Source organism: Lactuca serriola, chromosome 9, assembly GCF_051521515.1.
Source record: "Lactuca serriola cultivar US96UC23 chromosome 9, Lser_US96UC23_V15, whole genome shotgun sequence".
Taxonomy (NCBI): Eukaryota; Viridiplantae; Streptophyta; class Magnoliopsida; order Asterales; family Asteraceae; genus Lactuca; species Lactuca serriola.
The window spans coordinates 134,634,625-134,706,713 of NC_136416.1; positions in this window are offsets into that span (position 1 = coordinate 134,634,625).

Consider the following 72,089-nt stretch of genomic DNA (forward strand, 5'->3'; position numbering starts at 1 on the left):
GTCAATTGGCTCAACAGGAGTTTCCTCCTCAAGTTGAGTGCTAGGCTTTGAAGTTCCTTCACCTCTTGACACTTGAATTTCTTCAAGATCAACTTGCCTCCCACTTTTTCCTTGGCTTATGAACTCTCTCTCTCTAAAGAAAGCCCTCCTAGCTACAAAGACCACATTTTCACTAGGTCTGTAGAAGAGGTAACCAAAGGATTGCTGTGGGTAGCCGATGAAAATACACCTCTCGCTTCGGGGTTCGAGCTTATCGTGAATCTCGCGTCTCACGAAAGCCTCGCAACCCCAAATCTTGATGTGGTCTAGTTTGGGTACTTTACCAGTTCACATCTCGTTAGGAGTTTTGGCAACTTTCTTTGTAGGGACTAGATTAAGGATATGGGCGGCAGTCTCTAAGGCATACCCCCAAAATGAGATTGGTAGCGAAGCTCGACTCATCATGGATCGAACCATATCCAACAAGGTTCGATTACACCTCTCAGCCACACCATTCAACTGTGGTGTTCTGGGAGGTGTCAATTGTGAGACTATCCCACATTCCCTTAGATAGTCAAGGAACTCTGAACTAAGATACTCACCACCACGATCGGATCGAAGCATCTTAATGTTCCTGCCCAATTGATTCTCGACTTCCTATTTAAATTCCTTAAACCTTTCGAAAGTCTCTGACTTATGCTTGATCAAGTAGACATATCCATATCCACTGTAATCATCAGTAAAAGTCAAATAATAACGATTAGCATCCCTTGTGGCATGTTTAAATGGTCCACACACATCCGTGTGTACAAGGTCCAACAAACCTTCACCCCTTTGACACGAGCCTGTGAAGGGTGACTTTGTCATTTTTCCAAGTAAGCATGATTCGCAACTATCATCTGACTTTAGGTCAAATGACTCCAAGACTTCATCCTTTTGGAGTTGGCCTATGCATTTCTTGCTTATATGTCCAAGACGAAAATGCCATAATGATGCTTTATCCAAGTTATTATTATTAACAGAATCAATACACAATACATTATTTCCTAAGTTATCAACCACAGATACTGTTTCATACACGCCATCACAAGGTAATGCTTTAAAATAAAGAACATTATTAAAGAAAGCATTAATCGAACCAACTTCATTATCAAATGAAAAGGTAAAACCTTGTTTATACAATGCATGAAAGGAAATAACATTTCTTGCCATTTCTGGCGAATAACAACATTTATTCAAATCTAAACTAAACCCACTACTTAGCGATAAGGTATAAACTCCAGTCTTGGTGACAGGTGAAGCTTTCATGTTTCCCATGATCAAGTTTATTCTTCCTTGCTCCATATTCTCACTTCTTCTTAGTCCCTGCAAGTCGCAACAAATATGAATACCACAACCGGTATCAAGGACCCAATATTTAGAATGGGGTGAGTCATTAGAAATGATAGTGTAAATACCTGCATGGTTGGGTTTAACTTTCCCATCCTTCACATCTTGCTGGTATTTTGGGCAGTTCCGCTTCCAATGTGATTTTTCATGGCAATAGAAGCATTCAGCCTCTTTTGGGTCAGAAGAAGGAGTGACGAAACCTTTCTTGGTTCCACTTGAAGAAGAGCCATCAAGGGTCCGAGCCTTGGTACCCTTAGAAGAGCTCTTTCTCTTCTTCCCTCGACTTTTCCCGATTGCCAAAACCGGAGTAGAGTTTGGAGTAGGAGTGTTAACAACCGACTTCCCCTTAAGACCTGTTTCTGCGGTCTTGAGAAGTCCCTGAAGTTTGCTGAGTGTGACCTCTTCCTTATTTATGTGATATGTCATGCGGAATTGATCATAGCACGATGGTAAGGAGTGCAAAATGATATCTATTGCAAGCTCCTCAGGGAAGTTCACATTAAGCTTCAGCAATCGATCCACATACCTTTGCATTTTCTGCATGTGGCTCGTGACGGATTCCCCGTCCTTCATCATGGTTGTTATCATGGAGCAGATAATTTCATACCTCTCTTGTCGTGCACTTTGATGGTATCTTTCCATCATATCTTGGTGCATTTCATAAGGGTAGAAATCCTCATAAGACTTTTGGAGTTCCGCTGTCATCGTGGCCATCATGATGCATGCCACTTTCGTAGCATCCCTTTCATGTGCCTGAAAGTCAGCGATCTCCTGAGGAGTTGCAGTGGTCTCATCAATCTCCTTAAGCTCCTTGTCAAGGACATATTCTTTGTCCTCGTAGCAGGTAATCATCCTAATGTTTCTGATCCACTCATTGAAGTTGGATCCATCAAAACTGACTTTCCCACACCAGTTCATAAGGGTAAAGGAGCCATTAGGGTTAGAGCCAGAAGCAGCATTGTTTGAAGACATCTGGAAGAAAAGGACAAGATTAGTTTAGATATTAAGAGAGTCCTTAATAAAACACCCAAATGTAATATTAAGGCTAGGATCCAATCACAATATATTATAACTTAGAAGAGGTATGTCGTAATCCAAGCTATAACATATTTGAAAGGTAGGTGAATGACGATTCACCAATTTCCACCACGAAACCCGAAATATTAAATATTAGGTTTTTGAATGGTTCTTAGAAATTCCTAGATTCTTTGAGATTCAATGAACTTTTCAGAGGCATGTTTCAATCTCGAGTGTGCCCTCCAAGTTTTGTGACTGGGATACCGAGGATCACAAAACGAGGTGTGAAGTAACCATGCAAATCACTTGGTACCCTTAAAGTTTATCACTCAATCGATGTGACGGTAAACCACACACGCTCCACCGATACTATAATAAACCTTAAGTCACCCTTTACCTACCTTGTTAAGTCCAAGTTAGTGTGCCGGTTAACCACACACGCTCCACCAACGACTTAAACAAAGTGTAAAGTGTAATTTCATGGATTAGCACCTTATTCACATTTTTCCTAAAGTAACTAAGATTGGGAATTTAATAAAACATTTAGTTACTTTATAATATTCATCATACTTTTAATGAGAATTTATAAGTCCTTGTCCTACCCGTTCGGCTAACGACCCTCCACCGGTCAAGCAAGCGGTGGGTGAGAGTGGATACCCATTAAGTTGCCATTTTATAGGCATCAACCTTATACCCACCTTATAGACTGGCTTCGTGAATGAGGCGTACTAGCGGTAAGACGACTTTGTTCTTATACATACATACATACATACATATATATATATATATATATATATATATTATTAAATCATAATAATATAAGTATAAGGGTTGAATTTTAACTTTTAAAATTCTAAGGGTTGGAACTAAAGTTTTTAACATGACTTTACTTGTTCCAAAACTTGAGGGCAAGTTTTGTAAACTTTCAAAACTTTTCATTTCTTGTAACTTATGAGTTTATTAGAGTAATAAAATGAAGACTCTTCATTTTTCTAACTCTTGTGTTCTTTTAATGGTTTTAACTCAAGTGACTTTTGGTTTTCCATAACTTGAGGACAAGTTATGGACTCCATTAAAACACATTATGATCAAGAATTAAACTACCACATAGGTTACAAATAATTCCTATGATCATCTAAACATCATAAGATCAAGAACATGAATATGAACACTTTCATGAATCAAAATTACACTTAAAACTTGGTAATTTTGATAACTAGTTGTTGTAAATGGATTAGCAAAGACATTACACCATCTAAAACAAGTTTTCAAGTACCAAAACAGTTTAGGGTAATGTTTCTAGTCCATTTCCAGCAACTAAAGTCGAAAATCTGCACTCTGTGGCTCCTACTCGCCGAGTGCATGAACCTACTCGGCGAGTAGGTTGAAGATACAAGTGAACTCGGCGAGTCTCGCCATGGACTCGGCGAGTTCATCAGGCAGACAACAAGTTTTTCGACTTTTTTCAACTTTTAAGCACAAATAACAAACAAACAAGCCTAGGCTCTGATACCACTGATGGGTTTTGAGCATTCTAACACTTCCTAAGTGTACATGCAACCCAAATAACCTTGGATCTATGTTTGTCTTGTTGTTGCTTATGTTCCTTGAAACCTTGTGAGCCTAGCACCCCAAGTGTGATGCCTCAAATGCTTCACACAACACCAAATGCTCTTGGGAAGACTTTTGAGAGAATACACACTTCTTGAAATCGGCCTAGCCCTCTTGTTTCTTATGTGTAGCCGATGTTGGTGGAGAATGGGACTCTTATATAGTGTTGAGACATCTAGGGTTGCACCATGTAAACCCTAATGTGTCATGACTCTTCATTTCCATGACGAATGGGTTTGTAACTCCCATGGAGCATCCTATGGGTAGAACCCAACTTGATAATCCATGGAGCCTCTTAGCCCACTATACAAGATATGAATGATTTACATAATCAACCCATATATTTAATTAGTTATCTTTTGATCACATAATTAATTCCAAATTAATTCTTTGATCAAACTAATCAAATAATATTATTAATATATTAGAACTTATAATATATTAATAATCTCCAAGTGTTATTCCTCTCATTTAGTCTATCCAATTGCATGGTGCCATGCAAACCAAATGGACCATGCCGGGTCAGGTCAAGTACTAACTAGAAATAGTTATGGACTTAGACACCTTATCCAACAGAAGGCTCGGAGAACGGTCTATCCAGACTGAAGGCCCTAGAGGGCGGCCCAGATTGGATGAAGGTAATGAGAGTGGTCCGGATTGGCTGAAGGCCTGGTAAGGCGGTCCAGTCATGCTGAACACTCTACGGGTATTGTTAGATCGGTTCGAGGAAATGGATTGAGTGTGTCGTGATGTGTTAACATTGGAAGGTCTGGCCCCGGGTATTGATCTCGATTAGTGGAGATGGTGCATGGACTCGAGAGTCCTTGTGAGCAGATTCAGAGCATCTGTGTTGCTTGGATAGCGTTTATGCTATAAGGGAGTGGTGTAGCATCGGGCGAGCACCGTGGTACTTGTCGCAGTGACAAGGCGAACAAGTGGGTTCCCTTGATAGGGAAAGAGAGAGGAATATAGTTCCGAGAGGAAGTGTAAGTTCACGGAAGTGAAAGAAGCAGTGCATAGTTGTGATTGGGGTGATCCAATTAGGGTCTTTGAGTAGTATGATTGCGGCAGTAGTATGGAAACACATCCGGATAGGATGTCTGCTGAGGTTGCGGAAGGATTTCCGCGAAGGTAGAGCCAAGAGGCTCGGAAAGGATGCTGGGAGGGAGTCTTAGATTCCCAGTTTGATTCTGATGAAAGAATTGTGTATGTAGTGGTGATTCATCTTGGGGGATGTTTGGAGGTGTCGTTAGTGTGGCGGGTTTTTCCATTTTGAGGGTACTAGAGCTAGTGCAGCATGTGCATGTGATTGCTAGAGGAGAACTCATGGGAGTTGCTCTAGAGCTGAAGAATGTGTCATTCTGTCAGCATGGAGTGGATAGAATTGGACTCGGATCGGGAACCCGGAGGTTCAAGGTTATATCTAGCTCGTAAGAGCCAAGTGATTGTTGTGATCAGGATCGAGAAAGTACCATGGAGTGGTGCTCGGTTGATAAGTGTGGAGCCTGATAGGTGTGGTTATCAGAGGGTGAAGCCGGTGGCCGGCTTGAGGCGGTAGTCAGGACACCGCTAGAAGGAGAAAGTGAGTTTCGGGTTTCGATGGTTGCGTCTTGAGGAACCTGGTTGGGTTAATGCCAGGTGGTGCGTGGCGGGAGAAGTTCTGGAGTAGAAGTGCCGAAGGCTTCGAGGGTGAAGCCTAATTTAAGTGGGGGAGAATTGTAACGCCCCGTTCCTAAGAGTACCCAATTGTGAGTCCCCGGGATTTAAGAGAAATGATATTTTGATCATCTTGTGGGAAAAGTGGAAAATGAGGGGCAAGTATGAAAATTGGGGACTCGCCGAGTACGCCCAACGTAATTGGGTAAGTGACGCGGGTGCAATGTTGAGTACGCCCAGCGTACTAGTGGTACGCCCATCGTACTCTCAGAGTTCTAAAACCCTAAATTTAGGGTCAGCCACTATATAAGGAACATGTTGGTGCATACCCTAGCCTCCATAAGCTCTCCTTTAACCTCAGAAACCCTAGAAACCCGTATTCCCTCCATTGTTGGGTGTGTTTGGCCTTGGAAAGCTCATTTTGGCAAAAGAAAAGCTAGAAGAAGAAAGGAGAAGTTGTCAAAGAAGGAAAGGAACGATTGGAGCTTGTAGATTTGAAGAGATATCATCCTTTGGAGCTTATTTGAGGTATAAAGCTTATTTTGTTATGATGGCTAGTTCGGGATGTATGCTTGGCCTAATGTTTATTTTGTTATGATGGCTAGTTCGGGATTTGCGGTGAGTTGGTGATTCGAGAATCTGCTCTTCAGTTCAGAGTTTCGGCAGTGCGAGGTGAGTTATCCTCACTATATCGACAGGGTCTAAGGCACCAAGGCCGGCCCTTTATCGGATTGAGATCCGGGTATTTGTTGTTATGTTATTGCTTTGATATCTTTGCATCCTGGTAGCTAGGATGGTATATGTTAGAGACTTGGTTAAGGTCGGTTCCCTAATATGTAGGGTGATGCTATGCTAGTGACCGGTTAGGTCGGTATCCTGGTTAGGATGATGATATGTTATGTGATCTATTTGATCGACTTGTTGACTGTGAATTCTTATATGATTTTATGTTTATGTGCACATGGTTGTTTGGATTGGAGTTGGGTTGAGGTGGGTCCTGGTTTGTGCTGTAGGCCAAGATACCCAGGGCGGACCGGTTGTCCTGAAGGCCCAGCGAGCGGTCCGGATAGGCTGTAGGCCCCAAGAGGGCGGACCAGACGTGCCGAGGCTCGAAGAGTGGACCAGGGCGACTAAAGGCCCGGTGCGGGCAGACCAGTCATACTTTAGACTTAGAGAGTGGACCAGGTAGGTTGTAGGCCCGATGCGGGCGAACCAATCACACTGTAGACTCGATGTATATGGCTAGACTCGGAGGGTGGACTGGGTGGACTGTTGATCGGTGCGGCGGACCAGTCTCACAGTAGACCCGAAGTGCATGGTTGTTTTGTGTTCTGTTATGTTATGTATGCTATGTATGATATGGGCCGGAAGGCACTATGTTATGGGCCGGAAGGCATTATGATTTGGACCAGAAGGTCGTAGACTGGAAGGGCGTATGTGTGGTTGGTATTTTGAGGATATCTCACTAAGCTTTCAGGCTTACAGTTGTGGTTTAATGTTTTTCAGGTTCTTCAGGAGACCGTGGCAAGGCGAAGGCGTGATCGTACCGCTCCTCATGTTTATGTTGTGATGTGATTCTGGGTATACTCTATATAAATTGTATTGAAAACCTTTTTGTAATAATTTAATGAAATCGGATTCTTTTTGAAAAGTTTAAATTGGTTGGAATTTTTCGGTCGTTACAGGTCACTAGCATAGCATCACCCTACATAACAGGATACCGAACTTAACTAGGTCTCTAACATATACCATCCTAACTACCAGGATGCAAACATATCAAAGCCATATCATAACAACAAATACTCGGATCTCAATCCGATAAAGGGCCGGCCTTGGTGCCTTAGACCCTGTTGATATAGTGAGGATAACTCACCTCGCAACTGTCGATTGAACAGATAAACCCGAGCTGCTCCGACTACTGATAAGATCTCCACCACTGGCCAACCACCAAAACACTAAACTCAAAACAATATCCAACAATTACCAAAATGCCCCTGGAAAACAACTGGTCAACCTTTGGTCAAAGTCAAATTCAAAGTCAACCCCTGACTGACTCTACTCGCCGAGTCAACCCAAAGAGTCGCCGAGTCCACATACACAGAACTTCCCCCATCCGCGACTCAACTCGCCGAGTCACCCTGAGACTCGCCGAGTCCAGCAACTCTGAGTCTTTTCACACTCGACTCACCGAGTCATCCTTTGACTCACCGTGTCACAGCTCAACCAGAAGAGGCTTGGACCTCACGACCAGACTCGCCGAGTCCAAGGCTATCTTCAACCTACTCGCCGAGTTGTTCTTCCAACTCGCCGAGTTCCAGCCCATCTTCAAGCAACTCGCCGAGTACACATTTGTAACTCGCCGAGTGCCTCTAGATCTCATCCCATACAGAAACCTTCCAGGCCATGCAAATGATCCAAAACGTAGATCTACCCTCCTACAACCCATCCATCACGTAAAGTGGCAAACTTTACGTGAATCCAAAGAGATCTAGGCATTTACACTCTAGGGCTAGGGTTTGGGACAAGATGACTTCACCAAACACTCAAGAACAGTGACTTTAATGCACTCCCGACCTTCTCCATTCCAGATCTGAGGTAGCAACCTCAGATCTATCCTTCAAACTCAAGATACCACAAGCTAAACTTCCCACATATACCAAAATGATGAATCTAGATGAATAGCAGCCCAAGAAACGAGATAATACCTCAAAAGGAAGCCCCAACAGCAAAGAAATCCGAATCTTAGCAAAGCCCCTTGCTCCAAGCCTCCTAACTCTCCAAGATCTCCTCCAAAATCTCTTTTCCAAGGCTCAAATGCACTCAAATCCATCACAATTGCGTTTCTAGGGTTTTCTGGACTTCAAGGGAGGGTAAAGAGGCTGGGGAGAGGGTATAATGTCCTTTATATAGGGCTTATCCTCCGAAATTAGGGTTTTCTCCACTCAGCGCCTACTCGCCGAGTCCAGCCTCCGACTCGCCGAGTCGGCCACTTAACACGCGACCAGAGTCGCGACCCTACTCATCGAGTCCACCCATGGACTCGCCGAGTTCCCCTTTCATACATACACTTGGAACCCTGAATTTGCACTCCTGAACTTGGGATGTTACAATTCTCCCCCACTTAAATTAGACTTCGTCCTCGAAGCCTGCGGCAACTAACCACCAGAACTACTCCCGTAATGCACCACCTGGCATTAACCAAACCAGATTCCTCAAGGCACAACCATCGATACCCGAAACTCAACTTTCTCCTGTCTTGCGGTGTCCTGACTACCGCCTCAAGCCGGCCACCGGCTTCACCCTCTGCTAATCACACCTATCAGATTCTACACTTATCACCCGAGTATGATGCCATGGCACTTTTCTCGATCCTGATCACAACAATCACTTGACTCTTACGAGCTAGATATAGCCCTACACCACCGGGTTCCCGATCCGAGTCCAACTTTATCCCCTCCATGCTGACAAAATGATGCATTCTTCAGCCTCAGAGCAAATCCCATGAGTTCTCCTCTTGCAATCGCATGCCCATGCTGAACTAGCTGTAGCACCCTCGGGATGGGACAACCCGTCACACAGATGACACCTCCAAACATCCCCCAGGATGAATCACCACTACATACACAATTCCTTGATCAGAATTAGAATGGGAATCCAAGACTCCATCCCTGCATCCTTTCCGAGCCTCTTGGCTCTACCCCCGCGGAAATCCTTCTGCAACCTCAGCAGACATCCCATCCGGATGTGATTCCATACTACTGTCGTAATCAAGCTGCTCAATGACCATAATTGGATCACTCCAATCATAACTCTGCACTGCCGCTTTCACTTCCGTGAATTTACACTCCCTCACGGAGCTACATCCTTCTCTCTTTCCTTACCAAGGAAATCCGCTTGACCGCCCTGTCACTACGACAAGTGCCACGGTGTTCGCCCAACGCTACACCACTCCCCTATAACATAACCGCTATCCATGCAACACACATGCTCTGAATCTGCTCACAAGGACTCTCGAGTCCATGCACCATCTCCAATAATCGAGATCAATACCCGTGGCCAGACCTTCTAATGCTAATACATCGTGACATACTCAATCCATTTCCTCGAACCAATCTAATGACACCTGCAGAGTCTTCAGCATGACTGGACCGCCTTACCAGGCCTTCAGCCAATCTGGACCACTCTCAGAACCTTCATCCGATCTGGACTGCCCTCCAGGGCCTTCAGCCTGGCTGGACCATTCCCCAAGCCTTCGGCCTGACTGGTACGCCTACTGCCTTCAGTCTACCCGGACCGCTCAACTAGCATCCATCCTTCCGAGATATCTCTCCGGGAAACCCTCCCATGCATATTGTTCTAGCCCTCTAGGGGTTCCGAACTCTATCTCCCTCATACATACTCAATCCCGGCCTGATCCCAAGCCCTCCACCATCAAATACCCTTCGTCTGTATCCCGCCCCGCAAGCCTGCCACTTACTAATACTAGCCTACGCTCTTGGCTGACATAAACACTGCTGAATCCCAAGCAGCTAAACAACCTCACAAGCTCATCGATCTTCCTGAGAATTTTCCAATTCTCCCCCACTTATAACACTGACCATCAGTCACCGGTCGCCATCACCGACCTCCCTCGACAACCCTACACAACACAAACACGAACACGTGAACTGATTCCCACTAGCACTAGCAACCTTCACAAAATCACATATCAACACTGATCATCCCGAGCTCGAAAGAAACTCAATCTTTAGCCAACCACTCCTCAGACTGCAGATGCTACCCGACATTCAGACCAAACGCCAGATTTCCACTAATAACCCTCACGAATGATAACCAACGAAATTCCCAACACTAAACCCATAACCATACCATAACCCTCAAGGAACAACGAATACCATACCAAAAACCACACAACGAGACTAGCAGATAAACAATACTCCACAATAATCACAAGATAACAAGACAACAAGAAAGAAACATACCCGCAGCTGCATCCGACACTTCTCTGACCTCCTCTGCTGTAAGCTGAAAAGCACGACCCTGAGCCTTGGGGGCTCCGCTCCTGTCACACCCCAAAACCGGAACGGCGAAAACGTTCTGGGGTGGATGACGTCATGTCAAGTATCACAACACATGCATTATAGTAATCAAAGTACAACAAAATATTGCATTAATAGTAATAGTTTTACATGATTTACATTACAATACAACAAACTAATACAAGCAAATATAATAAGTACAACGAGGTACTAAGCCATCTTCATCACAGCTTCGGGAATGTACCTGTTTAATGCTGACCTGAGAATACAAGTTACTTGAAAAGCGAGTATCAGCATTTTTACAAATGCTGGTGAGTTCATAAGTATTTAGTGACATTTTATTCAAATAACCTTATAATGAAGTAGTTTAAAAGATTTCAGTGTATTAGAGTTCTTTGCAGAAAATCCTATATTTTCTTTAATAAAAGCAGCCTTCTACCAAGACTGGACAGAGTTATGTGGTAAAAAGTAGTTTTTCCCTTAATCGCTATCATTATCAAAATACAGAATTTGATTATTAAGAAAGCAAGAGAAGTCAGGGAAAATAACATATGCCTCAGCAGTGAGGAATGCTGACTAAGGCAAAGGAATCATAGACTCCAGGAGAGTATCGAACGAACGACACGCCTGGTTCCGTCTAACAAATGGAGACACGGACCCCAGAAGGTACCAAATGAAAGGTACAGCTAGTAAGGTCTAAAACAGTGAATACAGACCGCAGACAGTATCAATTGAAAGATACATCTTGCAAGGTCAAAACAGAGAATACAGACCGCAGACAATATCAAATGAAACATACATCTCGCAAGGTCAAAACAGTGAATACAGACCGCGGACAGTATCAAATGAAAGATACATCTCGCAAGGTCAAAACAGTGAATACAGACCGCGGACAGTATCAAATGAAAGATACATCTCGCAAGGTCAAAACAGTGTGACTCTGAAAATGAGTTACCAGCATATAGTGTAAATTGCCGGTGAAATACCGTTACCTTAAGACCATGAATTATAAGGTAACCCGGGATACTCGTAACCATACTAACCTAAACTAGAGTACCAGACGCCCTACAAACGTCTAGAGAATATGACATTTGTCACCCCTTGGCTTGGTGGGCCGTGGACTGTAGCTAGCAGTCAGGGTGCGGGGGTGTCAATCCCGTATAGATCTATACACACAATGTCCGCTCTCCCTACAGGAGACTCTGGTTACCAACTAGACGACGGAGAAGGCCGTGTCCTGAAGATGCATCCCAAATAGTGGGTAGAGACTTCCAAATAGTGGGTAGTGGGTTTCTAATGTAAGTGCTGAACTAGAGGTAGAGACTCATAACTGAACTGACTGAAGTAAACCCATAAGTCTATGCTTGTGTACATAGTATATAACTAATGAATCAAACGACCTTCGGATGGACATCCGATCCCACCAGACCACATCTCAACGAAGAAAAGGAAAGAGGGCGGACAAGCCTTCCTAAGTCCTTCAATCATTATTTATATGCATCTATACAAGCACAGACATACATCTAACTATGCTTGAGTGTGTATCAAGTGGAATCATATCGTGAAGTATAACTATACAGTGTGGAATAACCGACTTGTGAAGTATAAGCGTATAGTGGAATATCCGAGTTGTGAAGTATAAGCGTACAGAATATCCGAGTCGTGAAGTATAAGCGTACAGTGGAATATCCGAGTCGTGAAGTATAAGCGTACAGTGTGGGATAATAGAATCGTGAAGTATAAGTGTACCAAGTATAAGTGTATCACGAAGTGGAAACGACAACTGGTGAAGTAAAAGCGTCTATCAAGTATAAGTGGATACAAGTATAAGCGATATAGAGACAATAACCGGTATAAGCGTATCACGAAGGAAATGCGTTATCAAGTAAGAGTTTTAAATAAGTAAAAGCGAAGCAGCAGTAACTAACAAGTAAAAGTATACATCGTGAAAGGGAACTTTGAAGAAAACCTTGGAAAATCCTTTATACTCCGGGAAAATCACATTTGGTATTCTTTGGTAAAATAAGTTTGAAAAACTTTATAAATCCTTGGAACCTTTATAAACCAGTTTAAAATGAATTTAGATAAAACATTATAAGTAAGAGTTTTCAAACAAATGAAAACCTTTTTGAAACCATCATAGTATCCTACTCGGTAAAACAGTGTACAGTGTGGTAAAATCTTGTGCATGCGGGTTATCAATCACATATGATAGACATGATAACTGGCATGTTTAACTTGTATTCCCCCCCTATAAAATGTATAAAAACATTTAAAAGGTTCATTCAGGGGTATGAACTCATCTGGCGTAAGTGGATCCGACTAAGGCGCCGGTTGGGTGCTCGGTGTCAAGTAAAGACTTGGACATACTTAGAGACCTATTTAACATATGATAACATATGTTTACATACAATTAGTACATATAATACTAATTAAACAAGTATACGCACCCTAAAGAGCGAAAAACACTTTGATTAACTGTTTGTGGTGTCCCGGGTAACATTTAAAGGCTCAAATGGCTTAGGAATGGAGTTTACTCTTCAAGAGTAAACTCACCTTATGGTGTTTACGGCCCAGGGACAACTCCCCATGAGTTTACGGCCATAAACTCATGGTGAGGGGTTTCTAGTGTGCTTAAAGGCCTTAACTTCTTCATTGAATTTTGCTAGGTCCAAAACTAAATGGCATGAAGGGATTTAAGGCTTTTAAAGGGGCAATATGGGAGTTTACGGCCCATGAACCACCCCTATGGGAGTTCACAGCCGTGAACTCCTATCCTTTGGTTTTATTGAAGTTTTAAGCCCCTATCTCACTTCTAGTTATTTGTAATAATAGCCTAAGGCCATTTGGGGGACAAAACCAACATTTTTGGCATGGTTTGGGGTGTTTACGGCCTTGACATATGTCTGGGCCGTAAACTCCTTTTAATCCCTCAATTCCTTGTGTTTGAATGCTCTAAACTCGAAATAACAAGTCCCTAATTTATGTATTAAGCCTAAGGGTGGTTTGGGAGTGTTTTTGGGGCATTTATGCAAGGTTATGAGGTGTTTACGGCCTTGGCATATGCCTGGGCTGTAAACTCCCTTTTATGCTTGAACACTCCTAGGCTAAACCCCCAATTAGTTTCCAAGCCTTTAGGGACAATTAAGGGTCATTTTGGCCTTGTTTAAGGGGTTTACGGCCTAAGGAGGATCTTAGGCCGTAAACTCCATTCTAACAGCTTAAATTGGCAAATTTTGGGGTACAAGCACAACCTATAATTTTTAGAACAAGCTAGGGTAAGTGGACTTACGATTTGGAAGCGTTTGGTTGTTCATTCGGGTTGAAAATGAGTCTAGAGAGAGAGTATAGAGAGAGAGGGTGAAAAAGGTCCAAATGGGGTTTACTCCCCCTTATATATGGGTTGGAGTTGGAGCTCAGTGGGGATCTACCCGATACTGTCGTTAAACGGGTCTTTTGGTCGCACCCGATTTAGTGGTCGTGATAATAAAAACTAACTTTTCTAATTAAATGGAAATGTGTATTACGAGTTTTTATTTCTCTTATCACGACTTAACGACATAAAGATATAAATAAATGAAATATTTATTTAATTGGTGGCCTCTAATTAACGGAACTTTTACAAAAGGGGATATTCCGTTAATAGTAACGGGAAAATGTAACGGAACAAACTTGGGTTGTCACATCATCCCCCCGTTAGAGGGAATTTCGTCCCGAAATTCAGGTCTATGCAAGGAAGTATGTATGAATGGCCAAGTAGAGGTAAGAGAGTACTTCCTATTCTGTTTGTCCTCGCATTCCTAAGTGAACTCTGGTTTGTGTTTGTCATTCCAACAGACCTTCACGTACGGGATGCAGATTTTCGTCTCGTGTAGCTAGAGGGTTCCGACTGGTGTATCTACGAGGTTAGGCTTCTCAATGGTTTCTATTACAACGAGTGGGGTATGAAGAGTGACGTCGGGTAAACACATATCAAGTCTAAGAAGTGGATCGATCGAGGTGTGAAGCTTGTGGAATATCCGAAAGTAGTAGTGGTCTGACGAGGGTTGGACCAATTCTCTATGAGGATTCTCAGATGGTCCTAAGCTCTCGGAAGGGTAGAGCTTCTCAGTACTTAGAACATAGTGTACTTCTATGGCAAGATCATCACTGGTGTGATCGCCATTCCGAAGTTCCTAACGTTCTCTCCCGTATTGGTAGTGTAGTCCTTCAGGTTGGTTCTTAGGAAGCTCGGGTTGTCTTTGGTTTTGCGTTTTTCCCGTCAATTGGCTTTTAGAGACTTTCTAGGTCATCGAATGGGTTGTGTGACTATGGTTTTCTGTTTGGCATAGAGTGTCTATCTCAAGCTCGTGCAAAATGAACCTGCACTAACGATTCTTGAGACACGGAAACCCTCAGGGTCGGGGAGACAGGGTTTCACCAGACGAGTGTTGGACTATCTCGGGAAGTGGTTCTACTATTTCTGCACGAGATAGTATTCGTGGAACACCTAATAGTACATTGAATCTCTATGACGTTGGTTTATTCTAGTGCGAAAAGCGCATGCTCCTGCATAACCCCTCGACTAACACCAAGGCTGGTGTCAAGTCTATAATCTCTTCGGGATCTGGGTCATGAGGCTCCTCGCACTCCTTTCGCACTTTGCGCAAGTATTCCTGGCTGCGGAGGTTATCTTGTGGTTCTCGGTATTCTAGTGTTTACTTTGGAGAATGAAGTCTATCATCTACGGGGCGACGACGATTTCCTCCATGCGAGAGGGTGGAGGATCATAGGCACTACTCGTCTATAACGGGGTGGACGAAGTGCCTGAGTAGTGCGGGCATCTCCTGCAACTACTCCTCCGAGGGTTCTGAGTTTTCTTGGTCTAGGTCAAATCTAGTGAGTATAGGTTTCCACCATTCGGAACTTTAGTCTTTTCATCCACTCTTCTTAGAACTTAGCTCATCGCAACTTTCAGATTTCTGGGACACCCGCTGCGATGCATCAAATCTGGGATTTGAGAGTGAATGGATGGTCGTAGTCAATGTCCTTGACCCTTACGACTAAGGTTTCTTTATCAACCGAGGGTGTCAGCTACTAGGTTGGATCTAGCCGAATGACAACAACTTTAGATTTGTGGTCATTATAGTAGCTCAATCAGTAGTGTTCTCTTGACTCTAGCTCCCGTTCCATGAGGTAGGATGAAAGGTCTTTCTAGAGAATCTACCAGGTATGCTTCGGGTGGTTATAGTCTTCTGGAATGCATGCATTGCCTTTCGGTTCGGTTCTTATATGTTTAAGGAGGGTTGATTAACAGCGCGCGGTACCCCTCTCCTGGGTACTTCGGAAGGTTTGAGATAAGAGGGACGACTGACGGATCGCATTAAGTTTGATTATTTGTGTTATGTTTTAGGTTCGTAAGAACCTTTATATGCCGACATGGCTACGGAGAAAGTTCTTTTTACACAGCACTAAGGATGTACACATGGTTGCACTAAGTCGAACCACGATCAATAGAGTCGTCGAAGTTGGCATTCCTCGACATGATATAAAGTGAAGATCGATAGAGTCATGCGCCGAACAAGCACACAAGTTCTAGGCGTCTAAGGTTTCGTCCTGTGTATCACTATCGTTGATACTTGGACCGATAGAGTCGACGCTGAACTATAGAGAGTCCTAAGTGTTCTGAATAGGGTACCTTTTTCATGAATGAATTCTCACAAGGCATTTCTATAATAGCCTAACATATACTAGTCATGTATATTTATGGTGGGGAGGACTGTTGACTGAGCGACTCCGCCCTAAATCCACAACCAAACGAGGAACAGGAAATGAGGCGGCATTCACTCACTCTAGGTCTATCCATCTCAATTATACATGGCCGTAACATATATATTTAGCCATTATATTTTTACCTAATGAATTTTAAATTTTATAACAGTGCTGCGACTTTCGCCTTAATGGGGAAATATTTACATTTGAATTAGCCTTTTAATGTTTTGCGTTAGTTGTCTGAGATTGAGAGACGTACCAAAAATCTACCAGGTTCCTTGATGCTTCTCCCGAAGCATTAGAGTTAGACTCCTCCTGTGTCTTTGTCCTTCCATTCGGTTGGGCATTACTTCTTGAAGTGTCCCACTTCACCACATAGGTGGCAAACTATACGGGTCGCCACATTGGTGGGTGATGTAATGAACTCAACCGGGGTTCTGCAAACGCGAGCAGTACGCCCCAACATGTGGCACCTAGCACAATAGAGCTCCCGGCAGACACCATGATGATGGTAGCTGCACTTGCTGCAGTGGGGAAGGTTTCCTAAGTATGGTCTCCTATGTGTAGGGATGGGAGGGTTGGTAGGGAATTTGACTATCTCAGCTCATTGCCCTTCTGAGGGTCCTTGAGCCAAGGTACTTCCCTCCTCGATCTTGATCTTTCTTTTCAGTGGGTTTGAGTGAGGTTCTTGGGTGGCTGGGTATGAAAGTGTTGGTTGTTGTTGTCCATTGCTAGGATCGAAAATCCCGACAGGCACCTTGCTAACATTGGCGTTGTTAGCATTCAGGTGAGCCATGACAGCTGCTACGGCTGCCGAGACTGCAGCTTGGAACGTAGCTTCATCGTATAAGAGAGTAGATTTCTTGCTTCTGGACTGGTTACGCTTCTTCGGTGGCATGGTTTCTCTTACACGGAAAGGAATACAAGGTAATGAGAGACGATGGCTAACCCTGGACATATTTGTCCCGAATGTATTAGGCATAAATTTTTCCCGTGCCTCGGGTACTGGTTGTCTGAGTGTAGACCTACATCCCTATGATGTAGTCCTGGTGTGCAAGGTAGGGGTATGAGTATCGGAAAAATGCCATAAGATGCGAGTCGTTCCTACTACGTTACCTTTATACTGGGAAAGGTTTTCACTCTCCGGCCTGGAGAGATTTGAGAACAGTTCAGAACGAAATCGCGGAAAGAGAGGCTCATGAGGGCTTATGGCTAAATATTCTCAATAGAGGTGCGGGGATCCGCTCTAATCGTGTAACTGGCAACGGGAAATGACGATTTAGCTAACACATAGCGTGAGTAGTGTAACCACTAACTCACTAAATTGTATTATTTTACGGGTTTATTAGTGTGACGAATACGAGGAAAAGACAATTTTCGGGTTCCATGTACTGGCTCCCTCTGTCTGCCTCGTATCTTTAGCTGGAATCGGCATTGGTTTCCTTCGGGTAGTTACCTAGGGTTCTTCTCTGGTGAAGACATATTGAATTTCTACCCCGCCTCACTTCCGAATCCAACTCCGGGTGTCATCACTTCATGATGGATGACTGGGAATCTCGGAAGTTTAGGCGAATTTCTCACCGATGTCCTTAAAAAGATATAGGCACTTGGTGAATTCAATAGTCTCGACCCAGTTCATTTATTTCCGAACAGGAAATCTTCTCAATGAACCTCCTCTGGGCCTGAATCAACTCTACTGTCAAGCACTGAAGTGGATAGGGTTTTCTACGGGGTTCGTGCGAGAATGGAAATGTCTAAAGAATCCTAAGAGATTATTAACATTTCACTGGATGATCCATATCGAGTCCTGCTACGATTACATAGGGTATACAAATCATATATAGGTTAGATCCGATAGGCCTTCGAATATGTGAGCCTACTCTATATCCACATCCCAACGAGGAAAAGGAAGTAGAGCGAAACCACACATTCTTAGCCTATGGGATCCTTATTATATATAACCTTGGGAGTATACCCTCAGTAGTTGTAGGTATATCAACAAGGATCCTTTTAGTTCTTCATACAAGGTTGTTTATGGTTCCTAAAATACCCCTATGGTATTTTAATTCTTGTTGGTTTCTTATCTTCTGGATATGATTCTGGGATTAGTGTGAATCTTTTAGTGTTCCAAAATACTCCTATAGTATTTTAACTTTATGTTTGGCTCTAGTATTGCTAGTTGGTAAGTTTCAGACCTATTGCAACACCACTATCACTCCCAAGCACACGTTCATCGCATCTCGAATAAATGTAGTTGATCAGGTTACATTTATTCCAGCTTACGATTACATAACTGCCCAGGTTTGACGGTAATGCTCAACATCCGAAGACTTTTATTATTGTTCTTCTTGTGATACTTGTGTTCGAGTGTTTAGGTTCTGGATGTTCTTATACTTTGGTAAAATATGGTTATATTTTAAAGTATAATTCTTGGTCAGAGTGTTTTATCCCTTTGTATATATAGGCTGTATATCTTTTAATGAATTGATATACTTATCTCACTATAAACAATGCTCTGATACTAATCTGTCACACCCCAAAACCAGAACGGCGGAAACGTTTTGGGGTGGATGACGTCATGTCAAGTATCACAACACATGCATTATACTAATCAAAGTACAACAAAACATGGCATTAATAGTAATAGTTTTACATGATTTACATTACAATACAACAAAGTAATACAAGCAAATATAATAAGTACAGCGAGGTACTAAGCCATCTTCATCACAGCTTCGGGAATGTACCTGTCTAATGCTGACCTGGGAATACAAGTTATTTGAAAAGCGAGTATCAGCATTTTTACAAATGCTGGTGGGTTCATAAGTATTTAGTGACATTTTATTCAAATAACCTTATAATGAAGTAGTTTAAAAGATTTCAGTGTATTAAAGTTCTTTCTAGAAAATCCTATATTCTCTTTAATAAAAGTAGCCTTCTACCAAGACTGGACAAAGTTATGTGGTAAAAAGTATTTTTTCCTATAATCGCTATCATTATCAAAATACAGAATTTGATTATTTAGAAAGCAAGAGAAGTCAGGGAAAATAACATATGCCTCAGCAGTGAGGACTGCTGACTAAGGCAAAGGAATCATAGACTCCAGGAGAGTATCGAACGAACGACACGCCTGGTTCCATCTAACAAATGGAGACACAGACCCAGAAGGTACCAAATGAAATGTACAGCTGGTAAGGTCTAAAACAGTGACTACAGACCGCAGACAGTATCAATTGAAAGATACATCTTGCAAGGTCAAAACAGAGAATACAGACCGCAGACAGTATCAAATGAAAGATACATCTCGCAAGGTCAAAACAGTGAATATAGACTGCAGACAGTATCAAATGAAAGATACATCTCGCAAGGTCAAAACAGTGAATACAGACCGCGGACAGTATCAAATGAAAGATACATCTCGCAAGGTCAAAACAGTGTGACTCTGAAAATGAGTTACCAGCATACAGTGTAAATTGCCGGTGAAATACCGTTACCTTAAGACCATGAATTATAAGGTAACCTGGGATACTCGTAACCATACTAACCTAAACTAGAGTACCAGACGCCCTACAAGCGTCTAGAGAATATGACATTTGTCACCTCTTGGCTTGGTGGGCCGTGGACTGTAGCTAGCAGTCAGGGTGCGGGGGTGTCAATCCCGTATAGATTTATACACACAATGTCCGCTCTCCCTACAGGAGACTCTGATTACCAACTAGACGACGGAGAAGGCCGTGTCCTGAAGATGCATCCCAAATAGTGGGTAGAGACTTCCAAATAGTGGGTAGTGGGTTTCTAATGTAAGTGCTGAACTAGAGGTAGAGACTCATAACTGAACTGACTGAAGTAAACCCATAAGTCTATGCTTGTGTACATAGTATATAACTAATGAATCAAACGACCTTCGGATGGACATCCGATCCCACCAGACCACATCTCAACGAAGAAAAGGAAAGAGGGCGGACAAGCCTTCCTAAGTCCTTCAATCATTATTTATATGCATCTATACAAGCACAGACATACATCTAACTACGCTTGAGTGTGTATCAAGTGGAATCATATCATGAAGTATAACTGTACAGTGTGGAATAACCGACTTGTGAAGTATAAGTGTATAGTGGAATATCCGAGTCGTGAAGTATAAGCGTACAGAATATCCGAGTCGTGAAGTATAAGCATACAATGGAATATCCGAGTCGTGAAGTATAAGCGTACAGTGTGGGATAATAGAATCGTGAAGTATAAGTGTACCAAGTATAAGTGTATCACGAAGTGGAAACGACAACTGGTGAAGTAAAAGCGTCTATCAAGTATAAGTGGCTACAAGTATAAGCGATATAGAGACAATAATCGGTATAAGCGTATCACGAAGGAAATGCGTTATCAAGTAGGAGTTTTAAATAAGTAAAAGTGAAGCAGCAGTAACTAACAAGTAAAAGTATACTTCGTGAAAGGGAACTTTGAAGAAAACATTGGAAAAACCATTATACTCCGGGAAAATCACATTTGGTATTATTTGGTAAAATAAGTTTGAAAAACTTTATAAATCCTTGGAACCTTTATAAACCAGTTTAAAATGAATTTAGATAAAACAGTATATGTAAGAGTTTTGAAACAAATGAAAACCTTTTTGAAACCATCATAGTATCCTACTCGGTAAAATAGTGTACAGTGTGGTAAAATCTTGTGCATGCGGGTTATCAATCACATATGATTGACATGATAACTAGCATGTTTAACTTGTATTCCCCCCTATAAAACGTATAAAAACATTTAAAAGGTTCATTCAGGGGTATGAACTCACCTGGCGTAAGTGGATCCGACAAAGGCGCCGGTTGGGTGCTCGGTGTCAAGTAAAGACTTGGACATACTTAGAGACCTATTTAACATATGATAACATATGTTTACATACAATTAGTACATATAATACTAATTAAACAAGTATACGCACCCTAAAAAGTGAAAAACACTTTGATTAAGTGTTTAGGGTGTCCCGGGTAACATTTAAAGGCTCAAATGGCTTAGGAATGGAGTTTACTCCTCAAGAGTAAACTCACCTTATGGTGTTTACGGCCCAGGGACAACTCCCCCTGAGTTTACGGCTGTAAACTCATGGTGAGGGGTTTCTAGTGTGCTTAAAGGCCTTAACTTCTTCATGGAATTTTGCTAGGTCCAAAACTAAATGGTATGAAGGGATTTAAGGCTTTTAAAGGGGCAATATGGGAGTTTACGGCCCGTGAACCACCCCTATGGGAGTTCACGGCCGTAAACTCCTATCCTTTGGTTTTATGGAAGTTTTAAGCCCCTATCTCACTTCTAGTAATTTGTAATAATAGCCTAAGGCCATTTGGGGGACAAAACCAACATTTTTGGCATGGTTTGGGGTGTTTATGGCCTTGACATACGTCTGGGCCGTAAACTCCTTTTAATCCCACAATTCCTTGTGTTTGAATACTCTAAACTCGAAATAACAAGTCCCTAATTTATGTATTAAGCCTAAGGGTGGTTTGGGAGTGTTTTTGGGGCATTTATGCAAGGTTATGAGGTGTTTACGACCTTGGCATATGCCTGGGCCGTAAACTCCCTTTTATGCCCTAAATCCTTGTGTTTTCATGTTTAAACACTCCTAGGCTAAACCCCCAATTAGTTTCCAAGCCTTTAGGGACATTTAAGGGTTATTTTGGCCTTGTTTAAGGGGTTTACGCCCTAAGGAGGATCTTAGGCCGTAAACTCCATTCTAACAGCTTAAATGGTCGAATTTTGGGGTACAAGCACAACCTATAATTTTTAGAACAAGCTAGGGTAAGTGGACTTACGATTTGGAAGCGTTTGGTTGCGGATTCGAGTCGAAAACGAGTCTAGAGAGAGAGTATAGAGAGAGAGGGTGAAAAAGGTCCAAATGGGGTTTACTCTCCCTTATATATGGGTTGGAGTTGGAGCTCTGTTGGGATCTACCCGATACTGTCATTAAACGGGTCTTTTGGTCGCACCCGATTTAGTGGTCGTGATAATAAAAAACTGACTTTTCCAATTAAATGGAAATGTGTATTACGAGTTTTTATTTCTCTTATCACGACTTAACGACATAAAGATATAAATAAATGAAATATTTATTTAGTTGGCGGCCTCTAATTAACAGAATTTTTACAAAAAGGGATATTCCGTTAATAGTAACGGGAAAATGTAACGGAACAAACTTGGGTTGTCACAGCTCCACCCTGACCTCCACCCGTGATCCTCAATGTAGCCGGTGCTGGAGCCTGCCCCGGTCCTGCTACAAGTTGTGGACAGTTGACCCTCAAGTGCCCAACCTGATGACAATGATAACAAATCCTCAAATCCCGAACCGGGGCTGACTGCCGACAATCCCTCACATAGTGCCCCTCCTTTCTGCACTTGCGGCATGCACCACCTGACCTACAAACTCCGGTGTGACCCTTCCCACACTTCCCACAAGTGTGGCTGCTCTGGTCTCCCACCCTAGAATCAACGAACCTGGACCGTTTCGGCGCCGGCTGCGACTGCACCGGAGCCTGCCTCAGCTCATGCAACTGCAACTCAATCTCCAACTCACGCCGCCTGACGGCCTCCTACAACTCTAACAACGTCTCGCACCTCATCATAGACACAAACTGTCTGATATCTCTCTTGAGCATACTCAGATATCGGGACATTTGAGCCTGCACCGAAGCGAACTCAGGGCAAAACATCGCCCTCTTAGTGAACATCCTGGTGATCTCCGTCACCGACTCCGAATCCTGCTTCAGTTCAAGGAACTCCTGAGCCAATCTTTCCCTCTCAACCCGCGGAACATAACAAGTGTTGTACATCTCTCGGAATTGATCCCATGAAACCGCAGCCCTCTGCGCATCCGAATATGACCCCGTGGTCAATCTCCACCAATGCTTCGCCCCGAGCCTCAACAGGTTCAGAGCACACCTCACCCTCTGATCAGCAGGGCATGAACACGTGAAGAAATACCCCTCCACGTCCGACAACCATCTCATAGCAACAATCGGGTCCTGAACTCCGTCAAAGGTAGGAGGCTTCGTATTATCGAAGTCCTGATACTGAAAACCTCGACCGGCTCCTCCCCCTGCCGCTGCTACAGTCGTTGTAGCTGCCGCGGCAGCCATCTCAGTGAGAACCGCATAGCGCTCATCAAAATACTCAACCATTGCGGTCTTGAACGACCCAAACAGTTCCGGCAGCTCGGCCCGGAACAACGCAGCAACCTCATCCTGCAGGATCTCACGAATCCTAGCATCCAACTCACCAGTGCTCATCTGACCAATAACGTCGGGCGGTACTGACCCACCCTGACCGCCCTCTCCGGCTCCCGATCCTGGCCCAGATGCGCTCCCAGCATGCCTCGTGACCACCATACTGAAAAACACTACAAAATCTCAGACACTTCCCACTATCCCGGGAACCAACTCTCAACGCAACCCTAGAGGTCATGGTTTCCCTGATACGCGTACGGGTCCTATGCTTTCAGTAGTACGGGCCCATACTACCTTCCACACCTACCCATATTTATATGAAGTACTACCACAACACCCTAGTGAAAAACATACAAAACAAGCTCTCAACCCTCACTACTAGAGGAACACTGGAAATCTCCCACAGAGGAAACCCTAGGCTAACAGGCATCATAAATCAGGCAACATTATCATGAAATCCTGAAGATCCCTAGCCTAGCACTAGCATGCTGTTCTATCAAAGCTCAAAACAAATATCATGTATGGTATTTTTGGGTTACTTACTGGCTCCGGCTGATCGTACCTCCGCGTCCTCCTTTTACTCATTTTGAAAACCATTTTAATTTCTCTTTTAAAAACTCTCCCTGATTTGAGACTGGATTCACACGAATGTTCCTCCAATTCACTCAAACCAAGGCTCTGATACCAACTTGTAACGACCATAATTTTAACTTTTCAAAAACAACCCATTTTCTTAATATTATTACAAAAAGGTTTTCAATAAAATTATTATCAGAGTCTTCCCAGAATCACATCATAAAACATAATCATGAGGAGTGGTACGATCACGCCTTTGCCTTGCCACGGTCTCCTGAAGAACCTAAAAAACATTAAAACCACAATTGTAAGCCCGAAATCTTAGTGAGATACCCCCAAAATACCAACCACATATACCATACACGCATAACATGCCATATCATATCCGATCACAGAACAGCCATGCACTTCGGGTCTACTGTGTGACTGGTCCGCTGCACCGGCCAACAGTCCATCTAGTCCACCCTCCGAGTCTAGCCATATACATCGAGTATTCAGTGTGATTGGTCCGCCCACACCGGGCCTTCAATCCACCTGGTCCACTCTTTGAGTCTACAGTATGACTGTCCGCCCACACCAGGCCTTCAGTCGGCCTGGTCCATTCTCCGAGCCTCGGCACGTCTGGTCCGCCCTCTTGGGGCCTACAACCTATCTGGACCGCTCGCTAGGCCTTCGGGACAACCGGTCCGCCCTGGGTATCTTGGCCTATAGCACAAAGCAGGACCCGCCTCAACCCAACCCCAGTCCAACAACCACGTGCACATAAACATACAATCATATAACAATTCACAGTCAACAAGCCGATCTAACAGATCACATAACATATCATCATCCTAACCAGGATACCGACCTAACCGGTCACTAGCATAGCATCAACCTACATAATAGGATACCGACCTTAACCAAGTCTCTAACATATAACATCCTAACTACCAGGATGCAAACATATCAAAGCCATATCATAACAACAAATACTCGGATCTCAATCCGATAAAGGGTAGGTGTTGGTGCCTTAGACCCTTTTGATATAGTGAGGATAACTCACCTCGCAACTACAGACTGAACAGATAAACCCGAGCTGCTCCGACTACTGATAAGATCTCCACCACTCGCTAACCACCAAAACACTACACTCAAAACAATATCCAACAATTACCAAAATGCCCCTGGAAAACAACTGGTCAACTCTTAGTCAAATTCAAAGTCAAATTCAACCCCTAACTGACTCTACTCGCCGAGTCAACCCAATGACTCGCCGAGTCCACATACACAGAACTTCCCCCATCCGTGACTCAACTCGCCGAGTCACCCTGAGACACGCCGAGTCCAGCAACTCAAATTCCTTTCACACTCGACTCACTGATTCATCCTTTGACTCACTGAGTCATAGCTCAACCAGAAGAAGCTTGGACCTCACGACCAGACTCGCCGAGTCCGAGGCTATCTTCAACCTACTCGCCGAGTTTTTCTTCTAACTCGCCGAGTTCCAACCCATCTTCAACCAACTCGCCGAGTAAACCTTTGTGACTCGTCGAGTGCCTCTAGATCTCATCCCATATAGAAACCTTCCTGGCCATGCAATTGATCCAAAACGTAGATCTACCCTCCTACAACCCATCCATCACGTAAAGTGGTAAACTTTACGTGAATCCAAAGAGATCTAGGCATTTACACTCTAGGGCTAGGGTTTGGGACAAGATGACTTCACCAAACACTCAAGAACAGTGACTTTAGTGAACTCCCTGCCTTCTCCATTCCGGATCTGAGGTAGCAACCTCAGATCTATCCTTCAAACTCAAGAACCCACAAGCTAAACTTCCCACACATACCAAAATGGTGAATCTAGATGAATAGCAGCCCAAGAAACGAGATAATACCTCAAAAGGAAGCCCCAACAGTAAAGAAATCCGAATCTTAGCAAAGCCCCTTGCTCCAAGCCTCCTAACTCTCCAAGATCTCCTCCAAAATCTCTTTTCCAAGGCTCAAATGCACTCAAATCCTTCACAATCGCGTTTCTAGGGTTTTCTGGACTTCAAGGGAGGGTAAAGAGGCTGGGGAGAGGTTATAATGTCCTTTATATAGGGCCATCCTCCGAAATTAGGGTTTTCTCCACTCAGTGCCTACTCGCCGAGTCCAGCCTCCGACTTGCCGAGTCGGCCACTTAACACGTGACCAGAGTCGCGACCTTACTCACCGAGTCCACCCATGGACTTGCCGAGTTCCCCTTTCATACTTACACTTGGAACCCTGAATTTGCACTCCTGAACTTGGGATGTTACATGTTGCAACCACACAACTACACTTAGACACATGCTAGTCAACCCTCAGATAATATAATTGACCAGGCTATATCTTCCCAGTTTTGACTATATGTCTCTAAGTCCACCTGTGTTGCCCAACAATCGTAATTCTTTTGTATTGTCCTAGTGACACTGATTTTAGTATGAATGCAGGCACGTATACTTAATTAAATATTTTATTATTTAAAGTATAAACTCTTGGTCAGAGTATTTTTAATCCCATTGTATTTGTAGTCTGTATATCTTTTATGGGTTGATATACTTAATTCACAATAAACAATGCCCTGATACCAATCTGTCACACCCCAAAACCATGAACGGCGGTAACGTTCTGGGGCGGAAAACGTCATGTACAGTATCACAACAATGAAAAGTAGTAAACAAGCAACAACATCGACCATTGCATTAATAATATAATTTTAATACAAGTGTGTTCTGTCAAATTATAATAAACACTAAAGTATAAATCAGAATGAAAGATGAGTCTTGAACGAGCACCATCTTCTCTAAACCTTGCATCGGTACCTATCTACTGTTGACCTGAGGATAAAAGTTATTTTGAAAGAGAGTATCAGCTTTAAAGCTGGTGAGATCATAAGTATTTTAGTGTCTTAATTTGTATGTAAGTATTTGTATGTATGTATTTGTATATATGTGAAATGTAAGTATTTGTATGTATATGAACTGTAAGTATTTGTAAGACTGTAATTTTAATTATGAGTATGTAAAAGTTTTGAATAACCTAGAAAACCCTATGCTTCCTACTGAAAGTAGCCTTCTACCAAGGCATCTAGTATCTAACTGTATTTATTGTAAGAGTATGTATTTTCCCAAATCCGACAATCATTGACCAAAAATATAGTATTTACATTACCGTGCATCGTGTGAATGTTCACGAAGTGAATGTAATGGGGAAATAATAATGTACTGCAATTTTATAATAAGTGAGTACTACTGTACTAACTACCTTAAACCAAATGAAATTTAAAGTAACATGTGATCGGCCTGTATCCTGCTACCGACTCAATAGTAAAATGACGATGTAAGATGCCATAAGAAATGACATTTGGCACCCGTAGACTTTCAAGTACCACTGTAGCGAGTAGAAAGGTGTAGGATAGTCAATCCAGTATAGATCTATACGCAAACTCATACGCTCCCCAATTAAGGAGATTCTGGACACAAAAACGGTCATGGCAGGTAGTGTGATGACCTGTTTAATGGCTCACATAACTGAATGTAATGTATATGTAAGGTATGTGTTAGCTGTATTGTGTGATCTTCCTCTGACTAGCTTGTATGTTTGTTTCTCATCACTATGTATTATGTTTGTTTCTCATCACTATGTATTATGTTTGTTTCTCTTCACTATGTATTATGTTTGTTTCTCATCACTATGTATTATGTTTGTTTCTCATCATTATGTATTATGTTTGTTTCTCATCACTATGTATTATGACTCATGTATGAACTGACTCTTTGTGTGATTCATTGTTCTAGTAAATGTATTAGTATCTTCCTAAACTACCCATATGGTAGCTTACTAGTAATATAACTGGTACGTATGAACATGGAAGTATACCCTTGCTACCCAAGGGTATTGAACTGACTGGAAGAACCTTTAAGACTATATATGTACACATGATACATAACTAATATTTAAATGACCTTCTGATGGATACCTGATACCCACCAGACCACATCCCAACAGTGAAAAGGAAATAGAGCGGGTAGCCTTTCTAAGTCCTTTAAAAATTTCTTATATAACTATACATACATAGGCATGAAATTGACAATATAAAAGCCTAAAATAACTTTTGTAAAATCTTTGAACATGATTACTATCTAAGAAAAGATCGACTTGATGTCAATCTATAAAACGGGTTGAAAGCATTTGTATAATAAAACAGTTTAAGCATAAAGAAACATTTGTTTGAAACACAATTGTAAATGAGTTTTGTCACACCCCAAAACCGAGAACGGAAGAAACGTTCCAGGGTGGAGGACGTCATGTGAATTATCATAACAGTGTAAAGTAGTAAACAAGCAGCAACATCATCCATTGCATTAAAAGTAAAGTTTTAATACATGTGTGTTCTTTCATTGTAATAAGACATCAAAATATGTTATCAAAATGAAAGACAAGTCTTGTTTGTGCTCCGTCTTCTCAAAACCTGGCCATCGTACCTGTCTAACTGGTGACCTAAGAATACAAGTTATTTTCAAAGCGAGTATCAGCGTAAAGCTGGTGAATTCATAAGTATTAATGTGTCTTTGATTTGTAAAACTGTAAGGTAATGACTTGGAAACCGTTGGAAAAAGACTGTATAAGTTTGAATTGTTTGAAAGCAGTTGAAAATGTTTGAATACTCTAGCAAATCCATATGATTTCTATTAGTATAACGAGTTGCCTTCTACCAAGACCTAAATGTTTTGAAGGTAGTCTTCTACCAAGACTCGTGTGTTTTGTAAGTAGTCTTCTACCAAGACTCGTATGTTTTGCTATAACAAGGATGGTTTTCCTTCTTTTTGACTATTACTAACAGTACTTAGTCTAACTCATCATTTATGTGAATGTATCACAAAATAAGGTAATAGGAAAAATATAACCATGTAAGTGTTATCCTTTTGTATTTGGATTAACACGACATCGTGAATAGCGACATGTATAACCTTTGAACATCCGTAGATTGTTCAATTTTCCTCTGTAGCTACAACAGGTTTAAGGAAGGGTTAGTCCCGTAAAGGTACTCCTAGTATAAGTATTAACCGTAGGCATCCGTAGATAGTCATTTACCTCTGTAGCGAACAACAGGTTAAAGGAATGGTTAGTCCCGTAAAGGTACCCCTAGTATAAGTAATAATCGTAGGCATCCGTAGATGTTCATCTACCACTGTTGCTAACAGGTGGGTTCCAGAATGGTTAGTCCCGTCTAGATATCCCGTTGAACTGGGATAGGCAGGACAATTTACACATAATGTACTAATAAATCATCCTAGTGAATCGAGGTACAAGTATCCATGTAAGTGTATACAGGTAAATGTATCTATGTAAAGGTATTCATGTAAGGTATTCATGTAAGCGTATTCATGTAACATGTAATGTATAGTATAGACTCATGAATGAACTGACTCTGATGTGATTCCTAGTAATAGGAATTATGTTTTGTATCTCCTAACTATCACTATAATAGTTAACTGGAAGGTAATTGATTGCCCAAACAGGTTTATACACCCTTGCTACACAAGAGTGTCGGAAACTGAATGAAGGATGAAAACTATAACATGAATACATATATAAGAACATAAGTGTATAGATATAGTTTTGTTCAAGAAGGTAAAAATGGTTTTGTAAGACATCTAAGAGTTTTGAACAATAATTAACAATGAATTGATGTCATTTTAATAAACATCTCAAAACAAATACATTTGCTACCAAGGTATTTTAAGATAGAAAACCATTTCATGCATCGCATTTTGAAGTATGTGAAATTTGCTGGATGAAAACACAGTTATAAAATACTTATGAGTGATTTAATAACATACTGTTTTCTACTTGTATCCCCCCCCCCCATTAAAGCATTTAAAATCATTTAAAACATTGATTAAGGGGTATGAACTCACCTGTAGCAAGTGGATCGGAAGGAAGTGTCGGATAAGTGCTTGGTGTCAAGTGAAGACTTAGACACGCACAAAGATCCTAATAACATATAAAGACATATGTACATAAACAAATAGTCTTTAAACAATTAAAAAACAAGTCCAGACACTCTAGGCCATGCCAAACACTTTGTATAAGTGTTATAAGTGTTAAGGAGTGCAACTAAGTGTTGTAGGGAAAGGCTAGTGTGTTTGGGGTTCAAGGAACACTCCTAAAATGAGTTTACTCCCTAAAAACCAACACCCCTTGATTTTACGGTCGTAAACTCCTAAGCTTTTGACCATTTGTTGTTTTGAAGTCTTCTAAGCTATTCCAAGCATTCCTACTTCATGATTAAGCCTTAGGAAGTGTTCTGTGGCAACAAAACACTCCTAAATGGAGTTTACGGTCTAAGGACCATTTCTCTATGAGTTTACTACCATAAACTCTCATGGACTAAGGTATTTCGATGTTTTCAAGTCCTAAACACTTCAAGGTAATAGTCTAGGTTAGATTCTAGGCATAAGGAGTAAATATGGGACATTTAAACACCTTTAGGGGTGTTTACGGTTTTGGGAGATCCCCAAACTGTAAACACATATGAGTGAGGGGTTTTGGTGATTTTCATGTGCTAAACACGTCAAGGAAGGATTCTAAGTTAATACCCAAGGCTTAGGATAAGATAAAGCACACTTTGGCACCCTTTAGCACACTTTAGCACCTTTCTTTAGGGTTCACGGTCCAAGAACTTCTTGGACCGTAAACTCCATGATCTTGGTGTATTCGGGACATTTTATTGATGTATGATAAGTTAATAAGTTGATCAATACACTAGGGTTGGATTACTTACTAGTTAGAAGCTTGAAACGGTGCTAAGGGCCTAAGAACACTAGTGTGTGTTCTTGGTGTTTTGGAAAACTAGTCAAAACACATAAATGGATGGATTAAAGGATGTATAATCACTAGATGTTATGTTATATCAACTAATCAAGTCGAGAAAAACTTATGTTTTCGGGAAATCGGGCTAAAACCGAGATGATACTTGAGAGAGTTTGGAGTTTACTCTTTTAGGGTGGAAATGAGAAGTGTGGTAATTTGGGGAGTAAACTCATGTTTAAGCATGAGTTTACATTTTTGGGACGATTTTTCGGCCCAAACATAAAGGTTTGGCCGTGAACTTCTAGGACACAAGGCATTTGTGGCTTTGAAATTTCAAGACTCGAGACGGCACTTCTTTTCACCCGTTCGTTTAAAGAATAATATTAAAATAATCAAACAAACTTTAAATTTGCTAAAAATAAGTAATAATGTAATTGACCTATAAATCAAAGTGATTGACTTTTAGGGTTTGACCGAATGAAAATTTTGAGTTGTCACAAGCTTGAAATGAAACATACAGTGTATAATGAATAGTTTAATAAGGAGTTTTAAACATATAAAACATTTATGAAAATCATGTGAAGAAAACTGTTTGGTAAAACAGCTAATGAGTAATAAATCATTTGAATGCTGCTTATTAATCATATGTGATTGATATAATAACCAACATGATTCTACTTGTATCCCCCATAAAACATTTAAAAACATTTAAAGCATTGATTAAGGGGTATGAACTCACCTGTAGTGAGTGGTACGGATGACCTGAAGATGTAGGATTGCTAGGTGTCAAGTGAAGTCTTGAACACACTCTATGATCCTAGTTAACATATAATATCACATATATGTATCAAATTAGTATTTAAACAACTAATAAACAAGGTCTAGACACCCTAGGACATGTTAAACACCTTTAACAAGTGTTATAAGCCTCAAGGATTGCATCTAAGTATTGTAGGGACAAGCTAGTGTGTGTAGGGTTCAAGGAAAACTCCCTAATGGAGTTCACGGCCCTAAGGTCATCAACAAAAGCGTTTACGGTCGTAAACTCATGGGTTTACGGCTGTAAGCTCATACTTACTTGACCACTTGATGATTTGAGGCTTTACAAGACCCTAAGAAGCATTTCTACTTAATGGCAAAGTCTTTGGAAGAGGTTAGGGCACCTTTCAACTCCTTTGGGGAGTTTACGGCCCCGGAACCAATTCCCTTAGAGGTTACAGCTGTAATCTCTGATGGAATGGTGTTTTTGGTGTTTTCAAGCCCCTAACTTAACTAGGAATGAATTTAGGCTAGTGTCCAAGGCTTATGGAGAGTTTAAAGCAAACTTTGGCCTTTTTGTTTGGAGTTCACGGTCCAAGAACTTTTTGGGCCGTGAACACCTTACTCTTGGTGTTCTTGGGGTGTTTTCTAGTCCTAAATACATTAGGATACAAGTCTAGGCTAGTTTCATTGCAAGAGGAAGGGACTAGGGCACTCTTTGCCCCTTAAAGAAGGGTTTACGGTCCAAGATGTTCTTGGGCCGTAAACTCTTTGATCTTGTTGTTTTGATTCGATTTCTAGGTTATTAGACACATATTAAGCTCTATAATACACCTAGATAGAAGTACTCACGTTTTGGGACGAAAGTCCGAAGATCCGTGAGAGAGAATTTGGCTTTTCTCTAGTTGGAAATGTAACAAATGAATAAATATGGCTTAGAACCATATATATACCCCTAGGGTTTTTGGCAGAAAATATTTTTATTCCGACAATGAACTCTAATATCATAGAGTTCTGGAATAACAGAGTTGCATGATACCCTAGTGCACCCTCTCTCCTGATATCTCTTTAAGTGTAAATCATGAAATACTCAAACTTATACCAAAAGTCTGAAAATTTACTGCAACTGTTCTAATTTCTATTGACTTGATATTGTTTGTACAGAATGGAAATTTCGGTTTGTCACAATTCACTCCTATACACAACAACTATAATACGATAATCAATTTTGAATAACAATCACATCAACTTGTTTTTGAAATCACATACACATGCACTTAAGGGATCATCGCATCTTTTCGCAACAGGTTTTGTACAGAAAATATCGGATTTTCTGGGTTTTACAATGATACAAACAAGTTTTATATCAAACATGATTATGAACTCACCAACATTATATATGTTGACATTTTCAAAATAACTTGTATTCTCAGGTAACATATAAGCCGAAGAACAATACCAAGTGTGTTAGGATGTTATGTTTTGAAAAATTCTCAAACAATTTATGTTACAGATGTGTAATGTTTAAACAATGTACTTGATGTGAACAATGTCAGATGTACTATGTAATGTTGGTGATGTATGTGTTGTTCATTTATATTCATTGTGATGATATTTCAATTTAAGTCATGCGAGCCATCGGACGTTTCCGCCGTCTGGTTCGGCGGTGTGACATGTTGGTATCAGAGCTCTGTTTAAAGTGAAATGGCATATCTAACCACACATTGATATGCAACTATAAACCAAAAGAGGGACTAAATAACTTTGAACAAAACAAATAAAGGAAAAATGATAAACCCTCTTACTTCTGTGAATTAGGAAATATGAACATAATACCAAATCAAATAAGATGATACCGACATCTCGGTTAAGCCAGGACTGTTCATAGTTGTATTAAGGGGGTGAATGTAGCCTAATCAACTACATTTCCTCCAGAATACAACTATCACATGCCTTGGAGTGACCGTGATGGTTGGTAAACCTAAAACATACCCTTTGGATTACCACAAAGAGAGCATTAAACTCAATTTATATAACAACTAAAACATCTTAGGAGTGATAATAGTTATTTATAGACCCTCCTTACGTGTTCCCATCACAATCTCCATGAAAGAGGAGCATCAAGGCATCTAGTTTCACCAGGCCTTGGTCGCCCACGGAATAATTGAAGACGACCCCAAGGAAGGGCAAGGAGCAGCCCCTGACGTTGGACCCGACGAGTACACCGATACGGATTACGAGTTTGAGGGGACCGATGACGACACTGAGGCGGAGGGGGCGCAGACGAAGCCCCAAAATCACCCACCGACGAAACGGACTAGGACCACCCTGCCCCACCAGGAAAACTCATGGGAGAGGATCATTCGCTGGAAGAAGAGGTTACCACACTTCGACAACATTTGTTTGCCATGGAAGCACGAGCCATGCAAGCCGAGCAAGAATGAGATGAAGTCATCAGAGAGATAACGGAGATGGCTCAGCTACTGGCACAACATTTTGGGATATGATATCATTGCCACCATTAGGAGATTTACAGCATGATCAGGATCAGTAGTACGAGTATCGGTATTAGGAATCTATTATAGGATCTATGCTAGGTACCATTGACTCTATGTTTAGGTAATTACACTACTGATAGAGTTGTTACGCTGCCGAACTTTGTACCCTTTATGTATGCTCTTTTGAGCAAATTTTCATGTATCAAAGTACGAATATTATTAGTGGAAAATAATATGTGTTTTATCGGGATGTTGTTATCTGCTATGTGCTATATTTCTATGTTGTATGCCAATATGTAACATTACTTAAGTATATGCTATACATCTAGTTTATAGGAGCACAAACTCACGAAATTTATAGGCATTCAACATTTATCCGTTCCATGACAGAAGGATGCCTCGTGACCCACCCATGGAAACTCCGAGCCGATACCACCAGAAATCAACTCAGTTGCATTCCAAGCAGCTGTATCTTCTGCAGTCACAGCGACACTGGCGCAGATCCACAATGGAAACAATGGTGGAGGAAACGGGCAAGGGGATGGAAGCTCAAACAACGGAATGAACCAAGGGCCTACCAAGACATGCTCCTACAAAGATTTCCCCAACGTTAAGCCACGAACCTTTAATGGAACAGGGGGAATGATAACCCTAAAGAGGTGGATTGAAAATGTGGAATCGGTGTTCGAGATATGTGATTTCCCCGAAGAGGTCAAGGTGAAGTTTGCATCATGCACATTTGTTGATTAAGCTCTCACCTGGTGGAATGGACATGTGGAGACCATGACTCTCCCCGTAGCCAATGCCATGCCGTGGGCGTAATTGAAGGAAATGTTGATGGCCAAGTACTGCTTGCGTGGCGAAATTCAGAAAATGGAACAAGAGTTATGGAACCTCACAGTTCGAAACTCCGACATTGATGCTTACATATCAAGGTTTAGTGAACTGTCTCTGTTGCGCCATGGCATGATTACTTCGGAAGGAAAGAAAATCGAACGATTCATCTGGGGATTAAACTCACCAATTCAAGGAAATGTGATAGCTGCAAATCCTGAAACCTTTGACAGTGCCAAGAGGTTGCCCAAGAAGTTGTACGACCACAACAACAAGAAGGGTAAGAAATCAGGGGAAACTGAAGGCAAGAAGGAGATTGACAACAAGAAAGGAAAGAATAACAAGAGGAAGGGACGACAAGGCTCAGAGTCATCAAAGAAACAACAAACAGAGACAATTCATGCTGTAACCACCCAAGTTCCCTCCACACCACATATTCCAACCTCATCTACCTCAAGTGCCTTTAAACAGTATTCCGGAAATCCCCCAAAGTGCAACAACTGCAATTTTCATCACAATGCTGAATGCAAGGAGATGCATTGTACCAGTTCCAACCGAAAGGGTCACACAACAAAATACTGTAGAACCTATCCTCCTCAGAACCAACAACCGGGAAATAACAACAACAACCACAAAAACAACAACAGCAACAACAACAACAACAACACCACCAACAACGACAACAACGCTGGAGCAAGCCACACCTGTTATGGATGTGGAAGGACTGGGCATTTCCGTCGAAATTGCCACAATGTCAACAACCAAGGGAATGGAGGAGCAGGGAGAATGCTGACCATGGGTCAAGGAAAAGCGGTTCAGGATCTCGCTGTTGTCACTTGTACGTTTCTCCTAAACCACACATATGCATGCATCCTGTTTGATACCAGGGTAAAGTGGAGTTTTGTGAGTAATAAATTCAAAAACTTGTTAAAACAACAACCCCATAAGCTTAATGAAACCTTAATGGTGGAGACGGCTAATGGGAAAGTAGAATCAACTGGGGAAATCTACGTAGGATGTACCCCAACCTTAAATCACCACGTCCTTCAAATAAACTTGATGCCTGTAACTCTTAGGAGTTTTGATGTGATTATCGGCATGGAATGGTTGAGCCCCCGTCATTCCGAAATTATGTGTCGCGAGAAGGCTGTTTGCCTTCATCTCCTTAATCACGAAACCCTAATTATATACTAAGACAAGCCCAGTACAAACTTTCGTCTTATCTCGTGTATTAAGGCACATAAGTGTCTACAAATGAAGGACTTGGTGTTTCTTGCTCACATTGTGGATAAGTCCAAGGAAGAGGTCAATATTCGATACATTCCAGTGGCTTGCGATTTCCCGGATGTTTTTCCTGAGGATCTCCCGGGAATACCCCCAGAAAGACAAGTCGAGTTCTGAATTGACCGTGTGCCGGGAGCTACACCCATTGCCAAATCACCCTATAAGTTGGTTCCTGCGGAGATGCAAGAACTGTCAAGCCAACTTAGCGAACTCTTGAGCAAAGATTCATCCGACCTAGCTTCTCACCCTAGGGAGCTCCGGTTCTCTTTGTTATGAAAAAGGACAAATCCTTTAGGATGTGTATTGATTGCAGAGAGTTGAATAAGCTCACTATCAAAAATCGTTATCCACTTCCACGAATCGACGATCTATTCCACCAACTTCAAGGAGAAAGTTACTTCTCTAACATAGATCTACGATCCGGATACCACCAACTCAAAGTCCGGGAAGAGGATATCGCAAGACTGCTTTCGGAACTCGGTACAGACATTATGAATTTGTTGTAATGCCCTTCGGTCTAATGAATGCCCCTGCCGCATTCATGGACCTGATGAATCGGATATGCCGACCATTCCTCGACAATTTTGTCATTGTTTTCATCGACAATATCCTAGTCTATTCTCGAAGCAAAGAGGAGCATAGCTGACATCTCCGGAAAATCTTGGAAACCCTACGAACCGATAAGTTATACGCAAAACTTTCAAAGTGTGAGTTTTGGCTCCGTAGAGTAAACTTTTAAGATCAAGTTGTCAATCAAGAAGGGATACATGTGGACCTTTCTAAGATCAAAGCCATTGAAGGATGGGCAGTCCCGACGACACCCACTGAAATTCATCAATTTTTAGGTCTCACAAGCTATTACAGGAGATTCATTCAGAACTTCTCCAAAATAGCCAAGCCACTTACCATGCTTACACAAAAAGGCATGCCATTTGAATGGACATAAAAGCAGGAGGTTTCCTTCCAAACTCTGAAGCGAGCTCTCTATAGTGCACCAGTACTATCATTACTAGAAGGAACAGAGGACTTCGTAGTTTACTGCGATGCTTCAAATCAGGGTTTTGGTTGTGTACTCATGCAGCGTGGGAAGGTGATAGCTTATGCTTCTCGACAACTAAAGACACATGAGGTGAATTATACTACTCATGATCTCGAATTGGGAGTTGTGGTTTTTGCGTTGAATATTTGGAGGCACTACCTTTATGGTACAAAGTGCACCATCTTCACCGATCACAAGAGTCTCCAACACATTTTAAATCAAAAGGAGTTAAACATGAGGCAGCAAAGATGGGTTGAGCTACTAAACGATTATGAGTGCGAAATCAAGTACCACCCAGGCAAGGCTAACGTGGTAGCTGATGCCTTGAGTCAGAAAGAATACTCAAATCATGGTGTAAAGACTCTTTCAATAACCATTCAATCCCATCTGTCCTCGCAAATCAAAGCAGCCCAGTTCGATGCCATGAAGATAGAGAACAAAACAAGCGAAGCATTACATGGAATGGAAAAGAACTTCGAAGTCAAGGATGACGGAGCACATTATTTCATAAACCGAATTTGGATCCCTAAAATTGGGGGATTCAAAGAGGTATTCATGAATAAAGCCCATAAGACGCGATACTCCATCCATCTGGGTTTAGATAAAATGTACTTGGATATCAAGCAACATTATTGGTGGCCTAACATGAAGGCAAAAATTGCCACGTAAGTTAGTAAATGCCTTGCTCTAAAATGAAGGTAGAATATCAGAAGCCCTCAGGACCATTACACAACTGGTAATACCCGAGTGGAAATGGGAAAGGATTACTATGGACTTTATGACCAAATTACCCAATACTATAGAGGGATTGGATACCATATGGGTAATAGTCAACAGGTTGACAAAATCCGCTAATTTCCTGCCAATAAGGGAATCATACAAGATGAAACGATTGACAAGAACCTACATCAAGGAAATCGTGAGACTCCATGGAGTACCAATATCTATCATCTCAGACCAAGATAGTAGATTTACTTCACGCTTCTGGTAATCCCTTCAGAAAGCTATGGGAACACAACTCGAAATGAGAACTGCCTACCACCCACAACGGATGGTCAAAGTGAGCGAACCATTCAAACGCTTGAAGATATGCTTCGCATATGTGTGATAGACTTTGGAAGGTCGTGGGATACCCACTTGCCTTTAATTGAATTTTTGTACCACAGTAGTTATCACTCAAGCATCAAGGTTGCTCCTTTTGAAGCATTATATTGGTGTAAATGTGGATCACCGTTGTGTTGGGCTGAGGTAGGTGACACTCAGCTAGCGAGAGGTCAGACACCAAACAATGCATTAACAGGACCAGTAATCATACGCGAAATGACCAAGAAGATAATTCAAATCAGAGCTCGACTACAATCATCATGAGACCGACACAAGAGCTACGCCGATAAATGGCGAAAGCCCATCGAATTTCAAGTCGGGGATCGGGTGTTGTTAAAGGTCTCTCCCTGGAAAGGAGTGATTCGTTTTAGTAAACAGGGAAAACTAAACCCATGATACATTAGACCATTCGAGATTCTTGCCCGAATCGGTCCAGTGGCTTATAGACTGCAGCTACCTGCCGAGCTCAGCAGTGTACACCCCGTGTTCCATGTTTCCAATTTGAAGAAGTGCTTATCCGACAAAACTCCTGTCATCCCGTTGGAAGAAATCGAAATGAACGAGAATCTTCTATTTGTCGAAGAACCGGTTGAAATCATGGATAGATAAGTGAAGCGTACTAAGAAAATTCGCATTCCGATCGTGAAAGTTTGTTGGAACGTGAAACATGGACCGGAATTCACATGGGAACGTGAAGACCAGATGAAGAAAAATTACGCTCGACTATTCTTGCATTCTCAAATCTAGCTTCAAAAAGAATTTCGGGACAAAATTCCCTCTAACGGGGGGATGATGTCACAACTAGGAATTCTAATGCTTTGTAAACATTTAACGATGATAACATTATAACTAAAACTTGAAATCATGTGTGATGCTTATTCAATGACAAAAAAATTCCATCAAACACGCTTTACAAACATTCTAATAGTCAACAAAAGATTGGAAACCCTAAAAATCCCGGTTTAAGTCCATTATGAACTAGGATTTCCTTATTGGGCCTAATGGACCAATAAGCTTCCAATTTGACTATTTTGGGCTTAGGACCCTTAAATGGGCCCTAATTGGACCCACTTTCATAAAAACCTAACATTTTGTTCCATAATGGATCCAAAATGGATTGGTTTACTTTAATAGTCCTTATTGGGCCATAGTTGAATTAATTAGCTTTCATGGACCAAAAACCCATTCCTTTGTACCATATTGGGTCGTGAGCTACTCATAAGAGCCTAATGGGCCGAAAACCATCAAATTAGGCCTCATATTATGGACTCAAGCACAAAAGGGCCAAGCCATTCTCTTCCTTCTCTCTCTCTCTCTCTCTCTCTCTCTCTTTCTTTCTCTCTCTCTCTTTCTCGGCCCAAGTAGGAAAAAAGGGAAAGATGTAAAAATGGGGAGGGTTGACTTTGGGGGTGTGCCGCCTCCTTATTGCACACCATGTACCCATGCATGGACCAACATGCATCTCTAATGGTCACCTCACTCTCTCTCTCTTTTCTCCTTCTTTTACTCTCGTTCGAGGGCATCAACACACACACACACACTTAATTCACTTCCAAATCCTCTCAAGAACACCTTCATTCCTCCTTCAAAATTTTCGAGATATTGGAACATTTCAAGGAGGTTCTTCCACAAGACTCATCATCCTAGGTAAGTTGATGCTTGGATGCATAATCTAGTCTCTTTATTTCATCAAGAATTTCTTCTAAACTCACACAAACTCATGATCATACTCCTAGAAAACTCTAAGTTCGAGACCCACCCAAGAAGGCCTACTAGGATCAAAATCTTCTTCATTTATTTCTTCAAAACCGTGAGCAACAAAGCAAGATGAGTTCATACCCCTGTGTTTTTTATTTTTACTTGTTTTGAGGGGAAGAATACAAGTATTATGTGATGATCTATGTGTGTTTGCATGCTATATGTGAATTCATTAGTTTTTCGTTGTGATAATATGAAATATGTATTATATTTCGAGATCTATAATAAAAGGGTGAAATAATCATGAACAAGAACACAATGAACAACATACATCATGGATCTAAGGGTCTTTAAGTTTTAAAAGTGAAAAACAAAACCAAATGAACCTTACAAGTGTCATTTTTGAAAAAATAACAAAGATTGGCTGTAAATTGTAATTTGTCGGTTTTATGAGGGTTATCAGTTGTTTATTTGTATAAAAGCTGATTTTTATGAAAATAACACTTCTCAAAGAATCAAAAAAGGTAAATTTTAGCTTAATGGGCTTAAAAGTGGGCCTAATGGGTTTTGGGCCCAAAGTTGCGAAAAAAATGAGAATTAGAGGGGATGAATTGGAAAACTTAACAAACTATGGGTCTAAAATGTAAATAAACTTTTTCAGGGGTTAAAAATGAGTTGATTACTAAATTTGGACTAAAAATGCAGAGTTTTTCATTTTGGGGTCAAAATTGTTAAACTTATGGAAAGTGGGCCAAAAATATAACTTTTTACAAATGAAGGCTTGAAATGACAAATGCAATAGTTTTGGACTGAAATTACTATTCAAATAAAGTTTGGGTTGAAAATGTTAATAAAAATGGTTTAAGGACCAAAAATGTAAATTTTCGTAAAAAGGGACTAAAACTGTCATTTTTATAGAAAAAGGTGTCATAATGGTTAATCTAAATGTTTTCGGGCCAAATAAACAATTATAACTTTTGGGGTTAAAAATATCAAGTTTATAACGGATAGTTTTAAATATATATATATATATATATATATATATATATATAATAACAACTTCGTTATAAATTCAACGTTAAAATGTTCCGTTTTTGTGAATAAACATTTAACATACCACAAATACCAACAATACGAACTCAAACTCGATAAAACATAAGCGATTCAAAGGTTGGGGCTCAAATACCTTCTATACATGCTATTGGGACTTTGTGACCCAATATCATGTTTAATTGGGCTCGATATATTCACACATGTTTATTGGGCCTCCTGTGACCCAATTACATGCCTAAGGGACCCTTAATCGCTCTTACATGTTATTGGGCCACAGTGGCCCATTGGCATTGCTAGTAAGGTCCAAATCAAACATATGCATGACGGGTCAACGTGCCCGTCTCATACTCGACAACCTATAATAATATACATGAGTAGTGGGCATCTGCTGTCCTCTTCTCGTCGTCTATTTGGCTTATCTCTATTATTCAAGTAAACATAAATTTTGGTTTATAAACAAGGTTATTCAAATTCAGTTGGATTTAGTGGGAAATAACGGGTGACACTATTAAGTGTCGGTCGTAGTCTGTAGTTATAACCAGATTCTCCTGGAGGGAGAGCGAGAGTTTGTGTATAGATCTATACGGGGGTGACTCCCCCACACCTAAGTTGTTCACTACAGTTAGACTCGGCCACTCTAGGGTGACAAATCTTAAATCAATTCTGGCATTCGCTAGAATGCCAAGACAGACGAACTAGTCATTATTATGCATGGTTATAACGACTCACATAGAGATCCAACACCATCTAAGTAATCAAGGGAAGACATATTCATTCGTTGTGTCGATACAATAACATAAAACTATCATACTATTTATATCGGAAAACATCAGGTTTTCTCGAGGAACAACATTATTCACTCCTATACACAAAAACTATAATACGATAATCACTTTTGAATAATAATCACTTCTACTTGTTTTTGAAATCACATACACGTGCACTTATGGGATTATCGCATCTTTTCGCAATAGTTTTTATATAGAAAATATCGGATTTTCTGGGTTTTACAACAATACAAACAAGTTTTATATCAAACATGCTTATGAACTCACCAACATTATATATGTTGACGTTTTCAAAATAACTTGTATTCTCAGGTAACAGATAAGCCGAAGAACAATACCAAGTGTGTTAGGATGTTATGTTTTGAAAATTCTCAAACAATTTATGTTATGGGTGTGTAATGTTTAAACAATGTACTTGATGTGAACAATGTCAGTTGTACTATGTAATGTTTGTGATGTATGTGTTGTTCATGTATATGATGGGTTTTGAGCATTCTAACACTTCCTAAGTGTACATGCAACCCTAATAAACCTTGGATCTATGTTTGTCTAAGATACATGCAAATAATTAATTTTCCAAGGTTCATATCCTAACTAGCATGGCATGGGGAACTTGAATCAAATATAGCTAGTAGAAATACTTACCTTGTAATTGTAGTTGATTCCTTGGAGTTTTAGAGCCTAGCACCAATAGTATGGATGCCTCAAATGGAAATCACAAATCACCACAAACTTGGAACTTTGAGAGAATAGTCACTACTATCTTGAAATCGGCCCTCTTTCTTTTCTCACTTAACTAGTGTCCACTAGCTTGATTTCAAGAACCAAAGCCTCCTTTATATAGTGTGGTGGATTAGGGTTACATCCATGTAAACCCTAATACCCATGTCTCTTCATTTCCATGAGATCCATGGGTTAAAGCTCCATGGAGTATCCATCGACTTTCCATGCAAGCCTATCCTATTCCAAATAAGCATTAGCCCACACTATATAAATATAAAAGCCCATATTTAATTAGTAATATCTTTGACCTCTAAATTAATCCTAGATTAATTATAGATCAACACTAATTAAATAATATGATCTTATATTAATATATTAGAACTTATAATATATTAATAAATCATAACTTGTACTATTCTCAAAAGATTATCCATACATTGTTCGAGTGAAGTGCAACCCAAATGGACCATGCCGGGTTGGGTCAAGTACATACCAAATATAGTTATGGACTTAGACACGATATCCAACAGTCTCCCACTTGGATAAGTCTAATAACTATAGTTGCAAGTATGACTTCAGGAACCGATCAACAATCGTAGCTCTTTAAACTCTGTTGAACTAGAACGCGCCATTTTAGATAAGTGATCCTATAATCCTCTGTTCTAGATATCAGCTGGACAAATACATGGAACATGGTCTTACTTATTGTCCAGCATTTGTTTCCCGATTTCCGATTTGTTTGACATAGAACTTAAATGAACACATCAATTTAGTTCTGACCGGGCCCTGTACATAGGTCAAAACAAAATCATCGAGGGGCCCAGATATCGCTTCTAATCCTAGAAGGAACAGATAAACTTCGACTCATATGTTTGTTCTACCACTCATTGAATTATACACAAACGCACGTTTTACAACATCGAGTTACCAATGCGTTTTCGTACAATCAATGCATAACCAGCTTGTAAGTAACAAATCATATCTCTAGCCTTGAAGACTTATATGATATTACTGTCTCACGATCACTTGAGATAAAATTCCATGAAGTGATTCCAGTAAGCGTGGGTTGAGTCCAATGCTCAGAAATTACGAGCACACATGATTGTTGTAGCCATGTCCAACACCTTAGACCTCTGCAACCAATCATGACAGTGTTCACTCATACCTACTTCTGACATATGACCGATGGTGGAGGTTTGAATAATATGATATACCAAACATAATTATTTTGGAAGTCAAAACATGCAAACGAAATATAGTAAACGATCGACAAGAGATAGCAACACTTTACTCATAAATAAAACACCTTTTATTCATCATCTAATGTCAATTACACTTTACAAATTTCATAATTTATCTAACTACTAAAACTTATATCATCCTTCAGCCCTATGCTCCGAGCATGCTGGAGATGCTTAACCCTACTCAGTCCCTTCGTGAGGGGATCTATTGCGTTCTCATCCGATGATACCCTCTTTGCCACGAGGATTCCTTCTTCTATTCGATGTCTGATGAAGTGATATTTTCTGTCAATGTGTCTGGATCTCCCATGATCTCTTGGTTCCTTGGCTAAGGCAACCACACTATTGTTGTCACAGAAAATCTCCATTGGCTCTTTTATAGCTGGTACAACTCCAAGGTCTCCGATGAAGTTCTTTAGCCATATAGCCTCTTTTGCTGCCTCGCTTGCTGCTATATACTCTGATTCACAAGTGGAATTAGCCACTGTCTCCTGCTTGGAACTCTTCCAAGTGATTGCTCCTCCGTTTAAGGTAAAGACCCAACCCAACTGAGAGCGGAAATTATCCCTATCAGTCTGGAAGCTAGCATCACTATACCCTACAACTCTCAAGTCATCACTCCCACCAAGGGTAAGGACCCAGTCCTTAGTCCTTCGCAGGTACTTGAGGACATTCTTTACCGCAGTCCAGTGTGCCTCGCCAGGGTTCCCCTGATACCTACTCACCATGCTCAAAGCAAAAGCTACATCAGGTCGAGTACACGTCATAGAATACATGATCGATCCTACAGCTGAAGCATAAGGTAGTCGACTCATTTATGCTATCTCAGCCTCAGTACTAGGGCTTTGTGTCTTACTCAATCTGGCGTTACTCTGAATGGGTAACTCACCTTTCTTGGAATTATGCATGTTGAATCTTTTCAACACTTTGTCCACATAGGTGCTTTGACTAAGTCCAATTAGTCTTTTACTCCTGTTTCTCAAAATCCTTATCCCTAGGATATAGGCAGCTTCACCAAGGTCCTTCATAGCGAAACACTTCCCAAGGCAGGACTTTACTTCCTGCAGGGCTGGGATGTCATTTCCTATGAGTAGTATGTCATCCACATACACTACCAAAAAACTGACTATACTCCCACTAGCCTTGATATAGACACAAGATTCATCTTCACTCCTTGAAAAGCCAAATTCCTTGACTTTCTCATCAAAGCAAAGATTCCATCTGCGAGGTGCCTGTTTCAATCCATAAATGGATTTCTCGAGTTTACACACTCTATTGGGGTACTCTGTACTGACAAAACCCTCTGGCTGAACCATGTAAACATCTTCAGCCAACTTTCCATTAAGGAAAGCGGTTTTGACATCCAATTGCCATATTTCATAGTCATGAAATGCAGCAATGGCTAACAGAACCCTAATAGACTTTATCTTGGCCACTGGTGAAAAGGTTTCATCATAATCAACTCCCGGAGTTTGAGAATAACCCTTTGCAACCAGTCGTGCCTTATAAGTGTGTACCTTACCATCCATGTCGGTCTTCTTCTTGAAGATCCATTTGCACCCAACTACCTTACGATCAGGTACATGGTTAACCAAGTTCCAAACTTGATTGTCATAAATGGACTGTATCTCGCTATCCAAAGCCTCTTTCCAGTTAGCAGCCTCAGGGCCTGCCATGGATTCCGTGTAGCTGTTAGGCTCATCTAGACCTACTAGTGTCTCATCACTAATAAGTGTCTCACCTTGTGCAGTAATATGGAAACCATAGTAATGCTTAGGTGCATTCCTAACTCTTGTGGAACGCCTCAGAGGTACAGACTCATCAGTTGGCTCAACAGGAGTTTCCTCCTCAAGTTGAGGGCTAGGGTTTGAAGTTCCTTCACCACTTGACTCTTGAATTTCTTCAAGATCAATTTGCCTCCCACTGTCTCCTTGGCTTATAAACTCTCTCTCGAAAGACTCCTCTTCTTGCTACAAAGACCACATTATCACTAGGTCTGTAGAAGAGGTAACCAAAGGATCTTTGTGGGTAGCCGATGAAAATACACCTCTCGCTTCAGGGTTCTAGCTTGTCATGAGTCTTGCGCCTGACAAAATCCTCGCAACCCCAAATCTTGATGTGGTCTAGGTTGGGTACTTTACCAGTCCACATCTCGTGAGGAGTTTTGGCAACTTTCTTTGTAGGGACAAGATTAAGGATATGGGCGGCAGTCTCTAAGGCATACCCCCAAAATGAGATTGGTAGCGAAGCTCGACTCATCATGGAATGAACCATATCCAACAAGGTTCGATTACGCCTCTCAGCTACACCATTCAACTGTGGTGTCCTGGGAGGTGTCAATTGTGAGACAATCCCACATTCCCTAAGATAATCGAGGAACTCTGAACTAAGATACTCACCACCTCGATCGGATCAAAGCATCTTAATGTTCCTGCCCAATTGATTCTCGACTTCCTGTTTAAATTCCTTAAACCTTTCGAAAGTCTCTGACTTATGCTTGATTAAGTAGACATATCCATATCTACTGTAATCATCAGTAAAAGTCAAATAATAACGATTAGCATCCCTTGTGGCATGTTTGAATGGTCCACACACATCCGTGTGTACAAGGTCCAACAAACCTTCACCCCTCTCACAAGAGCCTGTGAAGGGTGACTTTGTCATTTTTCCAAGTAAGCATGATTCGCAACTGTCATCTGACTTTAGGTCAAACGACTCCAAGACTCCATCCTTTTGGAGTTGGCCTATGTGTTTCTTGCTTATATGTCCAAGACGACAATGCCATAATGATGCTTTATCCAAGTTATTATTATTAATAGAATCAATACAAATCACATTATTTCCTAAGTTATCTACAACAGACACAGCTTCATACACACCATCACAAGGTAATGCGTTAAAATAAAGAACATTATTACAGAAAGCATCAATAGAACCAACTTCATTATTAAATGAAAAGGTAAACCCTTGTTTATACAATGCATGAAAGGAAATAATATTTCTTGCCATTTCTGGCAAGTAAAAACATTTATTCAAATCTAAATTTAACCCACTACTAAGCGACAACGTATAAACTCCAATCTTGGTGACAGGTGTAACTTTCCTATTCCCCATGATTAAGTTTATCCTTCCTTGCTCCACATTCTCACTTCTTCTTAGTCCCTGCAAGTCACAACAAATATGAATACCACAACCGGTATCAAGGACCCAAGAGTGAGAATTGGGTGAGTTATTAGAAATGATAGTGTAAATGCCTGCATGGTTGGGTTTAACTTTCCCATCCTTCACATCTTGCTGGTACTTTGGGCAATTCTGCTACCAATGTGCCTTTTCATGGCAATAGAAGCATTCAGCCTCTTTTGGGTCAGAAGAAGGAGTGATGAAACCTTTCTTGGTTCCACTTGACGAAGAGCCATCGAGTGTCCTAACCTTGGTACCCTTCGAAGAACTCTTTCTCTTCTTCCCGCGTCCTTTCCCGATTGCCAAGATAGGGGTGGTGTTGGTAGGAGTAGGAGTAACAATCGCCTTACACTTAAGACCACTTTCTGCAGTCTTTAAGAGTCCTTGAAGTTTGCTGAGTGTGACCTATTCCTTGTTCATGTGGTATGTCATGCGGACTTGATCATAACACGAAGGTAAGGAGTGCAAAATGATATCTATTGCAAGCTCCTCGGGGAAGTTCACATTAAGCTTTAGCAAAAGGACCACAAATCTTTGCATTTTCTGCATGTGGCCCGTGATGGGTTCACCATCCTTCATGCGAGTTGTTATCATGGAGGAGTTGATTTCATACCTCTCTTGACGAGCACTTTGATGGTATCTTTCCATCAAGTCTTGGTGCATATCATAGGGGTAGAAATCTTCATAGGATTTTTGGAGATCCGCGGTCATAGTGGCCATCATGATGCATGCCACTTTGGTGGCATCCCTTTCATGTGCCCTAAACTTAGCGATCTCTTGAGGAGTGGCAACTGTCTCATCAATCTCCTTAAGCTCCTTATCGAGGGCATATTCTTTGTCCTCGTAGCGGGTAATCATGCTGATGTTTCTGGTCCATTCATTAAAGTTGGATCCATCAAAAGTGACTTTCCCACACAAGTTCATAAGAGAAAAACTAGCCACTAGGATTACAGCCAGAAGCATCGTTGTTTGCAGACATCTTGTAAGAGAAGAAAGAAAGAATTAGTTTAGATATAGAGATAGTCCTTAATAAAACACCCAAATGTAGTATTAAGGCTAGGACCCAATCACAATATATTATACTTAGAAGAGGTATGCCGTAATCTAAGTAATAACATATTTGAAAGGTAGGTGAATGACGATTCACCAATTTCCACCAAAGACAAAATATTTAAAATATTTAATTTGGTTTTTAGAAACTCCTAGATTCTTTTGAGATTCAATGAACTTTTCAAAGGCATGTTTCAATCTTGAGTGTGCCCTCCAAGTTTTGTGACTGGGATGCCGAGGATCACAAAACGAGGTGTGAAGTAACCATGCAAATTACTTGGTACCCTTAATAAATTACCCCTCAATCGATGTGCCGGTTAACCACACACGAGCCATCGATACTATGATAAATATTAAGTCCCACTTTACCTACCTTGTTAAGTCCAAGTTAGTGTGCCAGTTAACCACACACGCTCCACTAACGACTTAGACAAAATGTAAAGTGTAATTTCATGGATTAGCACCATATTCACATTTTTCCTAAAGTAAATAAGATTGAGAATTTAATAAAACATTTAGTTACTTTATAATATTCATCATACTTTTAATGAGATTTTATAAGTCCTTGTCTTACCCGTTCGGCTAACGACCCTCCACCAGTCAAGCAAGCGGTGGGTGAGAGTGGACACCCATTAAGTTGCCATTTTATATGCAACAACCTTATACCCACCTTATAGACCGGCTTCGTGAATGAGGCATACTAGCGATAAGACGACTTTAATCTTATACATATATATATTATTATTAACTTATAATATTATAAGTATAAGGGTTGAATTTTAAATTTTAAAATTCTAAGGGTTGGAACTAAAGTGTTTAATATGACTTTACTTGTTCCAAAACTTGAGGGCAAGTTTTGTAAACTTTCAAAACTTTTCATTTCTTGTAACTTATGAGTTAAATAGAGTAATACAAATGAAGACTCTTCATTTTTCTAACTCTTGTGTTCTTTCAATGGTTTTAATTCAAGTGACTTTTGGTTTTCCATAACTTGAGGACAAGTTATGGACTCCATTAAAACACATAATGATCATGAATTAATCTACCACATAGGTTACAAATAATTCCTTTGATCATCTAAACATCATAAGATCAAGAACATGAATATGAACACTTTCATGAATCAAAAATTACACATAAAACTTTTTAATTTTGATAACATGTTGTTGTAAATGGATTAGCAAAGAAATTACACCATCTAAAACAAGTTTTCAAGTACCAAAACAGTTTAGGGTAATGTTTCTAGTCCATTTCCAGCAACTAAAGTCGAAAATCTGCACTCTGTGGCTCCTACTCGCCGAGTGCATGAACCTACTCGGCGAGTAGGTTGAGGATACACATGAACTCGGAGAGTTCATCTGGCAAACAACAAGTTTTTCGAGTTTTTCAAATATTTTGCATCGAGTATCAAACAAACAAGCCTAGGCTCTGATACCACTAATGGGTTTTGAGCATTCTAACACTTCCTAAGTGTACATGCAACCCTAATAAACCTTGGATCTATGTTTGTCTAAGACACATGCAAATAATTAATTTTCCAAGGTTCATATCCTAACTAGCATGGCAAGGGGAACTTGAATCAAATAAAGCTAGTAGAAATACTTACCTTGTAGTTGTAGTTGATTCCTTGGAGTTTTAGAGCTAGCACCAATAGTGTGGATGCCTCAAATGGAAATCACAAATCACCACAAACTTGGAACTTTGAGAGAATAGTCATTACTATCTTGAAATTGGCCCTCTTGCTTTTCTCACTCAGCTAGTGTCCACTAGCTTGATTTCAAGAGCCAAAGCCTCCTTTATATAGTGTGGTGGATTAGGGTTACATCCATGTAAACCCTAATACCCATGTATCTTCATTTCCATGAGATCCATGGGTTAAAGCTCCATGGAGTATCAATAGACTTTCCATGCAGGCCTAGCCCATTCCAAATAAGCATTAGCCCACACTATATAAATATAGAAGCCCATATTTAATTAGTAATATCTTTGACCTCTAAATTAATCCTAGATTAATTATAGATCAATACTAATTAAATAATATGATCTTATATTAATATATTAGAACTTATAATATATTAATAAATCATAACTTGTACTATTCTCAAAAGATTATCCATAAATTGTTCGGGTGAAGTGCAACCCAAATGGACCATGCCGGGTCGGGTCAAGTACATACCAAATATAGTTATGGACTTAGACACTATATCCAACATTATATTCATTGTGATGATATTTCAATTTAAGTCACGCGAGCCCTCAGACGTTTCCGCTATCTGGTTCGGGGGGGGGGGGGGGTGACAACTTAATTGAACACATCAATTTATTTCTGACCGGGCCCGATACATAAGTCACAACAATATCATCGAGGGGCCCAGACATCGCTTCTAATCCAAGAGGGAACAGACAAACTTCGACTGATGTGCTTATTCTACTAATTGTTGTACCATACACAAAGGCACGTATAACATATCGAGTTACCAATGTGTTTTCGTACAATCAATGTATAACCAACTCATAGTCAATAACTCATTTCTCTAGGTTTTAAGACTACTATGATATTACCATCTCACGATCACTCGAGATAAATTCCATGAAGTGATACAAGTGAGTGTGGGTTGAATCCAATACTCAGAACTTATGAGCACTCATGAGTGTTGTAGCAACTCTTGCTATGTCCAACACCTTAGACATCTACAAGCCAAGTTCATGACAGTCTTGATTCATATCTACTTCCAACATATGACAGACTTTGGAGAATTTGAATAATATAATATGTCATAACATAATTATTCTGGAGGTCAAAACATGCAAAATGAAATGATAGTAAACAATTGACAAAAGACAGAAACACTTTACTTATAAATAAACAAGTACTTTTATTTATCATCAAATGCCAATTTCACTTTACAAATTTTAAACCTATCTAATTTCTAAAACTAATATCATCCTTCAGCCCTATGTGCCTCGCATGCTGGAGATGCTTAACCCTACCCAGTCCCTTCATGAGGAGATCTGATGGGTTCTCATCCGATGATACCCTCTTTGCCACGAGGAGTCCTTCTTCTATTCGATGTCTGATGAAATGGTATTTTCTGTTGATGTGTCTGGATCTTCCGTGATCCCTTGGCACTTTCACTATCATAGAAAATCTCCATAGGCTCCTTTTGTCACACCCCGAACCAGATGGCAGAAATGTCCGGGGGCACGTGTGACTAACAATTGAATAATCATCACAATGAATATACATGAAACATAACACATTCCTCACCAACATTACATTTTAAAACCAACATTTTTCACATCAAGTACAGTGTTAAAATACATTAGTTCAAATTGTTAAAAGTACGATAAGTGATGTAACATAAAACAAAACCATCCACATATACAAATCCTCCAGCTTAACGATTACCTGAGAATACAAGTTACTTTGAAAATGGTCAACATATATAATGTTGGTGATTTCATAAGTATGTTTGAGTAAAAGTCTTTGTATCTTTCATAAAAACCCAAAAAATCCGATATTTTCTGTAAAATGTTTGAAAATGATGTGAAAATCAAGTATATAATGCATGTGTGAATTTCATAGTTGTGATATATATATATATATATATATATATATATATATATATATATATATATACTTGTAGTTTAGATTTCCGTGTGTTCTAAGTAAGCGATTATTGAGTATTGATCTTTCCCCATAAAATCCGATATTTTCTGATTTATAAAAATGCCGAGGTTCTTGTATCGTTAAATATGTTATTGCGTATTAACACCATTGAAGAGATTATCTTCGAAGTATTAATTTTTGGTATAGAATCCTAACATGAGCCGTTATAATCATACATGGTAATGACTAGGTTGCTTGTCTTGACATTTTTCCAAATGTCGGGATTTGCTGAAGGTTTTGTCGCCCTAGACTGGCCTAGTCTAGCTGTAGCGAACAACTAAGGCGTGGGGGGTTACCCCATATAGATCTATACACAAACTCTCACTCTCCCTCCGAGAGACTCTGATTATAACTACAAGCTACGACTTTACATTGAAGGTGCCAACCGACGCATCTCACTAGATTCTCAACCTTTCGTACAATGCTTAATGTTTACGTGTATGTTATGCGTTATCCAAACCAAGGTATATTTATAAGTATACAAAGTTCACTAGTTATGAGAAGGTATAGATACGATTTATTAGCATGTGAATCTCAGTCCAAGCCCAATTAGCATGTAAATGGGTCACATAGCCTCATAAACATGTAAGTAGGTAATTTGGTCCCAATAGGCATGTAAATGTGCCAAAAAGGCCCAACAACACGTGACCCATAACTCAGGCCCAAATTAACATGTGAATGGCCGCAAGGCCCAATAAACATTTCATAGAAGATATTGGGCTGAATATACACTTGATTGGGCCCTCATGGACCATTGGCCATGTAAAATGAATATTAGGCCCAATAAAAATTATTAACGATGTATTCTGTTCATTCATATTGTTTCGTTGTTTAATTTAGCTTGTGGTTTATTAAACTTATTATAAAAAGTCTCCTTTTTCACAGAACAACATTTTCGGTCAAAAACCTCAAATTTTAAATTAAGACCCAAAGCTTTGTAAGAATGACATTTTAGTCCATAGTTGGTAAAAAATTGCAATTTTGTCCCAAATGTCTAGAAATACATGGTTTTAGTCCAAAAGTATATATTTTGACATTTAAGACGTAGTTTTGCACAAAAGTGCATTTTCAGCCCTTTTTTGTACAAATTTACACTTTCGGCCCAATTTTGGAAAAATTTACATTTTTGGTCCAATTTGAAAATAAATGTTATTTTCACCCCTAAATTTGCTTTATTTACATTTATGACCCAAATATTTGTTCAAATAACATTTTAATCCCCAAAACTACATTTTTTTCGCAAGTTGGGCTCAAAAATCGTGAGGCCTAAAAGTTTGGCCCATTAAGCTCAGATTTGCATTTTGACCCTTTTTAAGGTATGTTTAAGATAAAAATCCCTTTTTATACTTGTAGGACCTGATTGGTCCCTATAAAAAATAAATGTTACTTTTTGCTCTTATATTTTGTTTTTTTTTGACAATTTTGACACTTAATAAAATTTTTGTCATAAATTTTTGGATCTTAAACATATAACACTTTTAACTTGATAGTTTGATGTAGAAGGTGTCTTAGTCATGGATCATAACTCTATGTCACATAAGAAGTCGTGATTTGCCAAGATCTAACATGTTTTTACAACATAAACTAAGAAATCACACAAGACATGCATATAACACATAGATCTACATATTTTACTTGTATTCTCTCCCAAAAACCATGTAAAAACCAAAAAAAAGGGGGAATGAACTCACCTTTGCTTGATGTTTCGGTTTTGAAGAAGAAGTTGTAGAGATTTTTGGTCCTAACACACCTTTGTTGTAGATCTCGAGCTTATGGAGGCTTTCAAGAAATGATGTTATTCTTGTAAGAATCCTCTTGAAAACAAGCAAAATCTCAAGATTTTGGAGGAAGAAGAAGAAGGATGCTTGAGAGTGATTGAGGAAGTGTTTGAAAGAGAGAGAGAGAGAGAGAGAGAGAGAGTGTGTGTGTGTGTGTGTGTGTGCTTTTGGCTCTCGACTGAGAGTAGATGAAGAGAGGGGAGAGAGGTAGTGAAGTGACTTGCATGGGAATATGAGAGCCCTTTCATTGATATATGTTGAATAATATGGAGGTGGCACCTCCTAAGTCAACTCTTATTACATTTCCCTTTTTCTTATTTGATGTTAGGCCGAGAGTTCTTGGGCTAGGAGAAAGGGTGGAGTAGTTTGGGCCTTGACTTGCTTTTACTTGAGATCATGAGGCCTAATGATTACTTTTCGGCCCAATGGGCTAATTAGATAGCTCAAGATCCATTTTGAAAGAAAAATGAAGTTTATGGCCCATTAGGGCCAATTAATTCATTAATGGCCCATAAGGCCCATTAAGGGTAAACTAATTTGTTTTGGACCCAAAATGCTAAGTTTTCTGGAAGTGGGTCCAATTAGACCCCAAATAGGGTTTCCAAGCCCAAAATGGTTAAATTGGATGCTTATTGGTCGATTAGGCCCAATAAGGAAATCCTAGTCCAATATGGACTTAAACCATGGTTCTTAGGGCTTCAGACTCTTTGATGAACATAAATGGTGAATCTAAATGAGCACTAAGTGAGATTTACTTAGAGTATATGTTTTAAAATTGTTGAATGGTTAAACAGGAATAGAATTTCTTATCTAAAATGCCAGTTGTGACATCATCCCCCCGTTAGAGGGAACTTCGTCCCGAAATTCTTTTGAAAACTAGGTTTGTGAAGGGAAGAATAAGTGAGGGTACTTCTGCTTCATCTGGTCTTCACGTTCCCACGTGAATTCCGGTTCACATTTTGCGATCCAACGAACTTTCACAATCAGGATGCGACTTCGCTTTGTACGCTTCACCTCCCTATCCAAAATCTCGACCGGTTCTTCGACGAATATAAGATTCTTGTTTATTTCAATCTCTTCCAAAGGAACGACAAGGGTTTCATCTAATAGACACTTTTTCAGATTTGAGACATGGAACACTGGGTGTACGTGTCACACCCCGAAACCAATGGCAGAAACGTTTCGGGGCTGAGGGCATCATGTAAAGTATCACAACCAATGTACATAGAAAGCATAGTAACACAACCATTACATTACATATGAAATTTACATTTGTTTGAAAGCAAAGTACTACATGTTTATATATATATATATATATATATATATATATATATATATATATATATATATATATAAGTATAACAAAAGTAAAGACGTGACTTCTATACGCTCCGTCTTCTCCAAAAGATTTCGGGATACCTGTCTAACGAGAACCTGAAAATACAAACAGTTTTAAAATATCAGCATAAAGCTGGTGAGTTCATAAGCATGTTTTGTAAAGAAAACCAGTTATTTAATCTCGTGATAAATATTTCATTTCCTTCGTTATAGAGTGTTGTAACATCGAAAACCATTGTTACTGAGTTATAAAATACATATGCATGTTTTCCCAAAAAATCCCATATTTTCTAACATGTAAGTCGATTTTCATAAGATAAGAAAAACCCTGACTAATCACCAGTAGGTTAAGAAAAACCATAAGTTATGATCCTGGAATTACCCTCCAGCATGAAAGTAGGTAGTTTTAATACATAAAACTATAGATTAAGATCCCTGGAATACCCTCCAGTACGAAAGTAGGTAGTTTTAATACATAAAATTATAGAAGAAAGAAAGAAATCCGTGAATAAAGTTAATTAGTTTAATATGTATTGTGAGTCGTATAACCATACTTGACCTCCTTGATGTTCTTCAGGCGTCGATCGATTTCCAAAATTTGTCACCCCAGGCGTGTCCGCCTAACTGTAGCTAGCAGTTTAGGTGTGGGATTGTCAGTCCCGAATAGATCTATCCACAAATTTCACGCTCTCCCTCCAGGAGACTCTGGTTATACTTCCGGAAAGGATTTACTGGTACCCCGAAGGGTATAACGAAGACGAGTCTCACAAGCTACTATTAAATAATTCACGGTACACTTGGTCGTTATCGAGTTTTGAAATCGTTTGGAACAACATAGAGTATAAATAATTAAATACAAAGTAATTATTTAGCATGATACTCTAGGTTAACATGGATAAACTAAATCAGACATAGCTTATACATTGACTTTGCATGAAATCTGAATCCCTAAAACAAGTAATAAAGATCCCAAATTATTCCCATAATAATTTGAATGGTTTGATAAGTTCCCACGTTGTTTTGAAAACTATGTAGTTATATATTCAGAAAATGTCGCTTATGCTCCGCATATTACAAAAGGCATAAAGTAACTAAAGTTTGTCAGAGATTCGTATAATTACATCAGTTTTTAAGTTACAAAAACCTTTATGATTTGCTTGTATTCCCCCCCTGAAAACATGAAAAACTTGGAAAAAATGTAGGGGTATGAACTCACCAGTCGAGAAATGTGTCGCGTAGGATGCTAACTATCAGTTTAGGGCTTGAACACGCAAGAGGATCCAATGTAACATGAGGAGATACATAATTGTATCTAATTAGGCTTTGAAATATTAATTAAATAAGATATTACATTCCGAGATGCGAAAACACTTTATTTTAAGTGTTAGGAATGATTCGGGTTGCATCTAAGGGGGTGTATGGCTTGGATAGGGAGTTTACTCTTCAAGAGTAAACTCTTAGGGGAGATTACGGCCCATACACCATATCCCCATGAGTTTACGGCCGTAAACTCATGGGTGGTGTGTTCTTGGTTGCTTAAAGGTCTTACAACTCTTGGGAAATTAAGCTAGGTTCAATTCTAGGGCATAGGAAGTGACTAAGGCTCAATTTGATCACTTTGAGGAGTTCGCGGCTGTAAACATAGAGTTTACGGTAGTAAAATATTACGTGTCCCTTTCTTGCATGATTTGGGGTCTCTAATGAAAGAATACAAGGTTCGATGCATCAATCCAAGCCATAAGGGGAAGTTAGGGCAGCATTTGACCTCTTTAAGGGAGTTTACGGCCAAGGAACCATTCCCTTAGGGGTTTATGGCCGTAATCTCTTTATGTTCATGATTTCTTTCAAGTTTAAGGTCCCATCTTCAACGGTGGTTGATTCTAGACATTACCCCAAGCCATAAGAGGTGTTTAAGGGGCAATTTAACACCTTAAAAGGTGTTTACGGCCTAAGAATGAGTGTTTACGGTCCAAGAATGTTCTTGGGCCGTAAACTCATGTTTACTCCCCAAATGACAAGATCTTGGTGCTCTAAGTTCATTCATGCAAGCCCTTAAGTCATATCTAAGCACTAGGAGTGATTTGGGAGGGTTTTGGGGCTCCAAAACCCCATTTATGGGTGTTTACGGTTTTGGAGTGTTCCAGGGCCATAAACACATGATTTTTATACATTTGGGTGATTTAAACACGAATTTTTATGCTAATCAAGTTAAGGAATAAGCTAGGGTAGATTACTTACAAATTTGGAGCTTGAAAGAGGTGATTTTTGGATCAAGATTGGCTTGAAGAGAGAGAGTAGAGAGAGAGAGTGGAAAAGCTTCAAATGAAGTCCACTCACCCTTATATAGGGTTTGAGTTTGTGGCCCGGTGGAAATCTACCTGATATCGACGTTAAACGGGGTTTATGGTCGTACCCGATTAAGTATTCGTAACCCGACGTCGTCGTGAATTAGAAATTTTTAAAAAGAATGACAAGGGTGTTTCAAAGCGTTTGGACACTCATAAAGTCATAATAAAAGTCTCAATTTAAATAACCTAAACCAAAATGTTAAAGGCAGAATTCGATAAAGACGAGTTTTATTGACGGAAACGGGTTACAATGACGGAATAAATTTCAAGTTGTCACGGTACATTGTTGAGCTCGACAGGTAACTACAACTTATAAGCCACTATACCAATTCAGGCAAGAATCTCGAATGGTCCAATGTATCACGGGTTCAATATTCCTCGTTTCCCAAAGCGAATCATTCCTTTCCAAGGAGAGACCTTTACCAACACGCGATTCCCGACTTGAAATTCTAATGGCTTTCGCCGCTTGTGAACAGAGCTTTTATGTTGGTCTCGCGATGCTTAAAGTTGAGCTTTGATTTTGGACTATCCTTTTGGTCATCTCACGGATGATTTCTAGTCTTGTAAGAGTACTGGCTGGCGATTACCCTTTTGCTAGTTGAGTGTCACCCACCTCGGCCCAGCATAAGGGCGATCTGCATTTGCAACCATAGAGTGCTTCGAAGGGAGCAACCTTGATGCTCATGTGATAACTGTTGTTATAGGAGAATTCGATCACAGGCAAGTGGGTATCCCATGACTTGACGAAGTCAATCACGCAAGCTCGGAGCATATCCTCGAGTGTCTGGATGTTACGCTCACTCTGACCATCCGTCTGTGGGTGATAGGCAGTGCTCATATCTAGTTGTGTTACCATTGCCTTCTGAAGAGATTGCCAGAATCTGGAAGTGAATCTTTTATCTCGATTCGAGATAATAGATACTGGCACTCCGTGGAGTCTCACAACCTCCTTGAGGTAGATTCGGGTAATCTTTTTCATCTTGTAGGACTCTTTTAGTGGCAGGAAATGAGCGGATTTTGTTAATATATCGACAATTACCCATATAACATCTAATCCGTCTGCTATATTTGGAAATTTGGTCACGAAGTCCATAGTAATCCTCTCCCATTTCCACTCGGGTATCATTGGTTGCTGCAGTAGTCCCGAGGGCTTTTGGTATTCCATTTTCACCTTGGCGCAAGTAAGACACTTGCCCACGAAAGTGGCTATCTCTGCCTTCATATTAGGCCACCAATATTACTGCTTGATATCCAAATACATTTTATCTGACCCCGGATGAATAGAATATTGCGTCTTGTGGGCTTCATGCATGACTATTTCTCTAAATCCCCCAATTTTGGGAACCCAGATTTTGTTCGTGAAGTAGTAGGTTCCGTCGTCTTTGACTTTGAGCTCCTTCTCCATTCCTTATAGTGATTCACTAGCGACATTCTCTGGCTTCAATGCGTCCAATTGGGCTTCCTTGATCTGTGAGGCTAGATGAGATTGGATGGTGAGTGACTGGGTCTTCACATGACGACTTGAATACTCCTTTCAGCTCAGGGCATCGACTACTATGTTAGCCTTGCCTGTATGGTATTTAGTCTCACACTCGTAATCATATAACAGTTCAAACCATCTCCGTTGCCTCATGTATAGTTCCTTTTGATTTAGAATGTGTTGGAGGCTCTTGTGGTCCGTAAAGATGGTGCACTTGGTACCATATAGGTAGTGCCTCCAAAATTTTAAGGCGAAGACCACGGCCCCCAGTACAAGATCATGTGTGGTATAATTTACTTCATGAGTTTTCAGTTGTCTAGATGCATAAGCAATTACCTTCTCTCGTTGTGTGAGGAAACAACCTAATCCTTGATTCGAAGCATCACAGTAAATTATGAAGTCTTCGGTTCCCTCCAGTAAGGATCGCACTGGAGCACTACAGAGGGATTGCTTCAAGGATTGGAAGGTAATTTCTTGCTTCTTGGTCGAGTTGAAAGGTACGCCTTTCTGAGTCAATGTGGTGAGGGGTTTGGCTATCTTGGAGAAGTTCTGAATGAATCTTCGGTAGTAGCCTGCGAGACCCAAGAATTGGCGAATTTCCATTGGCGTTGCCGGAATTGCACAGCTTTCGATTGCTTTGATCTTGGAGGGGTCCACGTGTATTCCTTCCTGACTGACTACATGACCCAGAAAGTTTACACTGCGGAGCCAGAATTTGCACTTGGAGAGTTTCGCATACAACTTTTCAGCCCGCAGGGTTTCTAAAATCTGTCGGAGGTGTTGGCTATGATCTTCTTCACTTCGAGATTATACAAGAATATTGTGGATGGAAACGATTACGAATTTATCAAGGAATGGACGACATACTCGATTCATGAGGTCCATAAATGCAGCGGGGGCATTCGTTAGACCGAAGGGCATTATGACGAATTCGTAATGACCGCAACGAGTTTGGAAAGCAGTCTTAGGAATGTCCTCATTTCGTACATTGAGTTGATGATAACCGGATGTCAGATTTATCTTTGAAAAGTAACTAGCTCCTTGAAGCTGGTCAAATAGATCATCGATTCGTGGAAGTGGATACCGGTTTTTGATGGCGAGCTTATTTAATTCCCTATAGTCGATGCACATCCTGAAGGATCCGTCTTTCTTTTTAATGAAAAAACCGAAGCTCCCCACGGCGAGAAGCTGGGTCTGATAAATCTTTTATTCAAGAGTTCACTCAGTTGGCTTGATAATTCTTGCATTTCTGCAGCATCCAACCTATAGGGTGATTTGGCGATTGGAGTGGCTCCAGGCACTAGGTCGATTCGGAATTCGATTTGCCGTTCTGGGGGTCTTCCCGGAAGATCTTTTGGAAACATATCCAGGAAATCACACGCCACTGGGATGTTGTGAATGCTCACTTCCTCTTTGGTTTTATTAACCACGTGAATAAGGAATGCGTAGTTATTCTTTTGTAGACACTTTTGCGCCTTGATACTCGAGATAAGGCGAAGGTTTGCGCCGGGTTTATCTTCGTAGATTATTAGGGTTTCGTGATTAGGAAGATGAAGGCGAACGGCCTTCTCGTGACACATAATATCAGCATGATGGGGGTTAACCAATCCTTGTCGATGATCACATCAAAATTTCTAATGTTTGCGGGCATCAAGTTTATATGAAAAGACTGGTTGTTTAGTGTTAACGTACATCCTATATAGATATCTTTGGTGGTTTCAGTTTTCCCAGTAGCCATTTCCACCGTGAAGGCTTCGTTGAGCTTCTGGGGTTGTTGTTTTAGCAAGTATTTGAATTTATTACTAACGAAGCTTCGCTCCGCCCCACTATCAAATAAGATGCATGCATACGAGTTGTTAAGTAGGAACGTACCGGTGACATCTGCTAGGTCCTGCATTGCTTCTCCCTGACCCATTGTCAGCACTCTCCATGCCGCTCCTGCCCCCTGATTGTTTGCGTTGCGGCAATTTCGCCTGAAATGCCCGGTTTTCCCACATCCGTAACAGGTATAACTGGCCCGAACATTGGTGTTTTGGTTGTTGTTGTTGTTGTTCTTGTTCTTGATATTGTTGTTTGTCATCTGGTTCTGTTTAAGCTGAGTCCTCCAATACATTGTTATTGTTGTTTGTCATCTCCTTTAGCTCTTCCCAGGGCATCGCATTTGCCACCGGGAGTGTCATGGCCTCTACGTGGCCATTCCACCAGGAGAGAGCTCGGTCAATGAATGTGTAGGCTGCGAAGTTCATCTTACACTCATCCGGACACCCGTATATTTCAAAGACGGATTCTACTTTCTCGATCCATCGCTTTAGGGCTATTACGCCTCTTGTCCCATTAAAGGTTCGAGGTTTGGCATTGGTGAATTCCTTGTAGGTGCATGGTCGTGCGGCTTTGTGGTTTGTCCCTTGATTTGTGCTTCAAGCTCCCTGCCCATTGCCTTCTACATTGTTTCCATTGCGAATTTGTGCGAGTGCTGCAGTGACCATAGTGGACACTGTTGCCTGGAATGTAACCGAGTTTATCTCAGGTGGGGTCGGTGTTGCGTTGTTTCCACGATTGGGTGGGTCTTTGTAGCATCTTTCTGTTATGGAATGGAAAGGTGTTCAGTGCCTATTGTTTTGTGAGTTTGGGATCCTATAGACTAGGCGTATAACGTGTGTATTTAAGTAATTTCATGCATTAACATAAAACACATAGCAGATGACAACGTCATGATAAAACATAAAGCATTTTCATTAGTACTGATAGTTTTGATATATGAAAATTTGCCAGAAGGCCTACAGTACAATGAAATAACATAAAATTCGGCCGCATAATGATCCTATGAGTAGTGTGATCACTTAAACATAGAGTCGATAGTACATAGCATGTATCACATAAAGATAATACTAACTATAGATACGGCTGGTCCTAGTCATGGTGGGATGTGATAGGGGTGGTGTTGAGGAAGTGGATGCTCCCTCAAGGTGAGCCACCTGTCGCTCCGCGTCTCGAAGTCGAGTCTCCCACCTCACCTGCCTCATGTGGAACTCTCGGATAACCTCTCGCGTTTCCTGCTCCGCCCGCTCAACCCTAGTCTGCATCCGGTGCATCTGATCGGCGGTGCGCTGAGCTAGATCGCCAGTATCCCTCACCGTGACTAGAAGTGCTCGATCAGCCGGTCCTCCCTCCCTCACGTCATAGAACTCACGTGCCATGCCAAACGGGGGTCATTGTCCCTGTTGCCTGCTCCACCTCCAAATGTCGATACCCCAGGGAGGTATAGGGTAGGGGTGGAAACTCTCGACCCAACCCATAAACCGACACCGACCCAACCCGAAAATAGACAGGTTTGGGTTGAGAATTTTGACCCGCTAACCCACCAACTCGTTTATTTCATAAGTTGGGTTGGGTTATCTGTTTGGGTTCGCGGGTTAACCTGTCAACCCGTATATATATATATATATATATATATATATATATATATATATATATATATATATATATATATATATATATATATAATGGCATATTTAATTATTAATTAAATTTGATTTCCATCCGTATTCGTAATATTTTGTATCATTGTATTCGTTCCGTATTTGTATGTGACTAATCTACCTTTACGGTTCGTCAATAAGAAAAAGAAAAAATACATGTCATTATTTCACGAGTCATGCACGAAGAACACATCCAATTTCTATGAATGTTTTCATTTTTCATTTTTATTTGAATGTTATTGAATTTATGAATTTATGTTGAAAATGTTTTTTTATGTTAATTACTTTAATCATTTTATGAATTTATGTTGAAAAAACCTTATTTTTTAAAATGTGTTGTTTATTTATTAAACGGGTTATATGTGTTGGGTTTGACCATTAACTTGTGAACCCGCAAACCCATATACTTAAATGGGTTATATGGGTTAGGTTGGGTTGAGGTTTCCAACCCACCAACCCGTGACCCGCCAACCCGTCAACCCATACATTATATGGGTTGGGTTGAGTTTATCTTTTCTGACCCACCAACCCGTGACCCGCCAACCCAAACCCAACCCAATTTCCAGGCCTAGTATAGGGCCACTCGGGCCCATTTAGTGAGCCGGCACCCTCACTGGGTATGGTGGGTTGATAACTTCGGACTCTGCGTCTGAGTCATCATCGTTGTCATCACCCGACTCTTGTTCACCATCGTCTGCCACGTGTTCTACAGGTCCCTCTTCAATTTCTACTTCCTCAGGGTCCTCTTCAGGTTCCTCGTCGGCTTCCTCTAGCCATCCGTTCCCTGATTGGGAAAGTAGGGATCTACATGGTGGTGGAAACCAGCCATTACTGACTGCATGAGAGTGCATAAATAAATCACATTTTGGTTATCCCTATAGTACGTATTTAGTTATTTGAGTTTTGGGTTTCCTAGGGTTATTGGAGAATGAGGTAGGCTTTTGGATTTATTTCCTGCTATGATTACTCCTGAACACATGTTGGTCATATTCTAAATAAATATAATTGATCAAGCTATATTTATCCCTAATATGACTACATAACTGCCCAGGTTTAATCATAGTGTTCAATTTCCTCCAGAAGCTTTTATTAGATGTTGTTAGGTTATTATCCTAATATGCTCACATAAGTGTGAAATTTTTTTATTTTTGTTCAGATTCATTTAGTCCCATTGTGTTCATAGTTACATATCATGTATGGTTAAATATGCTAGTTCACTATAAACATTGCCCTAATACCAACCTGTCACACCCCCGAATCAGACGGCGAAAGCTTTCGGGGGCTCGTTTGACTAACAATAGAATAATCATCACAATGAATATACATGAAACATAACACATTCATCACCAAAATTACATATTTCAACCAACATTGTTCACATCAAGTACATTGTTAAAATACATAAGTTCAAATTGTTAAAAGTAAGATAAGTGATGTTACATAAAACAAAACCACACACACTTGCAAATCTTCCAGCTTAACGATTAGCTGAGAATACAAGTTATCTTGAAAATGGTCAACATATATAATGTTGGTGAGTTCATAAATATGTTTGAGTAAAAGTCTTTGTATCTTTCAGAAAAACCCAGAAAATCCGCTATTTTCTGTAAAATTTCTGAAAATGATGTGAAAATCAAGTATATAATGCATGTGTGAATTTCATAGTTGTGATATATATATATATATATATATATATATATATATATATATATATATATATATATATATATATATATATATATATAAATTTGTAGTTTAGATTTTCTTGTGTTGTAAGCAAGCGATTATTGACTATTGATCTTTCCCCAGAAAATCCGATATTTTCTGATTTATAAAAATGTCGAGGTTCAAATATGTTATTGTGTATTAACACCATCGAAGAGATTATCTCTGAAGTATTAATTTTTGGTATAGAATCCTAACATGAGCCGTTATAATCATACCTGGTAATGACTAGGTTGCTTGTCTTGACATTTTTTCGAATGCCGGGATTTACTCAAGGTTTTGTTGCCCTAGACTGGCCTAGTCTAGCTGTAGCGAACAACTAAGGCATGGGGGGTCACCCCGTATAGATCTATACACAAACTCTCGCTCGCTATCCCTACAGGAGACTCTAATTATAACTACAAGCTACGACTGTACATTCAAGGTGCCAACCGACACGTCTCATTAGATTCTCAACCTTTCGTACAATGCTTATTGTTTATGTATATGTTATGTGTTATCCAAACCAAGGTACATTTATAGGTATACAAAGTTCACTAGTTATGAGAAGGTATAGATACGATTTATTAGCATGTGAATCTCAGTCCAAGCCTAATTAGCATGTAAATGGGTCACAAAGCCCAATAAATATGTAAGTAGGTAATTTGGGCCCAATAGGCATGTAAATGGGCCACAAAGGCCCAACAACATGTGACCCATAACTCAAGCCCAAATTAACATGTAAATGGGTCGCAACGCCCAATAAACATGTCATGGAAGATATTGGGCTGAATATACACTTGAATGGGCCCTCAAGGCCTATTGGCCATGTAAAATGAATATTAGGCCCAATAAAAATTGTTAACGATGTATTCCGTCCATTCGTATTGTTTCGCTGTTTATTTTAGCTCGTGGTTTACTAAACTTATTATAAAAAGTCTCTTTTCTTCATAAAACAACATTTTTGGTCAAAAGCCTCAAATTTTAAATTAAGACCCAAAGTTTTATAAGAATGACATTTTAGTCCATAGTTTGTAAATATTTGCAATTTTATCCCAAATGTCTAGAAATTCACGATTTTAGTCCAAAAGTATATATTTTGACATTTAAGACCTAGTTTTGTAGAAAAGTGCATTTTCAGCCCTTTGTTTGTAAAAATTTACACTTTCAGCCCAATTTTGGAAAAATTTACATTTTTAGTCCAATATGAAAATAAATATTATTTTCACCCCTAAATTCGGTTAATTTACACTTGTGACCCAAATTTTTGTTCAAATAACATTTTCCTCCCAAAACTACATTTTTCGCAGGTTGGGCTCAACAACCGTGAGGCCCAAAAGTTTGGCCCATTAAGCTCAAATTGGATTTTTGGCCGTTTTTAAGGAATTTTTAACATAAAAATCCCTTTTTATACATGTAGGACCTGATTGGTCCCTATAAAAACATAAATGTTACTTTTTGCCCTTATCTTTTGTTTTCTTGACAATTTTGACCCTTAATAAAAATTTTATCTTAAATTTTGTGATGATAAACGTATAACACTTTTAACTTAATAGTCTTTTGTAAGAGGAAGAAGACAGACATACTCTCATAGACGATGGTTGTATGTGCTTGATTTTGCGAAGATGAGTTAAAGGAAAGAATTGGGAGTTTCTTGTTGTAAGTGAGATTAGGTTTTTTTGTCGATGTTGTAGTTCGTATAACTTAGGGGAGAAGCTGGGAAAGTGGTTCGAGGAGAGGGGAATCGCTGAAGAAGAAAAATAGGATGTGTTTGTAAGATGGAAGGGAAAATTGGCTTAGAAGCTGGTCAAACGAAATAAAATGATGAAACGTTTGGAAACAACTTCTCCCAAATGGTTGGAGAAGAAGGCGAAACGATAAATTTTACTTTGTGCCAGTTGGAAGGTAAGATTCTTGATGCAATTGGAAGCCGGAAATACAAACAGTAGCATATCATGATGGGGGGTTTTGTTATCCCTATAACCTACATAATAAGTCTAGTTATACAAGCCATTTTTGACAAACCTGATGATCCTGAACAACCATATAGAAGCCATTTCTGACAAACCCGACGATCTTGAACAACCAATAAGTGTAGCAGACATCGGAGGTCCTAACCCTTAGATTCCTCTTCAAAGGGATCCTGATGAGCAGGATCCTCAAAGAAGTACACGATCATGGATCCAACGCATTATGGAGTATCTCTAAAATGGCATGATCCCAATGTAAGAGAAAAGCGAAAGAGCATTCCAAACAAGAGTGTCACACGCCCAAACCAGAACGGCGGAAACGTCTGGTGCAGATGGAGTGACTTCATGTGTAGTACCATAACAATTGAATATACATGAAACATAGCAACACAAACATTCATACATTAAGAATCCATGGTTACATTGTTTATAAACATTGTTTGCTCCAAAAGTTAAGTACAAATAATTGAAATGTAGAAATCATGATGTAGTGACTCTTGTCCTCAATATGTTTTTGTAATACCTGTTCACTGATTTTGTGACAACCCGTAATTTCTATTCTTGTAAAAGTCAAACTTGGTCAAATAAAGTCAAACTTATTCAATAAAAGTCAAACTTATGTGTTGATGTAATCTTAAGGGTAGATTAATAACCTTTGCGTGTTAAACACTTAGTTAAAAAGGAGTTGTGGAAATTTGAAACCTAAAAGATTCAAAAATCAAAAGATCCTCGCAGAACCGCAAACCCCTCGCAACCAAAATCGTCTCACAATCGAAAACCTTCGGTTCTTGGATATGGATTTATCCTAAGGGTTTAACACATTTTAATGTGTGTATATAGAGTGAAATCTACATAAAAATGTATAAAATCACTAGGAATCTCGAAAATACTTACACGGATCTATGGATGACTTGGAGGATCTTTGCACTTGAAAGCTTGGAAGTTTACTGGAAGTTTTAATTGGAAATGGGGAAGATCGTAAGTGGTGATTTCGCTCATTATAAGGAGGATAATTTGATATGACCTTTGCCTAGTTACCTATTGGGTAATATGTTTATTTGTTGAACATTTTTCTTAGGATACTACCGAGTTTGCATGGGAAAGGGGTAAGTTATCAAATCTTAAAGTACACTACTCTTATCTTAGTTATAGAATAATATCCACTGGAAACTCAATATAAACCATCCAAGGCTACGATATTTGGCTATACATGACCAGAATCACCTTGTTCCATGGCTGATTTTGGTCCTAGGTGCCTTTCTTAATTGATTTCGGTTCAAGCATTGTTCAAAAATAGATTTCGGTCTTATCTTGTGAGGTTTTCGGCCTTAGTGGGCCTTAAACTTAGTGTTTTCGGTCTTGAGTAATAGAAGTCATAAAGATGGTGGCTTTAGAATTCAATAAATTAAGGTCATGGCATAAATACATGTTTTTATGTTAAAGCTATTTGATTATTTTTTTACTTGCACTGACCATTCAAGGTTCATTTCAACATGAATTTCCAAGTGTATATTATCTTCAATTATACAAATGGTACCCTCTTGGACTTCAATAAACATTATTGCAACAAAGTTACATAAGTATACATTATGGATACACTTATACCCAAGACCCTTTATACTTGGTTTGACCCAAAATTTTCTAGTTGTCTCATCATCCCCCCGTTAGAGGGAATTTCGTCCCAAAATTGGCATCTTGGACGACTCTTGCAACTAGAGAAAAAGTTGTGCGTACTTCTATTTCATTTGATCTTCGCATTCCCAATTGAATTTGGGTCCCCGTTTGGCATTCCAACGGACCTTCACTATGGGTATTCGGCTCTGCTTTGTCCTCTTGACTTCCCTGTCCATTATTTCTATAGGCTCCTCGATGAAGCGGAGATTCTTGTTTACTCCAATCTACTCGAGGGTGTGACAACCCGAATTTTTTTTTGCTTTGAAAGCTCAGTCAGTCAACTCAACTGAGTGTCAGACTCCTTGCTAATGAGTTCCAGCCTTGTTAAAGGTCATTCTAAGGATTTTTAGCATTGTACACTTAAGGAATGAGTGTTAGGAAGTACCTGTTAGAGACACTGTAAAACAAACCAAGCCAGAAACCCCATCACAAGGATTTCATAGCCACAAGATAGAGTTTACGGCCGTAAACTCTATGTTGGTCGTAAACTCCCCCTATAAGACTCTTTCTCTTCAACTTTTCTTTCATTATTTCATTTCCACCTCAAGAACACTTCCATTCTCTCTCTCAAGTATCATCAGGTTCTTCATCTCGATCTTCATATATGTAAGTGTTCTAATCTTTGATTAGTTGATATCCTTCATTAACTAGTATCATTCCTTGATTTCATCCATGAAATCATTCCATTTTGTTAGATCTCCAAGAACACCAAGAAATCCAAGAACACACACTTGTTCTTGGTGGCCGAAAACTCATCACAGGCACTCCAAAGGGGGATAACAAGGGTTTCGTCAGCCAGGTATTTCTTCAAATTAGACATGTGGAAAGTAGGATGTATGTTGCTGAGTTCTTATGGTAACCGAACTCTCACTGTACCGATCCTAGCAAGGATATCGAATGGTCCAATGTACCTCGGATTCAATTTTCCACGCTTCCTAAAGCGTATCATCCATTTCTGGAGCAAGAGCTTTAACATCACGCGGTCGCTGAATTGGAATACCAAGGGTTTCTGTCGTTTATCCGCGTAGCTCTTTTGTCGGTCTCTAGATGCCTTTAGTCATTCCCGAATTTGCACGATCTTCTCGGTGGTCTCTTTGATGATATTGGGACTAGTGAGAGCGCTGTCAGATACTTACCCTCTTGCTAAATGTGTTTCACCTACCTCAGCCCAACATAGAGGTGATTTGCATTTGCGTCCATATAGAGCTTCAAATGGTGCGACCTTGATGCTAGTGTGATAGCTATTATTGTATGAGAACTCAAAGAGTGGAAAATGGGTATCCTATGCCTTGCAATAGTTTATTACACAATCTCTTAGCATGTCTTCTACCGTCTGAATGGTCCTCTCAATATGTCCCTAAGTTTGAGGATGGTAAGTCGTAATCATATCGAGGTTGGTTCCTAGGGACTTTTGCAGCAACTGCCAAAAACCATGAGGTAAATCTACTATCTCTGTCGGATATAATAGATATTGGCACACCATGTAATCTATCGATTTCCTTTATGTACATCCTGGTTAGCTTGTCCATCTTGCCTGTCTCCATTATTGGCAGTAAGTGGGCGGATTTGGTTAACTTGTCAATGTAATACCCAGATGATGTTAAGTCCGCTTGCTATCTTACGCAACTTAATTATGAAGTCCTTGGTTATCTGCTCCCACTTCCACTCGGGTATGTCTGGTTGTTGTAGCAAACCCGAGGGACGTTAATACTCTACCTTAACTTTCGCACAAGTTAGACACTTGCCCACGTAGGTAGCGATCTCGGCTTTCATGTTCAGCCACCAATAAATTTTCTTGAGGTCCAGGTACATCTTTTCCGAACCTGTATGGACGGAGTACTTTGTCTTGTGGGCTTCGTTAATGACAATGTCTCTGTACCCACCGGATTTCGGTGTCCAGATTCGATCCATGAGTTAGTAGGCTCCGTCGTCTTTGGGTGTATGGTTTTTATCCACCTATCGCAAGGCTTCATTTATGACATTCTCGGGTTCAAGGCTTCCAGCTGAGCCTCTCTGATCTATGAAGACATGTGGTAATGGATGGTCAAGGTTAGTGACTTTACTCGGTGACCCGAGTATTCTTTTCAGCTCAGGGAATCTGCTACTACATTGGCCTTTCCTGGATGATATCGAATCTCGCATTCGTAGTAATTCAGTAGTTCTACCCATCGCCACTGTCTCATGTTGAGCTCCTTCTGATTGACAATGTGCTGGAAGCTCTTGTGATCCGTGAAAATGGTGCACTTTGTACCATACAGGTAGTGCCTCCATATATTTAGAGCAAACACTATTGGTCCAAGCTCGAGATCGTGTGTGGTGTAGTTGACCTTGTGGTTCTTTAGTTGTCTTGACGCGTAGGCTATGACCTTTGTACCATACAGGTAGTGCCATGAAGATAGAGAACAAAACCAATTAATCCCATCTGTCCTCACAAATCAAAGCAGCCCAGTTCGATGCCATGAAGATAGAGAACAAAACAAGCGAAGCATTACATGGAATGGAAAAGAACTTCGAAGTAAAGGAGGACGGAGCACATTATTTCATAAACCGAATTTGGATCCCTAAACTTGGGGGATTCAAAGAGGTAGTCATGACTGAAGACCATAGGACGCGATACTCCATCCATCTGGGTTCAGATAAAATGTACTTGGATATCAAGCAACATTATTGGTGGCCTAACATGAAGGCAGAAATTTCCACGTACGTTAGTAAGTGCCTTGCGCTAAAGTGAAGGTAGAATATTAGAAGCCCTCGGGACTATTACACAACCGGTAATACCCGAGTGGAAATGGGAAAGGATTACTATGGACTTTATGAACAAATTACCCAATACTATAGAGGGATTGGATACCATATGGGTAATAATCAATAGGTTGACAAAATCCACTCATTTCCTGCCAATAAGGGAATCATACAAGATGAAACGATTGACAAGAACCTACATCAAGGAAATCGTGAGACTCCATGGAGTACCAATATCTATCATCTCAGACCAAGATAGTAGATTTACTTCACGCTTCTGGTAATCGCTTCAGAAAGCTATGGGAGCACAACTCGAAATGAGCACTACCTACCACCCACAAACGGATGGTCAAAGTGAGCGAACCATTCAAACGCTTGAAGATATGCTTCGCATATGTGTGATAGACTTTGGAAGGTCGTGGGATACCCACTTGCCTTTAATTGAATTTTCGTACAACAGTAGTTATCACTCAAGCATCAAAGTTGCTCCTTTTGAAGCATTATATGGGCGTAAATGTGGATCACCGTTGTGTTGGGCTGAGGTAGGTGACACTCAGCTAGCGAGAGGTCAGACACCAAACAATGCATTAACAGGACCAATAATCATACGCAAAACGACCAAGAAGATAATTCAAATCAGAGCTCAACTACAATCATCGTGAGACCGACACAAGAGCTACGCCGATAAATGGTGAAAGCCCATGGAATTTCAAGTCGGGGATCGGGTGTTGTTAAAGGTCTCTCCCTGGAAAGGAGTGATTCGTTTTAGAAAACAGGGAAAACTAAACCCATGTTACATTGGACCATTCGAGATTCTTGCCCGAATCGGTCCAGTGGCTTATAGACTGTAGCTACCTGCCGAGCTCAGCAGTGTACACCCCGTGTTCCATGTTTCCAATTTGAAGAAGTGCTTATCCGACAAAACTCCTATCATCCCGTTGGAAGAAATCGAAATGAACGAGAATCTTCTATTTGTCGAAGAACCGGTTGAAATCATGGACAGAGAAGTGAAGCGTACTAAGAAAAGTCGCATTCCGATCGTGAAAGTTCGGTGGAACGTGAAACGTGGACCGGAATTCACATGGGAACGTGAAGACCAGATGAAGCAAAATTACCCTCACCTATTCTTGCATTCTCAAATCTAGCTTCAAAAAGAATTTCGGGACAAAATTCCCTCTAACAGGGGGATGATGTCACAACTAGGAATTCTAATGCTTTGTAAACATTTAACGATGATAACATTATAACTAAAACTTGAAAGCATGTGTGATGCTTATTCAATGACAAAAAAATTCCATCCAACACTCTTTACAAACATTCAAATAGTCAACAAAAGATTGGAAACCCTAAAAATCCCGGTTTAAGACCATTATGAACTAGGATTTCCTAATTGGGCCTAATGGACCAATAAGCTTACAATTTGACTATTTTGGGCTTAGGACCCTTAAATGGGCCCTAGTTGGACCCACTTTCATAAAAGCCTAACATTTTGTTCCATAATGGATCCAAAATGGATTGGTTTGCTTTAATAGGCCTTATTGGGCCATAGTTGAATTAATTAGCTTTCATGGACCAAAAACCCATTCCTTTGTACC